The sequence below is a fragment of the Vicia villosa genome, linkage group LG2 (genome assembly GCF_029867415.1).
Source record: "Vicia villosa cultivar HV-30 ecotype Madison, WI linkage group LG2, Vvil1.0, whole genome shotgun sequence".
NCBI lineage: Eukaryota > Viridiplantae > Streptophyta > Magnoliopsida > Fabales > Fabaceae > Vicia > Vicia villosa.
Genome location: NC_081181.1, coordinates 99147245 through 99219333, shown reverse-complemented (window position 1 = coordinate 99219333; position 72089 = coordinate 99147245). Strand labels below are relative to the sequence as shown.

Below are 72089 nucleotides of genomic sequence, written 5' to 3'. Positions count from 1 at the left end.
CACCGGAGAATGATAGCTTTGTAAGAAAAGCTTTCCTATCGACATTATCGACTATCAGCACGGGGATAGACTTATTAATAATGCGAAGGTGAAAGGTATGAAACTGTATTACCGACTATCAGCATGGCGATAGACTTGACATGGTAAAAAGAATTTCAAAGGTTCGGTTAATATTACCGACTATCAGCATGGTGATAGACATGTTTAATAATATAACCAGAACAAAAGGTTACCGACTACCAGCCTCGGGATAGTGGTTTTGAAGACATGATCAATTATCAGCCGAGTGATAAAATGATCCTGGAGACTTTGCTAGGGGAATTACTGGTTATTCAGCCTTGTGAACAGTAATAAGGCCCTGATTTGTCAAATGGTCTTCATGATTGATTTCCTTGAGAGGAAATTTTTGAAAGAAACATAAACTGCTCAGATGATGAGGCTATTGTTTATGGTTTTATTTTTCACGACTCTGTTTGAGGAATCGGAATTTGAATCTTTGGTAAAGACAGGGTTCTAACCAAGAATGAATTGGAAAGAGACAGTCAAACAAGACTTTGTACCCATGAGGAATGAACTCAACTGGGGATTTTCTCCTTTGTTTTGAGAGGAGAAACTAAAACAACCTTCTTCCACGAGGAATGATCTCAGTGGGGAACTGGAGAAAGAAAGGATGTTATTTCTGCTTATGGGTGACAACCTACTGGAGAGATGACACGCCCATACTTGTTTCTTTTTCTTTTTCTTTTTTCTTCTTTTTTCTTTCTTTTCTTTTTTGAGGATAGATATATCCTAAACAAGTCATTTCAAAACAAACATTTGAAAAATGCAAGAATGCATAAATGATGCAAATATGTATGAATGATGAATGTCATGAATGTAGCATGCATGCTGACGATACTGACAGACAGAGGAGTATATACTGGAGAAGGACCGACGTCGCAATACAACCAGATACTTGGCAAATGTTTTTCAACACGTTGTAGATAGCACGGGTGATGAATGGTGCTGCATGTTTTAAACTTCTCTGGGGAAGATGAGCAATTTTTCTCACTGAGATGGAAGAATCTTCTTTACTGGAGATGGAAGATCTTCGAAACTGGGGATAGAAGACCTTCTTCACTGGGGATAGAAGAGCTTTTCCTATCATAATCCTTGATTCGTCCTATGGAGATAGCTGTTGATGTTCCTTCTGTTGTTCACAACTCAAAGGAAAATTTCGCTTTTAATTTGAAAAAGGAAAGTAAATTCATTTAAAACTTTTTTTTTCTTTTTCTTTCAAAAGTGAATAACACAATTAAAGCGTCATTTTGCAAGCTAAAAGAAATTAGAGATTGCAAACAAGTGGGCACAAGGCTCAAATTTATTTAATAGGATGGTAATCAGCTAAAGGCGTGATTCCATAGAGTATTTACAAAAGTTGGAAATGGTAATTATGCGGAAAAGACTACATTGAAAGCAATAACCACTATTCCCCCTAACAACTTTGAGTTCCAACTGTGCTTGTCGCTTCAGATTGACAATGATTTGTTTGAAGATCCTTTGATGAAAAAGACTCCTCAGATGACGAAGTACGGACTGATGCAGTTACTTTGTCATAATTCCTTAATTTTTGCCTAGATTGCCCTTTCAGGTTTTCAATCTACCAGGATGAATTTTTTTGTTTATTGTCTCTAATTTTTGCCTGGACTGCCCTTTCGGGTTTTCAGTCCACCGAGACGCTCATTTTTGCCTAAGTCGCCCTTTGCGAGTTTTCAACTTACCGAGCTGTTCTTTTGTTCTTTTTTTTAGACAAAGTATTTCTTGACTGCATCAGCATTCACAGGATGTGGGAGTTCATCACCATCCATGGTTGCAAGAATCATGGCGCCGCCAGAAAATGTTCTTTTGACAACATACGGGCCTTCGTAATTAGGAGACCATTTGCCCCTAGAATCTGGTTGAAAAGACAAGATCTTTTTAAGCACGAGGTCGCCTTCTTGAAATTCACGAGGTCGAACCTTTTTGTTGAAGGCTTGTTTCATCCTTGCTTGGTATAACTGTCCATGGCAAAGAGCAGTCATACGTTTTTCTTCGATTAAGTTCAACTGATCGTATCTGTTTTGACACCATTCAGCCTCTGATAACTTAGTCTCCATGAGGACTCTCATTGATGGGATTTCAACTTCTACGGGGAGCACAGCTTCCATGCCGTATACTAGAGAAAAGGGAGTTGCCCCTGTTGAAGTACGCACTGAAGTACGGTACCCATGTAAAGCAAATGGCAGCATTTCATGCCAGTCTTTGTAAGTGACGACCATTTTCTGGACGATCTTCTTAATATTCTTGCTGGCAGCTTCGACGGCGCCGTTCATTTTTGGTCTATAAGGAGAAGAGTTATGATGCTCAATCTTGAATTCCTCACACAATTCTTTCATCATTTTGTTGTTCAAGTTTGAACCATTGTCAGTAATGATCTTGCTGGGAACACCATATCGGCAAATGATGTTATTCTTGATAAACCTCACAACCACTTGTCTTGTAACATTGGCGTAAGATGCTGCTTCGACCCATTTGGTGAAGTAATCAATTGCTACCAAGATGAAACGATGACCCTTTGAAGCTTTCGGCTCGATCATTCCAATCATGTCAATACCCCACATGGAAAAAGGCCATGGAGATGAGAGAACGTTGAGTAGAGTCGGTGGCACATGGATCTTATCTGCGTAGATCTGGCACTTGTGACATCTCTTCACGTGTTTGTAACAGTCTGATTCCATTGTCAACCAATAGTATCTGGCTCTTAAGATCTTCTTGGACATTGCATGCCCGTTTGAATGAGTTCCAAAGGACCCTTCATGCACTTCATGCATTAACATGTCTGCTTCGCGTCTATCCACGCATCTGAGCAAAACCATGTCGAAATTTCTTTTGTATAGCACATCTCCATTCAGGAAGAAACTGCCAGAAAGCCTCCTTAGAGTTTTCTTATTTTTGTTTGATGCCCCAAGTGGGTACTCTTGAGTTTGAAGGAAGCGCTTGATGTCGTGGAACCACGGTTTATCATCGATGACTGCTTCAGTTGCAAACACATAAGCGGGCCTTTCAAGGCGCGTGATTCTGACTGTAGGCATATCATTCCAATGATTGACTTTGAACATGGAAGATAGAGTAGCCAGGGCGTCTGCCATTCGATTCTGATCTCGAGGTATATGATGCAATTCAACCTTGTTGAAGAAAGTCAACAGACGTCTTGCATAATCTCTGTAAGGAATCAAGCCAGGGTGGTAAGTTTCCCATCTGTCTTTGATTTGGTTGATCACGAGGGCTGAATCTCCATATATGTCGAGGATCTTGATCCTTAAGTCAATGGCTTCTTCGAGACCCATGATACAAGCTTCGTATTCTGCGATGTTGTTGGTACAATCAAATAGCAATCTGGCAGAGAACGGGATATGAGTACCCTTGGGAATGATGATGATTGCCCCAATTCCATTGCCAAAAGCGTTTACTGCTCCATCGAAAATTAGGCCCCATCTTGATCCAGGATCAGGACCTTCTTCAGGTAACGGTTCGTCACAATCTTTCATCTTCAAGTACAAGACATCTTCATCAGGAAAGTCAAACTTGAGAGATTGATATTCATTAATTGGTTGATGCGCCAAGTGATCGGCGAGAATGCTTCCTTTGACCGCTTTTTGAGCACGGTACTCAATGTCATATTCAGATAACAGCATTTGCCATCGGGCAATCTTTCCTGTTAAGGCGGGCTTTTCAAAGACATACTTGATCGGATCCATTTTGGAGATTAACCAAGTAGTATTGTTGATCATGTATTGGCGGAGACGTTTTGAAGCCCAGGCCAAAGCACAACATGTTTTTTCGAGCATGGAGTAACGAGACTCACAGTCTGTGAATTTCTTACTCAAGTAATAGATGGCATGCTCCTTCTTACCGGTTTCATCTTGTTGTCCAAGCATACAACCCATGGATTCTTCTAACACAGTAAGGTACATGATTAATGGTCTTCCTTCAACTGGAGGAATCAATATTGGTGGTTCTAACAGGTATTCCTTGATACTGTCAAACGCTTTCTGGCAATCTTCAGTCCATACAACCCCTTGATCTTTGCGGAGAAGCTTGAAAATTGGCCCACAAGTAGCAGTCATTTGAGAGATAAATCTGGAGATATAATTCAATCGTCCGAGAAATCCTCTTACTTGTTTTTCAGTCTTTGGTGCAGGCATTTCTTGAATAGCTCTGACTTTGTCGGGATCTACTTCAATACCTCTTTGGCTGACAATGAAACCCAAGAGTTTTCCAGATCTAACCCCAAAAGTACATTTGTTAGGATTCAAGCGAAGCTGATATTTCCTTAGTCGTTGAAACAACTTCAAAAGGTATTCAATATGTTCTTCTTCTGTGCTGGACTTGGCTATCATGTCGTCCACATAAACTTCAATTTCTTTATGCATCATGTCATGAAAGAGAGTAGTCATTGCCCTTTGGTAAGTTGCGCCTGCATTCTTTAATCCAAATGGCATCACTTTGTAGCAAAAGGTACCCCATGGGGTGATGAAATACGTCTTCTCCATGTCTTCAGGAGCCATCTTGATCTGATTATAACCGGAGAACCCGTCCATGAAGGAAAAGACGTTGAACTTAGCGGTGTTATCGACCAGCATGTCGATATGTGGTAACGGAAAGTCATCTTTTGGACTGGCCTTGTTCAAGTCACGGTAGTCAACACACATTCTGACCTTTCCATCTTTCTTCGGAACTGGCACTATGTTGGCCAACCATTGAGGATACTCAGAGGTGACAAGAAAACCTGCGTCGAGCTGTTTTTGAATTTCCACTTTGATCTTGTTAGCCATATCAGGGTGAGTCCTTCGTAATTTCTGCTTAACTGGCGGACATTCTGGCTTCAATTGCAAGTAATGCTGAACAATATTGGTATCCAACCCAGGCATGTCTTGGTAGGACCAGGCAAACACGTCAATATATTCTTTGAGAAGGTCTGTCAACTTACTCTTGATATCAGTATCAAGCAGCGATCCAATGGTCACTTCTTTTTTGTCTTCTTCAGAACCCAAGTTGATCTTTTCTAAAGGCTCTTTGTGAGGCAGAATGGCTCTTTCCTCGTGCTTAAGTAATCGGGAGATCTCGTCCGGAATCTCTTCTTCTTCCTCTTCTTCGGCTTCGAACACAGGAAACTCAAAGTTGGGAGAGGGCATAGGGTTATTGCATTCAATGGGTTTATCAATAGTAAATCTGCACATGTGATTTATATCTATTTCAAAAAATTTATGAATGCAGGAGTGTATGCAGATTTTTTGGAAAAGTTTTTTTTTTTATTTTGGTTTTTTAGGATTACCATTTCCAGAAAAAAGCAAAAAATAAAACACATAGTGTAGGGAATTCAAAATGACACTTTATTTATGATTCATTTTTGAAACAAAGCCCTAAACACAAACTCATTTGTCTTGGGCAGGACAAAGAGGGAAACTTTTAAAACAAAGCCCTATACACAAAGTTATTTGGGCAGAACATTTAAAAGCAAAGCCCTATAAAACATCTCTCTGCTTTGGGCAAGGCAGGAGGTCAAAATAACAGCGAGGTGATTACTTTGAGCGGCGAACAACATTCGGAACGTCGACAGCCTTCCAGTAGCAACGAACTCCTCTGTGTATTATGTATTCAGGAAAATTCTCCCCAGAATTATCTTCAGTATTGACATTGACCGCAGGTCGAGCAGGATTTGAAGGTCCTGGTTTGTCACCCTTGTTCTTTGTGGAGTTGAAACGGTCTTCTTCTACTTCTTGAAGAGCATAAGACGAGTCACAATCTTCAGAATTTTCAGGATGTATTTCCCAGTCTCCAGGATGAAGAGACTCATTGTCAGCGACACTTTCCGAGTCAGTTGCGGGACCATCTTCCCCTTCATCTTCAAAAATGGCATTTATGTGATAATAACCATCTTCAGGATTGTAAACCTTGGCAGATGCATTGAATCCGAAATCTTCAGTAATTTCAGGCTGCTGAGAAAATTGACAGGGCTGATAAGCCTCTTCTGGTTGACTATTATATTCAAAGGAATCTCCCCATCCAGTTGGTTGGATATCTTCAATCGCAACCTTTGAACTTTCAGGTGCACTATATTTCACCATATAATCATATTTTCCACTTGGTTGTCCCAAGGTGTCCCAGATCTCTGCAGGAACAGGCTCAGTTTCTTTGCCATTGGATTCTTCTGAAGGAGGATATGGTTCTTCCTGAGATATATATCCCGAGTCATTGAGATAACATTTCCATTCTTCTTCAGTATCAGAGAGACCTTATTCGATACATTCTTTGATAAGGACATTAACCTCTTGAGGAATTGGATTAAGGAATCCTCCACTAATGAATGTATCTTTGATCGGACGAAGGGTTTCATCCTTCTTGGTGCAGTTTGAGAATGTTGGTGAACATCCGAGACCTGCTCTAGTTTCATTCTTGGTAGGGATCACAACTTTCCCCCAGCCAGTGGTAGTTCCATCTTTCACTACTTTTACTGCTTCTTTGTAAGAAGAGATTGATGCTTTCTTCTTGGAAGATTCGTCTTCTAAAGAGAGACCTTGGAACTGAGTTCCTTCCACATCATCGGCACTAATGAAAGAGAAATTGGACAAATGGCTCACCATCAAGGCTTGTTCTCCACTTATTGTTACCAATTTTCCGTTTGTTACAAATTTTAACTTTTGATGGAGCGTAGAAGTTACTGCCCCTGCTTCATGGATCCATGGTCGTCCTAATAGACAGCTATAAGCAGCTTGAATGTCCATGACTTGGAAAGTGATTTGGAATGTATGTGGACCAATTGTCATGGGAAGGTTGACTTCGCCGATAACAGATTTTCGCGATCCATCAAATGCTTTGACTACTACACCACTGAATTTCATAGGCATTCCTTGATAAGACAAGCGAGCAAGAGTCGTCTTTGGCATAACATTCAAGGAAGATCCGGTGTCTACCAGTACATTGGACAAAGAGTCTGACTGACAGTTCATAGAAATGTGCAAAGCAAGATTGTGATTTTTACCCTCCTCGGGGAGTTCTTCATCACAGAAGCTTAAATTGTTGCAAGCTGTTATGTTAGCTATTATCCTATCAAAATGATCAACAGTCACATCATGATCTACAAAAGCTTGATCTAAGACCTTCATCAGGGCTTCCCTGTGTGCTTCAGAGTTTAAAAGCAATGAAAGTATTGAGATTTTTGAAGGAGTCTGCATAAGCTGATCCACAACATGTATTCACTTCTTTTGATGAGCTTCAAAATTTCATCGAAATCTGGATTGACATTGGTTCCATTGGACTGACCAACATCAGTGCTTGTATTACTGACAGGAGTTTCCACAGGATTCCCCACTGGTGTATTAACAGGATTTTGCCTGGTTGCAGGAGCAACAGGCTGCTTTGGAGGTAGTGGAGTATACACACGTCCACTTCTTGTTACTCGACTCACATCAGCGATGTTCACGACAGATGAAAGAGTTGGTAAAGGAACTTCTTGTCCATTCTTTATCATTGTTGCATTGTAGTTGTATGGAACTGCCTTGTCAGAGTCATAAGGAACAGGTCCAGGTAGACAAATGATCAAAGGAGCAATAGGAACCTTTGGCTTGTTGTAAGTAACTTCTATGCGCTCAGGCATGTTGAAATGAGGAACGATGACGTTAACTTTAGGCATTTCCGAGTTGATATCTGAGACTAAAAGCTCATGCGGATAACATCCTATCATGTTAACTTCATTTTCATCCCTATTTCTGTAGATCTGAATAGTACCATTATCCAACAGTACTTGGAGATCTCTTCTCACAATCGAACATCCGTGAGGATCTACACAACATATGCTACAGGAACCGTAGTGATGCTGGCGAAAATTCTGCCCTCGACAGAGAGTAGCGTGCATTTGTACCAAATCGGCTCTTGAGTAATTGATATTATAGACTCGGTATGGACCAGGACATCCATACACCATGTTTACAACATGCCCTCCATGATTGGGCAGCGGATTTGCTTGCACATTAGGATTCAAATTTCTGAAAGAGAGAAGATTAGATCTAACCAACCTCTGAACTTCATATTTCAAAGCTATGCAATGATCAAGATCATGGCCAGGTGCTCCTTGATGATAAGGGCATGAGACCTCTGCTTTGTACCACCATGGGAGTTTCTCAGGTACTGGTGGTGGTGCTTTAGTTTGAACAAGACCTCTTTCAATCAAAGCAGGGTACAATTCTGTGTAGGTCATTGGAATCGGATCAAACTGTGGAGCTATTTGTACACGATTCTGATTATTGTTAAACTGTTGAGCCTGTTGTCGAGGCTGTTGTTGTTGAAACTGCGGGGTAAATCCCGGATTTGGTGCTGTATTAACGACTGGCGCAATAGCAGCAATCTGTTGTCGACGATTGACGTTTCCTCTTGGCTTCCCTTGGGACACCATGTCAACACTTTGTTCTTTCTTCTTTGGGAAACCACTTCCGAACTTTTTGGTTCCACTCGAAGATCCACCTTCTTTAGTCAGACGTCCGGTTCGGACTCCTTCTTCTAGACGCATCCCCATGTTTACCATTTCGGTGAAATCACTTGGAGCACTAGCAATCATGCGTTCATAATAAAACGAACTGAGAGTATTCAAGAAGATCTTTGTCATCTCTTTCTCTTTTAACGGTGGATTAATCTGGGCAGCAGTTTCTCTCCATCGTTGGGCATACTCTTTGAAAGCTTCATGGTCTTTCTGAGCCATGGATCGAAGCTGATCTCTGTCCGGAGCCATATCCGACTTATACTTGTATTGTCGGACAAAGGCCTCACCTAGGTCATTGAATGTTCGAATATTAGTGCTATCCAAGCCTGTGTACCACTTCAGTGCGGCACCAGTCAAACTGTCTTGAAAGTAATGGATGAGCAACTGATGATTATCTGCATAAGTAGACATTTTTCTGGCATACATCACAAGATGACTTTGTGGACAAGAACTACCTTTGTACTTCTCAAAGTCAGGGACCTTGAACTTAGCCGGTATTTGTACACTGGGAACCAAACATAGCTCCTGGGCATTCTTTCCAAACAAATCTTTCCCACGAATAGCCTTGACTTCCAGTTGAATCTTGTTGAATTGTTCTTGGAGATCTTCCACAAGATTACGCGGATTTGTGCTATCACCTTGATCATGATAAATCTCATTGCCATCATAAGGAACAGTGTGAACCGTAGGGGTCGGAACTGTCATAGTGGGTTGAGAAAGTGCCATAGTGATTTGGGAAAAAGTTACCCCTGAATGTGGAATAAACGCCGAACCTTGTGCAGCAGGCGCTTCAGTTGTAGCTGTTTGAACCCCAGAGAAATTATGGCGGAAACCTGTACCAAAGCTGAAAGGCGGGCCCCAACCTTCTGGCATGGAGAAAGATGGAATACTGAATGCAACTGTAGAAACTGGAGTAGTGACTTCAGATGTTACCGTTGCTTGACTGTTAGGTGGCGACTGCTGATTCTGTGCGGCCATTAAGGAGTCAACCAGAGTAGTGAGACTTTCCAACTTTTCTTGAAGAGTGGTCACTGTACCACGGAGCTCAATATTCTCTTGTTCAGAGTGTTCCATTACTCTTCTTCTGCTTGAACGAGTATTGTATCTGTGATCTGATTGCGAGCGCGGTCGAGAAACTTTGAGACGCGACAGCTTGACGATCTATTGGAGAAAGATCCAAAAGATGAGACTCTATACAACAGACTCGATATGCAGAATGATGTATGCAAAAAGAAATTTATGATTTTTTCCAAACATTTTAAAGATTATTTCCTTGCAAACATTTGAACACAAACAACTCTTTTATTGAAATAATGGGAAATGTTACAACATTGGAGCGTAGCTCCTTACAGAATTAAATGATACATGAAAATCTAAACAAATCCTAAACATCTTCATCAGACGAAGAACCAAATGCATTGTGCAGCTTGAGCTTCATGATTTCTTTCCCATAGTAAGCTTTCAATTCGGCCTTTTCAGCTCTCAGCTTGTCAACCACATTCTTCCAATTGTCAGGTATCGGAGCGTTGCTTGTTGAGCCTTCAAGCTTTTTCTTGCTTTCTTTGATGTATCTCCTGATTGCGGCATCTTTCCGACGGATCTTCTCATCTTTGTTCATGAGCCATCCATCCTGATAATAGAGAGTTTCTTCATGTTCTTTCACTTGTTTCTTCAACTTTCTATTTTCCACATCAGTTCTTCGAAACTTTTCTTCCCAAGCGTCTTTTTCTATCCTCATCTTGGTCAAAGTGTCTTGGTATTCCTCCATAGCGGGAATGTTGGGTCGTTGAGGTACCACAGGGAACATGGGTTTTTCATAATCATAAGGCATTTGAAACTCCTTTGCCCTTTTCTTTACCCAACAGATGTAGGCGTTCGTAGCGATACAGTTCCTTATCTCACCTTTTTCTTTCCATCGGATGTCGTACCAGGCTTTCACCATTTTTGCTTTCAACCCTTGAGGATCATTTCCTTCCTGATAAAAGTAGCTTTCCACTGTAGGGCCAATGGGTTTAGTTGAATTTGCATACCCGAGTTGTCGTCGGGCTAGGACCGGATTGTAGTTAATTCCTCCTTGTGTACCAATGAGGGGTACGTTGGCGAATTCTCCACAACTTTCAATGGTTTCTGTACCGCAGCGAGCCAAGGTATACCACTGAATATCATTATTAGTAAGAGACATAAGTCTTTGAGACCAACGTAAACCTTCCCGGTTTTCCGTGAAAATGGGAGACTTAGGTAAGTGTGAAACAATCCATTTAAACAACAGAGGTGCACAACATACAATAATTCCACCACCTTGGTGATTCCTATGATGGACAGAGAAATACATGTCACCAAGCAGAGTCGGAACGGGATTTCCATTCAAAAAGACCTTTATGGCATTGATATCAACAAAGTCGTCGATATTGGGAAACAGAACCAACCCATAGATGAGCAAGGCTAGTACAGCTTCAAAAGCTATCATACTACCAGTCTCGATGAAATCAAAGGCTCTCTTTATTAGAAACTGTGAAGGCAAACCTGGAAGGTTTCCTTTGGTAGTCCAATTACTCTCTATTTCAGATTTCTTCAAGTGGGTACCTGTTGCAATGACTGGTGACTTAGGAATGGCTTCCAAACCATTGAAAGGTATTTTGTCAGACACAGGAATACCCAAAAGATTGGCATATTCTTCCAAGGTTGGTACCAACTGATAGTCTGGAAAGGTAAAACACCGGTAGACGGGATCATAAAACTGAACCAGAGTTTTGAGAAGTCCTTCATCAACATGAGTGTTCAAGATAGGCAAAAGCTTTCCATGGCTTTTCCTAAAATCAGAAGGATCTTGTACAAAAGACGCTAACTCTTTCAGTCTTTCCACATTAGGCTCTTTGAAACCGTACCTCTTGGTATGCCTTTTTACCCACTCCATAACCTAATCCTATAATGTTTGCAAAGAAAATTCTCTAATTGTTTGGAAAAAATCATGTTTTTATGGAAAAAGATTTTTTTTATTTTTTATGGATGTATGAATGCATGGATGCATGGATGCCACATATTCAAACATGGTAAAGCGAACATGGTAACGCAAACATGGTACTGTAAACATGGCAACACAAACATGGTAACAAAAACATGGTAACACAAACATGGTACACACAGGTTCAAAGGTCCAGCGTCACGAGCATGAGGTCAGGGAACCAAACATGGGATAGTTCTAGTTAATCACCTGCAAAACATGTTCTACTGATACGTCAGAGTCTACATCTTTCTTTCGGATATTACCGGCTTTCCACAATTAAACTCATGAGCCAGCAATATTCTCAAGAAAAACTCGTCTGAGTGTGGTTCTCCGCATGACAACTAATCCAAGTCTTCACCTGAATAGTTTCTGCACCACAACCTAATAAGGCCAGGATGGGTTGGGGTTCTACAGCCAACTCAGCTTCTACAGTTCAATGAAAGCAATAATGTATTCGCAATTAACTCGCTAAACATATATTACAAACAAGGAACCTCCACTGAGCGGAAGGATTCTCACGTGCGCCTGCACATGACTATACCCTCCACCTAATTCTTATGTGTACTTAATCCGGGTTAGGATTTGTCCATAATGTATCACTTGTAACAGAACCACACAAGTAACAGAACCAAAGAACCAAACAAGAACAAAATAAAAACAAAACAAATAGAAATAACCCTTTCTTTGGAAACAATAAAAAGATGGTTCCCCAGTGAAGTCGCCATTTTTCTGTCGCGGGGAAAAATCGTTGTCTTTTTTGTGGATGAGACACCTGATGCCTTCTTTGGGCTCGAGTGCTCAAAAAATGATTTTTCTTTTGTGCCGACCAAACTTTTTATTATTTCCAAAGGAGGAAAAGGAAAAAAGCTGCAATAACCTAAAAGTGGGGGGAGAGATCTTGGGTAAGAGGGTTGGTTATACGAAGGGAAGGTATTAGCACCCAACGTATCTATAGTACTCTATAGGTTTCTTTGCTTTGTTTTTCATTCCATGTTATTGAGAGGTTCTTGTGAAATAGGTGGGACCTAAGGTGTTTGTTTGATTATGCTCGCAAAGATCATCGCGATCCTCTGCATACATATCCCTTAGAGGGAATCAGAGCATCTGTAGCTCGGGGTCTACGGGTGCTAAGGTTTGAGTGGTTTGAGAGAGAAGTTTTGCTCGCCAAGGATACGACCTTGTGCCTACGTATTCTCAAAGGGATGTTGAGAAAGTCAGAGCAATCGTAGTTCCCACTTATGCTAGTGGAAGCAAAGGAAAATAGACAAATGTTGTCTAAATGCTAGATGTATCTAATCTATATCATCACATACATCTGTTTGATTTTTGTTTGAAAATCTTTTCATTATAAGCCCTGGGCTGTGCCACTTATGGCGCTTAGAATGATAAAGATGTTTTTGTTTGTTTAACCAGCCTTGTGGCAAAAACTTTCAATGAAGTCAGCCTTGTGACAAAAAGTTTTGATTAATCAGCCAGCCTCGTGGCAAAAGTTTCAATGAAGTCAGCCTTGTGACAAAAACTTTGATTAATCAGCCAGTACGGTGGCAAAACGGTTTGATTGATTAGCCAGCCTTGTGGCAAAAAGAAGTTTGATTGATTGATTGTTTGTGATGATATAGAAGAGATACTCCTATCATAGAGATGAAAAATGTCTAATCTCCTAGGGTATTTGATTTGGATATTTGGGATGCTTATAAGAAGCCCGTGGGTCCTTGTACGAAGCCCAAGAGGAGGCTATCCGAGGGTCCTTGCATTGTAAGCCCAAGAGGAGGCTATGGGAGGGACAATCCAGGGTCCTTGCATTGTAAGCCCAAGAGGAGGCTATGGGAGGGTCACTCGTTTGTACAAAGCCCAAGGGGAGGCATGGTATAGTTGGTTTGAGCTCTTAGAGCGATTTCACCGGGAAACCATACTCTATGTCCTAACCTAAACTAGGAAGATTCTTTGCACGAAGCCCAATAGGAGGCTATGGGGAACCTAGTGTTGTACTAAGTTGAACAAGCATATATAACACAATCACAAGTATGAACAAGTACGAACAAACATGAACAAGTACATGAACAAATATGAACAGTTATACATATATGACAAAGTGTGTGTATATAATGGAGTTTATGAAGGAAATATACCTGTAAGCATGATCCATTTGTATACACAGGGCTCGGGACTCATACTCGGGGAGAGGTCCACTTGAATTTATTCAAAGCTATGTAAACAGGTATTTACAAAGGGCTTGGGACTTATACCTACATGGAGGCCCATGATATTTTTGGGAAGATTTAAAGAAACCTTCATTTTTGGTTTGTTATTCAAAGTTTAAAAAACACATTGATTGAGATATGTACAAAAATGTGTGTGTACAATGAAATACCTAATTTCATGTACAGGAATGGGTATGTACAAAAAGGGCTTGGGACTTATACCTACATGGAGGCCCATGGTATTTTTGAAAAGTTTTGTTTTCTTTGAAGTTTTGTTGTTTTGAAAATGATTTGAAAATTGTTTTGAAAAGATTTTGTTTTGAAGAAGTTTTATTGTTTTGAAAACTGTACAAAAAGAAAAGAAATGGGACTTACACTCTCTAATATTCGAGAGGCCCCACATCATTTTGAAAATCAATTGATCAATTAAAAAGATTTAATCAATAGTTTCAAAAAGAAATGGTTTATCGTTTTTGAAAAGAATCGCGATCGCTTGTTTTAAAATGGTTTGAATTTTGAAAGGAGTCAAACTAATCAAGATAAACAAAAAGATTATCTTCAATTAACACTTAGATGATCAGGGTTTGCTCAAAAAATATTTACAAGTGATTAAGTTTGAAAATCAAATGAAAAATAATATTTAAAAGTATTAAAAATACTTAAAAACAAGTCATTTTAAACTTATTTAAAAATGTATCAAATAAATATTTTTTGATGATCTTTTTTGATATTCTTAAAATATATGTGTTAAACAAGAAGTGTGTAAAAAATGAATGAAAAATGAATTAATTTGATGTGTTAAATAATTAATTAAAGTTGTGTGAAAAAAAGAAAGAAAAATAGTGTTAAAAAAAATGGTTTGTCTTCACAAGGGTTTGAACCCATGCCCTTATACTTACCAGCCAAAACAGCAACCAACTGAGCTGCGCGTGCAGCTTGTTATTCACACGCGTCCATTCAATTATATTTTAAAACAAATATTTGAAAACTTTGAACAAAATCTGGCGCCAAGAACACACCCTAACTGGATTTTGAAATTCTTTGAAACTGAACCAAATTGATCAAGTGAAGGGTCTATCTTGCTCGGTTTTGGACGAGGAACATGATGGTAGCGTTTAATTTCATTTATTTTAACTCTAAGGCTATCAATTTTCTGATGAACACGAAGAACCCTAATATGACACATCATTGTGAAATCGTGTATGATCATGATATGATGCAATTGATTGAGGGTTAATGATCCTCATAGGTGCAGAAACAAGATGGTATATCAATATTTCATTTATGATGCGTGCATGATAGAGTTTGAAGTTCATGAGCACTTACCTCAAAAACGGCCAAACTGAGAATTGAATTCTCCAAATGAGGAGTTCCAGTTGTTGTTTCTTGATCTGGACAGCATCAGTGGACCTTATGGAAGGTGTTTGAATGCCTGGAATGAATTGAAAACCCCTGGACCAGTTGGTGATGCTCGATCTGCAGTAGGACTCAAGTGAGGATCAAGCTTGATGATTTTGGTGTTTCAGATCATGGATGATGGTTGGAATAGTTCATATATGGTATATGGAATGTGTTTGGATGATTAGCTTGGACAGAATTGGCCTGGAATTGATTTTGGCATGATAAGGTTCAATATATGCAAATATGGAAGTGAGGTAGTGATTTTGTGATTTGAGGTGTTTTGGGGTGTATGAATGGATCAAACACATCCCATATGATGTTTATGAGTTGTGGGAAGCATCATTTTGCTCAGAACTTGCAAAGGATGGAACTTGCACTTTCTCCTCTTTGAAACTCATGAAACTTGCAATTCAAGAAAGAAGAGAGAAAACCTATAATTGTGAGGTTTTGGTGTGAATTGAAGAGTGGAAATGACCTCTATTTATAGGCCATGAGTTCTGAATGCAGAGCCTTGCAACTTGCTTCTTCTTTGGTGATTTGGCATTTGGAGATAAAGTGGAATCTTTACATTTAATGCAAATGGTTAAAGTAACTAAACCATGGTTATTTTGGCCAAGCTTCTTATCTCTTTCCCATCCGTCTCAAATCAGAAAATATCTTCCAATTATTGCCTCTATGTATCATTACTTGGTCCATTTGGCAATTTGGTTCATAACTTAGTGAAAATGGCATGAGATTTCAAGTGAAAAGTTCACTAATGTCAAAATTCAAAACCATGGCTACACTCCATATTTTTCCATGCTCTTGGACATTTTGTAAAGCTCATATTACACACTTCAAAACCCTAGTTGAAAGTTTCTTCAAGATCTTTAAGGAAGTGGGTGAAAAAGATCCATGAACTTTGAGAAAAATGAAGTTTCAAGTGAAATTTTCCAAAGATGCCAACTTTGAAGCTCCATATCTCTTAAATGGTTGATCTTATGGAAAAAATTTATATGTGTCAAAGTTGTTTATTGGATCAAAATCTACAACTTTGATGTTGGAAGTTTTTTTCAGTTTGTAGGTGAAATTTTGAGAAATTCCCTTCCAAAGTTTGGAAAAAACCATGAAAAACAGAAAAATTTTCTAAGTATGAAAGTCAAACTTTTGACTTTTTGATTCTTGATTGATTTTCTTGATTTTTCTTGATCAAATGACTTCATATATCATATATTGATGATTCAAAACTTCAAAAGTCATGGTTGACCAAAATTCCCCAAAAGTCAATGGTGATCTTGTACAGTTGACTTTTTCAGACGAATCGCGTTTCTGGAGATTTCAAATGAAACAGGCTATCCTCATCAAATGAATGGTATGAATGGATCATATTGAGGTATTGGAGGATATTGAATCATAGTTTGAGTTGTGACACCATGTCCTGATTAAAAAGGCAGTTGTTCAGTGAATTAGGTCAAAAACCCTAATTGTCGACCAGATGAAATTGATGACTGTAGATCTTGAATTGAGACATAATTTCCATTGTATATTGTCATAGGAATTATTTGAAGATGATTGAAACCTTTGATTGACTTCCTGGGGATTTTTAGGGTTTCCCAAATGTGATCCCTGATTTTAGTCCCTGATAGTTCAAAACCCTAATTCTGATGATTTGAAATTTCACTGTTGATCAATCTTTGTGTAGGAGATGTTCTGAGCCAATGGATTAGGTCAAAATGATGCACTTGGGGTCTTGATATCATGTCCCAAGTCATTAGGTCAAATCCTGAGCAAAAGTCAGGAGTATACTATCTTCAGTCAAAACCCTAATCTGGTTGATTCAAAGCCTTTGAGCTTGTTGAAATGAATCTCTGAGGACCAAATGTTGATTGTTGATGAAGATGATTCATTTGAGATGAAGGGAGAACAAAACCCTAATTGATTGTTACTTGTACTGATGAGTGATTTCCTGATCAAATCCTGCTGAGTCACAAGTAACAAACACATGCTATGCAATTTGTTAGAGATGCAAATGATGCATATGCAATGATATGAGGTGGTATCTTAGGTCAAAAATTGGGGTATGACACATATGTGTACATAATATACATTCATACATATAACTATTGGACAACAATACACTTATATAACGATTATAAAATCAAAATAGTGTAATAAAAGGTGGTCTTACTTGGAACAAATGTCTTTGTAAATGTAACTGTTGACATTTCAATACACTTCTTTGAATTACTGCTAAGTTTATACACATTTGTACAAAAATTAATACTAATGTAAATACAATATTTAAAAAGCTGAAAGATACACTTATGGATAAATTACAAGACAATGTGTTTTCTCATATTAGAGATAGAAAACAGGCCAAATCATTTTGGTTTAGGCCTGCCAAAAGCGCATGAATTAATCATGCCAATTTAAATCGGACAATTTAGGCAAGTTAGAGCTCACCCCCACGAGTTACTGAACGAGAAATTCATTACCACAATAAAAAGTAAAAAAATAATAGAATAAAAGAGAAAAGTAATACTCACTATGTAAAGATAAAGAAAAAATAAAGTTATTTAAAATGACTTGAGGAGCAAACTCGCGTCATCTCATAATCAAAGCATTTTTAATGGGATAAATATAATAATCTAACCTAAGTTGTATGTACAAAATTTCAATTCACCCTGCCTTAAAATAATGAATTAAATAAGATCAACCCGTTTCACAATTATTTATATAACTTATTATACCTTGGTGTTGGCACTTGCCTAGAACTGTCATTTGGTGGGACTTCATTTTTATTCTGTGCAAATGAAGCATAAAAAATATAAGATTTTTTAAAAGTAATATCGATTCATTATAACAAGAAGAAAATAAAATTCTACAACATTAAATTAGTGAACTTATAGTATTCAAATGCATTCAAAGATATTATAATTGTGATCGTTTAAGTATAACCTGTATTTTTCTACAAATGGTTGAAGTAATCTTATTGACAACTCCATGTAGAGGAGAACTACCTTCATCTATAAATAAAATCAACTTTAGAAATTAATAAAATGATATTTATATATATTATAAATATATTTGTATATTACTTTCATATAGATCTTAAATTAAGTTAAACAATGTATAACTTAAAGGATGGTTGTGAGTACCAAGTTATGGGTACTACATCGCTGAAAATCAAAGAAAAGTTCACTTACTTGAACTATTTTGATTCCTTTTCTTAATAACTCTTCTCTGGCTTATTATTGAATTGAATGTCTCTTTAGGCGTAGTAGCCTCTGTCATTTTCTTTTCAATAATTTTCTCTGAACTCTTGCTACAATCATACATATTTATCACAAATTAATACATAGTATGTCTGGTGTCTGATACATGTTATTGTCATACACAGACACAACATTCATACATGTAATTACGTTTATTGTTTTTTAAATGAAATTAGTATATATATATGTGAACACGTCTATGTAGAGTCATTGTGTAAGTGCTTTAATAGAAAATAATCATTGATATGATAAGAGTTTTTTGCTTATATATTTTATTGTCATACCTTTCTGGTGGTACGTGTTGTACCTTTGGTTGTGGTGCTTTTTGAACCACATGTTTCTCTTCCTTTTTTACTATATGTGTCAAAATTTCATCTATTTTCAAATACTCCATTCTTCTAGTCTCTCTATACATAACCTAAATATCCAAATGATTAAGGTTAATGAGAAAGTTGATTAACAATAAAATTATATCAAAATAATTTTTTTTATAAAGTAACCTAACATTTACAATGCATGTATCACAATTCATACTTGAAATATTTTTGCATAGGTCATGTAGGAAATAATAATCCCACGAGTTTTAGTTCCATCAAGTAGCTCCTTCATGATTTCGGCACCAATTAATGTCTCAAGATCTAGCTCAACATTCTTATCTTCAACATTGTTATTTGGTGAGACTATGTTTGTATCCTATGTAAAGAAATTATTAAAAACTGAAAAATTTGTTACAAGTAATCTTATTTCATTTTAACAAAGATGAAGCAAGTGTATAACACTCAATTCAATTATTGAACAAATTTATTTATAACTTTTTATCAAAAGTATGTAAGTATATAATAACTGTAGATATCTTTAAGCTTAACCTCAGTTTTGTCACTCGTTCTCCTTGAAGGAAGGTTATTGACAACTCCCTTTGAAAATGAACCACCTTCAACAAAAAATGATTATCAAGTTTAAAAACTAGTAGAATGATAAGTAAAAATTTGAAAAATAAAATTTTTTCGACACAACTTAATGCACTACAGGAGCTACATTTTATTCTTTTTATTCACATGACAACGATATGTCGAGGGGGAAGAACTAGTCTACCAAAAAAAATGAAGATCTCATAAAATTTATTAATTTTGATGTTTTAATTTAATTTCTCTACTTTGGTTAAATCAAATGATAACAATGAATTTATATTCTTACACACATTTTCATAGTTTTATTGAACATGAGAATCATATCAACAAATGAAAATGGTAAAATTAAAAATAAATAATGTAATCCATAAATTAGATCTTAATTGATTAAATTGTATGATTCAAACATAAATATTACATGTGTCAGGAAATAGCAAATTATTTACCTCCACTATCGAAGCTTTGATATTTATCGATCGTGCCCATTTTAAAATGAAGCTCTTCAAAACCCTAATCAAATTTCAATCAAAAATCACAAAAATAAAACCCGTTTGATACGATAGTTAGAAGATTAATAAGAAAACAAAGTAGGAATTCTATAAAAATGAATAGAGAGAAACATGTTATTAAAAATAAATCAAGAGCCACCTATTCACATCCTCAAATATTAAGAAAGACAATTCATCGTCTCAGAGTGAATCTCCGAGAAGAAAAATGTAACCCAATTAATAGCATTTTATATGAGTTTTGTTGACTTTGGTTACATATGTTATGTCACGAGAATGTTCGCCAAATAAAATTTGAAAATTCATGCATATGTTACCCTAATAATTCATTGCCGTATCTACCATTATTTTATTTGATTTAAATATAAATTTAATAAATTCGTATATTTTCCAAATATTTTTCTTTATGAGACTTTTATATACGTGACTACTTGAGCCAAATATTTTATTAATTTAATTTTCAAATAACTCATTTAATAATCATAATATAATAGAAAAAAGATAGAGAGACAAAAATATAATAAGTAATTAATAGATTAAGAGAGGTAAACAAAAATATAATAAATATTGATAAGATAAACTCTTTTTTTATATTCTATATTTTATGTGTACAAAATAGAAAACTAAGTAGCATTATAAGATTATGTCATCAATGTAATATCCCTACCTGGAATCTAGATTAGGAAAGCATTTATTGTCCCTTAATGGAATTATGAGACTAAGGATTAAATAGTCATTTTATCACAAAGGGAATTTTGGTCATTTCTTAGTGGTCTCATATGGGATATTAAGGTAATTTATGACTTGATTAAGTTGGACCACTGGTTAAGTCACTAATCCCCTTAACTGAACAAAGGGCATAATGGGAATTTCTTAGTGGAGTAAAGACGACATATTGGTCTTTTGGAAAAGATATGGTATGTGAATATATATTGGGTGCTTTAGAGAAAAATTCACATTTTCTCTCCTGTTGGAGAAGTTCCACATGAGAAAGAAAGGAGGAAGAAGAAGGAGCTCACTCCATTGGTCATCAAGGCAAGTATCTTACTACCCAATCTTCCTTAAAATTATGTTCCAACCCTCCTCTAACATTCATTCTTGTACATGCAAGATAAGGGATCACCTATTAAAGGAATTTCATCACGAGTTCCATTTGTAACGAAAAAGCTTAGCTCAAGGAAAATGAAGATAGAGTTTGGGAATGGAGGTGCATGTGACTTGGAGAAATAGAAGAGCATTCATCATCATCATCATCATCACCATCTCGAAGTTTTGCAAATGTGGGTTTGCCCTCCTCCCTAGGTTATGATTTTAAACTTGTATTAAAAATAACCTTACATGAGGTAGTTTAAAATGTGAGCTTATGAATGCATTTTAGAATTAAGAATTTCTTGAGGGGTTATATTGTACAAATAATGTGATTTCATGTGCTAATTATTGACATGAACATGTAAGATGATATATATGTTAAGATTTTCTATCATTTGACGCTTAGATTAGGGTCGCTTGACAAGAAATGGTAAGAGAAGTTAAGATTTGTTAAAAAAATTAGGTTTTCTATGAAGAAAACTAAAGAATTTGAATTCTATTTTTCACGATTTGAATAATAGGATTTGTGACTTGAGTCATAAAGTAAAATTTTAGTAAGATTTTGTTTTACCCCAATGTTTGACCACTGAGATCCCACCATAGCTTAAACATTAGGATCATCATTGTCATCATAATCATCATGCATTTATCTTTTATTAACCCAAAATATAAAAATTTGTTGTTTACTACTTGTGCCCTAAGACAGGAGACTGTTCAAGGAGAAGTTGAGCAAATCAGGGTTTTTAGGCCCACAAAGAAATTCAACATTGTTCTATGATTCAAAGGTTTCTCCAATCAAAATAAAAGCCCCAAGGATGGGTCAATGCAAGATCAATCACCTTCAAGTTCATCAAAAGCTCAAATTAGGGTTTTTGACCTACTTTCACTAGAGGGTTGACTTTTAATCAGGAGGTAGTTCCAAGACTCAAAATATGATCTGAGGGCATCCAAATCAATATTATAGTCCATCCATATCATTCATTTGAAAAGGAGAGCTTGATTCATTTGGAAATAACAAAACTGCAGTTCATTTGGAAAAAGTCAACTGTGCAAGTCAACCTTTGACTTTTGAAAAAAATAGTCAACCATGAACTTTTAAGGATCCAAATCATCATCATATGGATATTGAAGACATTTGATCAAAGAAAATTCAGAGAATTATTCAAGAATAAAAAAGTCAACAAAAAGTCAAATTAGGGTTTTTAAGTGTATTTTGACCTAATTCACGGATCTCCAAATTTTGCCTACACACTCAAAAATCTCCTAACATGAAAGTTGTAGATCTTGGCAAAACAAATAACTTATCACATTGAAACTTTTTGCAAAAAATGATTATTTTGAGAGATATGAAATTAAGAAGATAATTTTCAAAGACTTGTAAAATTTTTCAAGTGTTTTACTTGGATTTTTTCCTAACTTTATGGCCATGTTTCTCAATGATCCAAAAGGAGTTTGAGGAAACTTTTAACTACTAATTTTAAGTATGTAGCAAGGGCTTTCCAAAGAAATAAGTAGCATGAAAATTCATGGCTCCATTCATGAGATATGATTTTGTCAATATGGCACCATGAACACTTGAAAATGAAGAAGAACATGAAGAAAATGAAGAAGTTATGAACCAAAACCATTTCAAATGCAAAGATTACTTTCTTGAAGACCATATAACTTGTTCAAAGCACCATAATCAGAAGATTACACTTGCTTTTGAGCTATAATCCAAATGTTTAAGACATTATCCAAGTGATCATTCCATTAATGGCATAAAGATCACACTTCCATTTTGATAAAGAGGCTTTATGAACAAAGTCCACTCTCCTTGAGCCACTACAATGTCTCCTCTACATCAAAAGAAATTTGAACACCACAAGCGAGCTCCCCAAACTCAGAATAAAGTCATAGAAGCATGCTTGAGCTTGTACCATACCATTGGAAACACAATTTTCTCTTTTCTTCACAAACAAGCAAGATGGTACACAAGTTACATGTGAACTTAAAACTCTAAACTTCTGCCATCCATAAAACCTAAATTTCCCCTATAAATAGAGGACCTTGCCTCTTGGATCATTTACACTAGAATTCTCCAAGTCCACCTTCACTTGAAATTCTCCATTTCTTGATCTTTTCACTTTTATAGTGAATTCTTGTTCTAAGAGTTCTGGGTGTCAACCAATGGTTTAGATAACTTCTAAGCATCATTTAGAAGGTGTCTATACCTTCCTTAGCCTTTCAAAGCTTCCAAAACCAAAAATCACTTTTCAACCTCCATTAAAGGTCTTTTAAGGTCTCAACTTGCCATTTTTCAAACCAAACACTTCTAAGCCAAATTAACCCCTCAAACAACTTCTAATAATCATATAGAAGTTGTACCATACCTCTAAACACTTTCCAAGAGCCTATAACTAGAAATCATCTTTTAAATTTTCCATTAAAGAACCTTTGAACTCAAACTTGCAAAAATCAATTCCACTCGTGCGTTTTGAGGCTATATGGTTTAGATAGCTTCTAAACATCATATAGAAGCTATCCAAACACCTGTTCTTGATCTGTAACACCACTTTCATAGTGTACTCACCATAACTTTTTCCAGTTCAAGGTAAATCGTGTTCTTAGTTGCAGGCATTTTCAAGAACTTTTGAGCATTGCAAAAGCTTCCTGGAGGATCATAGAAGGTGTCCAAATCCTTGATACACCCCAAGGTCCTCTAAATTGTGCTACACAAATCCATTTTCAGAGGTAAGAAACTGAACTTTGAGCTTACGCGTTTTTGCATCATTTTAATCAGTTCTTGTTACCAATCCACTTAGAAGCAAGTAGGGAACAATAGCCCTAAGGTTTTTGGGCTTGATTAGTTGTTTACAAAATTTAATTTTAAGAATGAATTTTAGGGTTCATGCGAAAAATCCAGAAACTCTCATGTTTGAATATGTTTTAGTTTGTGTTAATTATGTGTTTGTGATCGTGGTTGAATTATGAATATTCCAGTATTTTACATTTCCAAAATTGATGGAGTTTTGAGAAATTCATGTTGATGCCATTGATGTTGTTGTTGATGTGTTCACGCGAGCTGAGTGGAGAAGATGAAGTTCAAACTTCATTTTGGCGTGTAGTAGAGTTGGCAAGATTGTTTGAGTGAAGCGTGTCCATAGGGTCTGGGGTTCGAATCCCACTCGCCCCAGACCTCTTGCATTTTTTTTTTACATTTTTCACTTTTGGTTAAGTGTTATGTTTAATTGAGTGATTCTTGTCTTCAACTCACACACGCTAGCCTGATGGTTGTTGTTTTGTGTGATAAACCTAAGGTCCTGGGTTCAAACCCTTGTGACCACATTCCCTTTAAATTTTATCACTAGTTTTATTAGCTTTTTTTTTATAAAACTTTGAAAAATCATAAAAAATAGTAGATAAGGTCTTTTTAATCCCTTCTTTTTTGTATGATTAATTTATATTGCTTATTTTTATGTTATGTTAAAAAATCACACAAATATTTATTTTTATTGTATTTTAAAATTAATTCAAAATCATGTCTTTTTATGTTAAAAATCAAGTTAAAAAATCATTTTCTTTTAATGTTTTCTTCAAGTAAGTTTCATATAACTTTGTGAATACTTGTTTAGGGTTAGGTTAGAGTGTCTTTCACTTATCTATGTACCCTTAGACCATTTCTCTTAAAGAAATTGGTATTTAACAATTAAAATTAATTAGGTTTAGGTGTATGTTTCAAAACTCTAATTTCTAAAACCCTAATTTGAAAATTCCTTAGGTTTAAAACCCTAACCAAAAAAATTTGTAACATGTTGTAATACGGTGGGAGAACTGACTTTTTTGAAATGTTGCGGTTAACAAGAGTTGCCACCGACTTTTATTTTATCCAATATATAGAAAGGCTAAAAGAACAGAAAAAAACCTTTTAAAAAGATTTTGAGTTCGGGGGGTAGGTTATACAAAGGGAAGGTGTAAGCACCAATTGTATCCATGGTTATCCATGGGCTCTTAATTGCTTAGCTCATTTTGTTTGAATTGTTTGAAAAGTTTGAAGTGTAGTGTGTGAATAGAAAAGATTTGAATAAGGACTTTAGCTTGTAAATAAGCGTAGCCTTTTTGAATTGATTTGAAAAAGAGGTGTGAAAAGTAATTTGAAAGTTTGAATGTGGAGCAAGCATTTAAGAGCACCTACCCTAAGATTGTCTTTTTTGTTCTTTAAGTTTTCGTTTGAAAGGGCTATCCATACCATGAGAAGGGTAGGTAGTCCTTTCATTGGATGTGCGGGTCATCGAGGGTCATTGTTTGCCATAAGTCTATCCATACCATAAGAAGGGCAGGAAGTCTTTAGGAAAGGATGGAATAGTCATTTGTAGGCAACCAGTAAGGATACCATAGCATTCGAAGGGACGATCATCATTTATCGAGGCAACATCGAGGGACGAGATCATTTTTTATCGTAGGAAACTCGAAGGGACTATGATCTTTATATCGAGGGACTATGATGATTTTATCGAAGGCAACATGTGCTAAGGTATCCCTACATCCGAGGGAGTTGACTATTTTATCGAAAGGCAGCAATAAAGGGGGTTACCTCAAAGGTGTGTGGGTGCAACAATCATGTGATTCGGATTCAATTATATTATCTTGTAAATTAGTGATCTAGATTGAGTTAATAGTCTTGCCACTCCCTATTGTTACTAACCACGCAATTAATATCATGCAGAAAAATAAAGTGCGGAAATTAAAAGTTCCTACGCTATTACAAGGCTTCGGGGAGGTGGAATTACAAAACCAAAAAACCGGGGGGAAAAGGCAGAAAATAAACCTACAACTATTACAAGGCTTTGGGGCAGTTACATAATAATTAATAAAATATGCGGAAAATAAAAAGCCTAATTGTAACACTCCATGTTTTTCATAATTTATTTTAAAATTAATTTAATTGAATTATGGGGGAATTATTTGGAATTATTGAGGATTATGAAGAATTAATCAGATGGGGTTGAGTCGTGATTAGTAAAGGAGGGGGTGCATTGGTAGGCCCTATTACTAATTAAAATAATTTTATTTTATTTTCCACAAAATAGAGGAATTGTGGGAAAGAGGAATAGAACCAAGGAGAAGAAAGAGTCTGAACGTGAAAGAGAAGAGGAGCAGAGAAGTGCGACAAGAGGAAGAACGAAGAATCAACCTTCAGGTAAGTGGGGACTCTTCCGTTTATCTTCTATTATGGGATTATAGGTAGTAGGATAGAATTGATCATGTTGTTTAGGTCAATTGAGTTATGCTTAGGTTGTAGAAATGTTAGGTTTTTGGGAGAATTGAATGATGATGTTGTATTAATCATGTATGGTGTTAATTGGATGGTTGAAATGTATTATAAATGTGTTATAATATGTGTTTGTTTTACTGTATGCGAAATCTGGTTGAAATGGAATTGGTTTGATAATGATTCGGTGAAGGGAGGTCAAAATCGCAGGCTGTTTTTCTGCGATTCATAGTTCTGGAAATCGCTAGTTCGCGCCGCGTCCAGGGGTTGGCGCCGCGAACTGCGTGGCAGAAAGCTAGGAAGTTTTGTTGTGTTCAATACGCGCCGTGAGCATATGGATGTGCCGCGAAGGCATACTTCTTTTCTTATTTCGTGCCGCGAACACATGTTTGCGCCGCGAAGTGCTTGGCAGAATGTTGGGGATTTTTTGACTCTCTCAGTTCGCGCCGCGAACTAAGGTTGGCGCCGCATGCTGTTGGTGACAGGCCATTTTGAAAAGTTTAAAGAGGTGTAACTTTTAAATCGTAAACCGGATTTTGGTGCCGTTTCGAGCATGGTGAAGCTAACCAAATAATTTACATAATAAAATGGTGTTTTAAGTTGTGACTCGAGATTATTTTAAAATACTCGATTTTATTTGGTTGTGGTGGTTTATACTTACAGGTACACTAATGAATATTCTACCTGCTATGATGTTGTGGTTGTAACCATTGTTTGTTATACATGTATTGTTGGTATAAAATATGTGTTTTTTTATGGTTGAGAAATAGCATGATTGTGTGTGGCTATTGATTATTGTAGTTGATGATTATGACATTTGGTTGATTTATGTGGGTGATGAGCATGTTATGGTTGATACATGCATTCATAATTATTGTGTGGCTGATCCTTGACGATGGTGGGTCAGTGGTAGCTAATTCCCATTGTGTGGAATTAGTGAGTAGGTGTTGCCGTATCCTTGACGATGGTGGATCGGTGAGTTGGGTTATCCCAAATTTTGGTACCACATGCATGTAGTTGCATTGCATTAGGCTACTTGTGTTATTATAACATGAATGGAAGATTGTCCAATGTTATAATATGTGTTGATTGTTTGATTGTTGTACTGATTGTGTGGTTGCGAATCTGATCGTAACTGTAATTGGGTGAATGGCATGTGATTTGATATTTTATTATCTATACCTTATAACATTAGTTAAATGTGAATGAGACTCACCCTTACTGTTGTTATTTTTCAGATTGAGGAGTAGCTCTTGTACTTGGTGAGGATTAGCTCGTCAAGTAGTTCGTTAGAGTCAGTTGGGTCCGTGTCATGCTCTGGTCGTGTAACACTAGGAACGTTGTTTAGAGTTACTTGTTAAACTCTTTTTATTTAGGTGTTTTATTATTGGTGGTATTTTTAAGTCTATGACTTTGGATGTTGCATTGTTCAGATGTTAAAGATATTTCCGATGTGTTAACATGATGATCTAAATAATATTTGGGTTTAACGTTCTCTTTTATGGCATGACATGAGTATTTGTTTGATTAATGGAAGTTGTAATGCCCTTTTCATGTTTACTCTGATTATTGTTTAATATTTATGCGGGGTATTAGAAGGGTGTTACACTAATTACTATTACAACCCTTAGCAGTTACATAATATGAAAAACTATGAATAAATAAAATACAGAAATAAAAATCCTAATTACTATTACAAACCAGGAGCAGTTACATAAATTATAAACAATTACGCGAGAAAGTAAATAGCGGACAAATTGAGAAATCGATAAAATATTTGAAGAAGAGGAGGAAAAAGATTTGATTTTTAGAAAAATATTTTAAGTTAATGTTAATCTAAATCTAATTTAATAAATGAAAATAAATCTAATTATCTAATTATGTACAAATTAAATCTAATCTAATTAAATCTCTAATTGATTTTAATTATTAAATCTAAAAAATCTAATCAAATCCTAATTACTAAATTAATCAAAATTATGTTAAAAATAAAATAAATTAAACCTAAATCTAATTATTTTAAAAAAATTTTTAACTACTAAATCTAATCTAATTAAATTTTAAATTGAAATTTAGTCTTAGTTAAAAAATCTAATCTAATCCTAATTATAGTCAAAAATAAATGTTAAGACAATTAAATCAAATTAACTATTAAAACTAAATGTTTTTGTGATTTTATGATTTTATAGAAATTAAATTAATTAAACAACCTAATTACTAAAATTAAATTAATTAAACAAAAAGGTGAAAGAAAAAATAATTAATAGTCTAAACCATAATCCTAGTTCTAATTAGTTATGGGTTGATTTTAATTATGTGGTTTTAAGTTAATTGGTTAATTAAAGAAAAGTGTAGAGAAAGAAGAAAGAAGGAAAGATTGACAAAAAGAAAGGGTAAACCTGGTGGTCGAACCCGGGTTGGAAAGGTGATCGGCGCTTGTATGCCACCAGCTGTGCCAACGTGCTTTTGGTGTTAGTGGATGGATCGCCGGCGGTTGAGGCGTGAAGGAGTGGTGCAGATCCGGTATGATTTGGTGGTTTTGACTAAGTTCCACTTCTCTTTTGTTCTCCTCTTCTACGTCTTTGGTAGATTATTTTCCATGTGATTTCATCTTCTTCCCCATATGTATTCTCTCTTCTCCATTCATACAAACAAAATCAAATCAAAAGAAAACAACACTTTCAAAAAAATAATCATGGCTATCAATTGAACCAATAAAAAGCTAACAAAAATAAAAAAATAAACAACACCACCTGAGGGCTTCGATGGCGGTTTGTGGAGGAAAGATGCGCGTTGAACCACTCGGTTCTACGGTGAGAGGATGATATAAGTTCTTGAGTTTCTTTTTGAAAGTTTTCTTGATGTTCTTTAACAAGCTACGAAGTTGTTATGATATTCATGAGAGAAAGTGAAGCTTGATCTTAGAGAGAAGGAGAAGAGAATAATTTTTGTGTTTGTGAGAAGAGAGAGAAAGAGTGAGAATAAGGGTTAGAAAATTGTTGTGTGTGCCTAATGTGTAAAATTTAGTGATATTTATAGTGTAACTTAGGTAAACAAATATGGAACAAAAAAAATCAAATATTAACTATTCATTAAAAGCTTAAGTCAAAAATAATTTGATTGTGATCTTTTAAATGATTAACTAATATTTTCTTAAAAAGATCTTTACTTGTTACCCAAGTTGTGAAAAATGTTAAAAATAGAACAAATAAAATTAAAAACTTTCTTTTTTAGATTTTTTGAATATTTTATGATTTTTGGTGATTTTTTGACTAAAATATGCATAAAAGTGAAAATTGACTATTTTAAAAAATGCTAATTTAATTAGTGCGAAAATTAAATTAAAATAATAAAAAAAATGCAATTTTTATGATTTTTGAATAATGGAAATAAAGTTAGAATTAAAATTAGAAAACAAATAAAAAAGGAGAAGTGTTAGAAGTGAGATTTGAGCCCGGGACCTCGCTCATGTACCTTTTAACCTCAAATCCTTACCAACTGTGCTACGTCACTAATTCGAAATAAAATGACGTTTAAAAATGTACGAGGGCAAATTTTGGGGTATGACACATGTTGATCATTGTTTATCCATGTCTATTTGTATTTGTACATACTTGTTGATTTCTTTTAATCCATGTCATGTACTTAACTGTTATTTTGATCATATCTTGTTAATTCATCATATGTATTGTTTATCTAACCCCATGTTTATGCATCATGCTTATCATTCATCATTCATACATGAATTTGAATCCAAGGGTTTAGATACATCCATCTCTCTTACTTGTTAATTATCATACTCACTTGTTTGTTCTTGTACGTACATGAGGTATTTATTGTTAATTATCCAAGCTTGATGTTTTGTCCAAAAGGATGGGAATGATATTGACTAAATTGTCAAGGTACTTAAATTCTTATCCAATATCTTTTATGTTTGTGTTAAGTATTGGTAAAGATTTTCACTTGTTTATGGTTTAGTATTGTTAAAGCTTAACCAAACCCTTTTGTTTTGAAACCTTGGTTTTAAGAATAGAATTATTCCCGGTGAAACTATTCTTAATCCATTTATCTTGTTAAAACTTGATCCTTTGTTTTTTAAATCTTGGTGTTAAGAGATGAATTATTCCCAGTGAAACTTCTCTTAACCCATTGACTTTGTATTTTAAAGCTTGGTCTTTTCTTTTTAGTTTTAAAATTTGTTAAGGATTTTAAAGCTTAACCTTTTAAAATTTATTAGGTATTTTAAAGCCTAATTGCTTTTTCAAAATTGTTAAGTATTTTAAAGCTTAACCTTTTAAACTTATTAGGTATTTTAAAGCTTAATCTTCTTTTAAACTTGTTAAGTATTTTAAAGCTTAACCCTCTTTTAAAACTTCTGAGTATTTTAAAGCTCACACCCAAAAAGATTTTGGCCACTTTGGCCCCCTTTTTTCCTTTTAAGAGGAACTACAGAAGCTCTGACCTCCCTATTGCACTTAAGGGGTATGTAGGCATAAGATGCGATATCTTATCGAGCTTACTTTTAAAAACTTCTCTTCCCATCCCCACCCTCTATTTCAAACAAGTTTTTTCACATAGGATTTTGATCGGTAAAATAGAAAGTGTACTATTTTGCCTCTTGTAATAATAGGGAAAATTCCCCGAATATCGATCTCAGGGACTGCGTAGGAATAATAAGTTCAATTCAAGGTTCAATTAAACAAAAACTTCAATTGGGTTTTGTATGGTGATTATCACTTAGTGAAAAGTAGAATAAGAAGTAAATGAAATTGACTCTGTAACAAATATGAGTAACATGCTAGGGATAGTGGATGATTGACTCTGTAACAACTCTGGAATTTCTATTGCAACAACTTATTTTCAATAATCAATTATCGATTCTTAAGGTTGTTTGATCCTAAGTCCTTAGTGAAAAAAACCTTTGATCCTTCATCCTAAACCCTAAGTCCTTAGAAGTTTACAATGAAATCAATCAATTAAGTTATCAAGAATATTCGATTGCTATAAGGTATTCCTATTCCTAGGTAATATCTATTATAGCATATTCTCATGAAAGCATTATCAATGGTGGTCTAACCTAAACGATAATCATACATCAATTCCAATTTGTCCGAAAGGAAAAGCATTAGAAACATCAAGAGAATAAATTAACAACGAGAAAACATGATAGTTATTGCAATTACGAACTCAGAGTCATTACAAAGTAAAATCAGAGCCACCCCCTAGCATTGGGGGGTTTAGCTACTCATAGTATTCAAAGAAAACACAATAACGAATAAAGACATTACAAGAAATTGGAGGAGATTGAATCTTCAATTGCTTCCTTTCATGAAGATCTTCTTCTCTCCCAAACCCTTGTTTTCTCCAATCTTCTATTGTATTCCTTTCTCCAATCTGTCAAAAGTCCACTTCTCCTTACATAAAATGCGTTTAAGTTGCTTCAGTATCAGTCTCAGTGTCAGCAAAAAGTCCAAAGTACCCTTAATACAAGACAGAGTAAAATTGATCAAAAAGTGAGGTTTATGTCCGCATCCATTTACACGGGCCGTGTTTATTTACACGGGTGCCCGTGTCGATTTTCTGATTCACGTGGCTTAGAATTCTGCATCAGTCCCAAAAACACGGGCAATGTTTTTTCACACGGATGCCCGTTTTTTTTCACACGGGCAGTGTTAATTCACACGGGTGCCCGTGTTTATCCACTGTCGTTGTGCGTTCCCTTGGCTTTTCCACACGGGAAGTGTTGATTCACACGGGTGCCCGTGTTGACCTCCTGATTCTTCATAAACTTCCATCTCTCCGCCTTCCAGAGTCCCCAAACTGCCTCCATTATTTCCTCTGATCAAACACATCAACCTGAAATACTAACACTACCAAACAAAGGCATAAAGATATTCTTTTGACATAAACTTTAAACAAAATGCTATGCAATACTATAAATTAATAAACATGATAAACTTAACATAAAAGCAATAAAACAACCGAATGTGTTACCGAAATGATGAATTTGTGCCGGATAAACGACGGAAACTTAATAGAAATGGTGACCGATCACAACCCCAAACTTATCTCATTGCTTGTCCTCAAGTAATGTATTGAGACTAAAACATAGGTCACCCACGAATTTCTCTTTTCCAAAACAAAGCCTATGTCTTCTATAAGTTGCCTTCTTCCTTCCCGATCAAGCTTCTGGCTTCCCGAATCGAACTATCTACTACACTTTCACATCAGAGGACTTCTTTACCTGCAAACTTTTTCACACTCTCACCAAATCTCTCGGGGTTAAAGTGTTTGCACTCACAGTACCAAAATATGCAATATCAACTCTTAATTTTGAATGTATTCTATCTTCACTACACACACAGATTCCACACACTTTATGAGGTCTTTTTGGTTGTAACGGGGCTTAGGTACGGTAGGATAGAAATATAAATGGATTACAAAGGGGTTTGGATTTGGCATTCATGATGTTTTTCTCACTTTTGTGCCTAACTCATAGCTTGGGGTTTTATTCAACTTTGACTCTTTTTCACTCAATTTTCAATGAGCATGTTGGAGTCTTTAGTAACGGCAAATGCTTTTCTCTTTTGTTTTTCTTCTGCTATGACATTTGCATGCCTCTCATTTTTTACTTCTTATCTTTTTTTTTATTGCACTTACCCTTTCTCTACATGTTACCACCCCAAACTTATCTTTTCGCACACTTTATAATTTACAACAATCATGCCGAACAGGGTAGAAAGTGTATGGTTACGGGTGAATAGGGGTTTATTTCAAACAAAAAGGCTAAGGCTCAATAGGGGTTCACAAAGGATAGAAAGGCTAAGGGTTAAACAAACAACATGCCTCAGTGTGTGTCCTCATGTTTTGTTGTGTCAAAAGGACATACGCAAAATCAGAGTGATAAGGTCATACCTGACTGAAATCTCATGATGATATTTTAATGTTTGGCCTTTCTACTCTCACCATGTTGGTTATGCTTACAAGATCTGAAGCCTCCTCGTGTCATGTGGTTTCTTTTCCGACTCGGGTATACCATACAACCATTTCGGTCCGGTGTTACCAAATTGCATCCAACCTTTAATTTTATCATTTCATGGCTGTATCAACTTCGGGGGTGCCTCGGGAGATCATGTATGGGGAGTATCTTTCATCCACTAGCTATCAATATCAGATTCATCCAACAACTATATGTCACTCTGTAACACAATGGTACACCAGAAAACGAATAGTAATGCTAAAAACAAAATAAACACTAAAACAAGAGCAATGCAAGAAAATCCCCCACACCTGAACTAAACATTGACCTCAATGTTTTATCCCAACTGCACAAAAGACTCACATAGGGTACATCAACTCTAGCTGTCGCTTTCAAGCTTTCACCATAGAAATCCCCTTTTTATTACCTGAAATAAAACAAAACAAAAGGAGAAATACGTTTGTTAAAAGCGTGGGTTGCCTCCCACGAAGCGCTTCGTTTAATGTCGCTTGGCTCGACGATCCACTACCCTTTATTAAGGAGGGTGCTTCCTTTTCCGCACCTTTTCTCCTTTCCTTTTAGCAACCAAGAATTCATGAAGCTTAAAATTTCGGGAAACTTTGTGATTTATGTCACTTCCAACCTTGCCACCCTTTCTAGCCTTCACCTTGGGTGTGGACTTAGGAATAAAAGCTTCATAGGATACCTTATTGGAGACTGTAGCTGAAACTTTTTATGGACTTGGTGTTGAATTTCTCATTCCTTCCCCAAGCTTGATCATGCTAACTGTAGGTTGATGTCCCTTTCCTTCAATTTGTTTCTTGATGTCAGACACTTGTAGAGTTACTTTCTCATCAAAATATTTCAGGGTCAGAGCACCTGTTTCAATGTTAATGTTGCTTCCACTAGTAAGCATGAATGGTCGACCCAAAATGATAGGCGTCTTGTCATACCCCAATTTTTGACCTAAGATACCACCTCATATTATATCATATGCATCACTAACAAATTGCATAGCTTGTGTTTGCTACTTGTGACTCAGCAGGGTTTAATCATGAAATCACTCATCAGTACAAGTAACAATCAATTAGGGTTTTATTCTCCCTTTCATCTCAAATGAAACATCTTCTTCAACAATCAACATTTGGTCCTCAAAGATTCATTTCAACAAGCTCAAAGGCTTTGAATCAACCAGATTAGAGTTTTGACTGAAGACAACATACTCCTGAATTTTGCTCATAATTTGACCTAATGGATTGGGACATGACCTCAAGAACCCAATTAAATCATCTTGACCTAATCTATTGGCTCAAGACATCTCCCACACAAGGATTGATCAACAGTGAAATTTCAAGTCATCAGACTAGGGTTTTAAATTATCAGGGACTGGAATCAGGGATCACATTTGGGAAACCCTAAAAAGCTCTAGGACATCAATCAAAGGGTTCAATTATCTTCAAATAATCCCTATAACAATATCCAATGGAAATTGTATCTCAATTCAAGATCCACAGTCATCAATTTCATCAGGTCCACAATTAGGGTTTTTGACCTAATTCATCTGAACAACTGACTTTTTAATCAGGACATGGTGCCAATACTCAAATCATGGCTCAAGATCCTCCAATACCTCAACATGATCCATTCATACCATTTATTTGGTGAGGATAGCTTGGTTCATTTGAAATATCCAGAAACGCGATTCGTTTGAAAAAGTCAACTGTACAAGATCACCATTGACTTTTTGAAAATTTTGGTCATCCATGACTTTTGAAGTTTTAAATCATCAATATATGATATTTGAAGTCATTTGATCAAGGAAAATCAAGAAAATCAATCAAGAATCAAAAAGTCAAAAGTTTGACTTTTCATACTTAGAAAAATTTCTGTGTTTTCAATGGTTTTTTTCAAACTTTGGAAGGGAATATCTCAAAATTTCACCTACAAACTGAAAAAAACTTCCAAAATGAAAGTTGTAGATTTTGATCCAATGAACAACTTTGTCACATATAATTTTTTTTCCAAAAGATCAACCATTTAAGAGATATGGAGCTTCAAAGTTGGTATCTTTTGAAAAATTCACTAAAAACTTCATTTTTTCCAAAGTTCATGGATCTTTCTCACCCATTTCCTTAAGGAACTTGAAGAAGCTTTTAACTAGGGTTTTGAAGTACATAAAAAGAGATTTCCAAAATGTCCAAGAGCATGAAAAAATATGGAGTATAGCTATGGTTTTGAATTTTGCCATTAGTGATCATTTCACTTGAAATTACAAGCCATTTTTACCAAAGTTATGAACTATTTTACCTTATGATGCAAGCAATGACATAAACAAGAAATAATTGGAAGATATTTGTGGTTTGTGATCAGAATGGAAAGAGATAAGAAGCTTGGGGAATTTTAACCATGGTTAAAGGATTTAACCTTTTGCATTTAATGCAAAGATGCCATTCTATCTCTTAATGCCAAATCACCATTCTAATCTCAACTTGCAAAGGCTTGGTATTCAGAAAGCTTGGCCTATAAATAGAGGTCATTTCCTCATTCAAAAACACACCAAAACCTCTAAAAGATAGGTTTTCTCTTTCTTTCTTGAATTGCAAGTTTCATAGTTTTCAAAGAGGTAGAAAACTCAACCTCCAAACCCTTGAAGTTATGGCCAAAGTGATGGTTCTAACATCTCATATACATCATATGGGACGTGTTTGATCCACTCACACACCCCAAAACACCCTAAAACTCATAATCACTATCCATCCTCCATATGAACATAAAGTGAACCTTATCATGCCAAAATCCACACCAGACCAATTCTGTCCAAACTAACCTTCCAAACACCATCCATATACTTCATATGAATGATCCAAACACTCATCATCAACCTGAAACACCTCCATCATCAAATTCGATCCTCACTCCAAGCAACTGCAGATCGGGTACCATGGCCACACTCAGGTGAATTCAGTTTATTCCAGGCATTCAAACACCTTCCATAAGGTCCATTGAAGCTATCCAGATCATCAAACAACACCTGGAACCCCTCTTTTGCAAAATTCGATTTCCAGTTTTGCAAGTTTCTTAGGTAAGTGTTTTGAACTTCAAACTCCATCATACATGCATCATAAATGAAAAATTGATTTGCCATCTTGTTTCGGCACCATCACTGAATAATAACCCTCAATCAATTGCATCATATCATGATCATACACGATTTCAGATTAAATAATAGAATTAGGGTTCTTCGTGTTCATCAGAAAATTGATAGCCTTAGAGTGAAAATAAATGAATTGTGAGAGTACCATCGTGTTCCTTGTGAAAAACGAGTGAGATAGACTATCTACTCGATCAAAACAATTCAGTTTCAAAGATTTTCAAATTCAAATGGGGTTTGTGTTCTTGGCGCGTTTTTTCGTTTAGAAAATTCAAATGTTGGTTTTTCAATATAATTAAACGAGCGCGTATCAATTACAAGTTGCACGCGCAGCTCAGTTGGTTGTTGTTTTGAGTGGTGAACCTAAGGGCGTGGGTTCAAGCCCTTGTGAGACCAAAGCTAATTTTTTACCACTTATTTTCTTCATTTTTCTTTACAACTTCAATCAATTAATTAACCAATCAAATCAATTCATTTTCACTTCATTTTTTTTACACTTCTCATTTAACATACATATTTTATGAATATCCAAAAAAATCACAAAATAATATTTATTTGATATATTTTTATTAGGTTTAAAATGACTTGTTTTTAAGTGTTTTTTAATACTTTAAAAATAGTTTTTTTATTTGATTTTCAAAACCTAATCACTTGCAAATATTTTGTGATCAAACCCTAATCACTTAGGTCTTAATTAAGTATAATCTTTGTCTTTATCTTAATTAAGTTGACTTTTGTCAAAAATTCAAACCATTTTAAAATAAACGATCAAAGTTCTTCAAAACGACGAAACCTTGCGTCTCTTTACAAAACAATCAACCATGTTTTATAAAATAAAACATGGGCCTCTCTTATGAGTTGTAAGTCCCATTCCTTTTTTTTTTGCTTTTGTACATATCTTCTTAAATGTTTTTGTACATAACTTATGAAAAACTTTTGTTTTAAATCAAACCTTTTCAAAGAAAACACTTGGGCATCCCTTAAGGTGTAAGCCCCACTCCTTTGTATAAAATTAGGTTTTTCTTTATATATATGCCTATTTTTTTTTTATACCTCGATAAATTTGATTTAAACCCTCGAATAACAAATAAAAAAATTAGGGTTTTCTTCAAAAATCTTCATGGGCCTCCCTCAAGGTATAAGTCCCAACCCCCTTTGTAAATATTTGTTTACATAGCTTTGAATAAACTCATTGGGCTTCTCCCCGAGTATAAGTCCCAACACCCGTACACATAACCTTGTTTGACAAGCCGTTCATCCTTAAAGGTATATTTCCTTCATAAACTCCCATGTACACTCACACTTGGTCATATATATACTTGTTCATATATTTGTTCATGTTTGTTCATATACTTGTTCATGTGTTTGTTCATATTATATATGCTTGTTATCTCATACAAAATTCATATGCTTGTTATCATCAAAACTAAGAATATTGATCAGAACAAATCTTGTTCTAACAGTTTTTGCCAAAAGGCTGGCTAATCAAACTTGTTTTTGCCACAAGGCTGGCTAAACAAAAATCATCTTTATCATTCTAAGCACCATAAGTGGCACAACCTAGGTCTTATAATGAAAAGATTCAAACAAAATCAACATATGTATGTGATGATATAGATTAGATACATCGAGCATTTAGATGACATTTGTCTCTTATCCTTTGCTTCCACTAGCATAAGTGGGAACTACGATTGCTCTGAGTTTCTCAACATCCCTTTGAGAATACGTAGGCACAAGGTCGTATCCTTGGCGAGCAAAACTTCTATCTCCCTCAAACCACTCAAACCTTAGCACCCCGTAGACCTCGAGCTACAGATGCTCTAATTCCCTCTAAGGGATATGTATGCAGAATATTGCGATGATCTTTGCGAGCATAATCAAACAAACACCTTAGGTCCCACCTATTTCACAACAGAAACCTCCCCAATAGCATAGAAAGAAATAAACAGACAAAGAAACCTATAGAGTACTATAGATACGTAGGGTGCTAATACCTTCCTTTCGTATAACCAACCCTCTTACCTGGAATCTCTCCCCCACTTTTGCATTGCTTTTAATTTTGTGTTATTTGCTTTGCATATCTTTTAAGGTTATTGCAACTTTTTCCCTTTTCCTGTTTTGGAAACAATAAAAAGTTTGGTCGTCACTCGAAAACAAAAATCATTTTCTTGAGCATCGAGCCCAGAGAAGGCATCCGGTGTCTCATCCCGATTTTTCCCGCGACACGTCTCTTCATCTTCCGGAATATCCATGATCTCAAAATCCACTAGAAAAATGAATCTGTCAATTTCCACCAACACGTCTTCAGCTACCACGTATGCTTGCTTGATGGTGTGATCTGCAAATTTCAGCTTTTTTCCTTTTTCCCTTACTATTCCAATACCCAGCTTTTTGAAAATGGATAAAGGCATCAAACTCACACTAGCACCTGAATCGATCAAAACCTTGGGAAAATTTATGTTGTTGATGGTGCATGGTATTGCAACCGCTCCAGGATCTTTCTTCTTAATTGGGATTCTCCTTTCCGGTGAGATTCTCCCGCACTTTTCAATTACTCCCTTTTGTTCATCTCCCGTTGGCTTCTTCTTTGCAATTACATCTTTCATAAATTTTCTGTACAACAGCATTTGCTCAAGTGCTTCAAAGAAAGGAAAATTTATCTCTAACTTCTTGAACAATGTAGTGAACTTCTCAAACTCGTTCTCTTTTGAATCCTTCTTTTCCCCTCTAGTAGGGAATGGCAACTTGATCATCGGTTTAGCCTCTTTTTTATTTTTTTCTTCATTTGGCTCTACCGGTGTCACGACTTCTTTGGTTGTTTTCTCAGTTTCCCTCACTTCCAAGTCCACCTCTACGACCATATTGTCATCTGTTTCATCATGTTTTTCAGATTCCGGTATTTTCTTGCTTCGTGTTGTGACAGCATTCACATTCTCTTGATTTTTCGGGTTTATCACAGTTGAGCTTGGAAGAGTACTTTGTGCATGTAGAGATAGATGTTGTGCTATCTGACCCACTTGAACCTCCAAATTTCTGATTGACGCATTTGTGTTCTTGTGGTTGTTCCTTGTCTCTTCTTGAAATTGAGAGTTATAAGTAGCCATTTTTTCTATAGCCACTTCCCTTTCTGATTTCTACGGAGCTTGTTGTTGTTGATCTTTCCACGAGAAGTTTGGATGATTCTTCCACCCCGGATTGTAGGTGTTAGAATATTGATTGTTCTGCTTCAAGAACTAAATCTCCTCAATCTGTTGTGGAGGTGCAAGACAATGGACGGTTTTGTGTGGTCCATTACAAATCTCACAATTAGCGCTTGGTGTTTGTTGGACTTGAGCCACTATCTCAGTACCAATGTTCAGTGCCTTTAACCTCTTTTCCACTTCTGCAACAACTGTCTCTTCAATTTTCACCTGCTTTTTAGCTTCCAGCTTTAGGTCAATCACTCCTTTAGGCTTGCTTGTTACCCTGTCATATAGCTCCAAAAGCTCATTTTCAGCGATTGCTTCAATGATATTCTTCATACCAGTGGCTGTTGCAAAGTTGGATGAGCCACCGGCAGCTGAATATAGAATTTGCCTTGTCTTGAGTCCGAGACTATTAACGAACATCTGCATCTGCTCAGTATCATCCATATTGTGAGTAGGACAAGCCATTAGGAGTCTTTTGAATATTTTATAAGTATCCCCTAGCGACTGACCTTCTTTCTGCTTAAAATTAAGAATTTCATATATTTTTCTCAATGACACTGATGCAGGAAAGTACTCATTCAGAAAAGCCTTTGGCATCTCTTCCCAAGTAGTAATACTCCCTGCAGGTAGGGAATAGAACCATTCTGCCTCATCAGTTAAGGTGAAAGGGAACATACGTAACCTCTTTGATTCCTTACTATGCCCATCTATCTTCAGAGTGGTACTCATAGTCAGAAACCTTTGAAGATGTTTATTTGCATCTTCGTTCACCCTTCCAGAAAAAAATCGTCTTTCTAGTTGATTGATAGTGCTGGGATGCAGCTGAAAGTGTGCCGCATTCACCGGTTGGTTCACAATTGTCATTCTACCAGCCGTTGCATTATTTCCACTGTAGTCACCAAGAAGTCTCTCGACTGGTGGGGTTGGATCAACTGCCATTGTCTTAGGAATTGTCTCGGCGTCTGAACCGGAATGCTCTGAATGAACCGAAACTTCTTCCTCTTTTTCTAGTATTGTTGGATTTCCTTCGGATGATGCCAGTCTTTCTTGCTTTGCTCTTCTGAGTCTTACTCGTAAAGTCCTTTCTGGTTCTGCGTCAAAAGGTAATTCAGCTGAGGGCTTTCCTCGCATACAAGGATTAGAAACGGATTAGCGAAAACAAAAATTTAACAATACAGAAAAATAAATAGTTGCAGAGCAACAAAATTCTAACTGAAGTCAACTTAAACTCAATATTATGGCAGTCCCCGGCAACGGCGCCAAAAACTTGATCGGTAAAATAGCAAGTGTACTATTTCGCCTCTTGTAATAATAGGGAAAATTCCCCGAATATCGATCTCAGGGACTGCGTAGGAAAAGTGAGTTCAATTCAAGGTTCAATTAAACAAAAACTTCAATTGGATTTTGTTTGGTGATTATCACTTAGCGAAAAGTAGAATAAGAAGTAAATGAAATTGACTCTGTAACAAATATGAGTAAGATGCTAGGGATAATGGATGATTGACTCTGTAACAACTCTGGAATTTCTATTGCAACAACTTATTTTCAATAATCAATTATCGGTTTTTAAGGTTGTTTGATCCTAAGTCCTTAGTGAAAAAACCTTTGATCCTTCGTCCTAAACCCTAAGTCCTTAGAAATTTACAATGAAATCAAGCAATTAAGTTATCAAGAATATCCGATTGCTATAAGGTATCCCTAGTCCTAGGTAATATCTATTATAGCATATTCTCATGAAAGCATTATCAATGGTGGTATAACCTAAACGATAATCATATATCAATTCCAATTTGTCCGAAAGGAAAAGCATTAGAAACATCAAGAGAATAAATTAACAACGAGAAAACATGATAGTTATTGCAATTACGAACTCAGAGTCATTACAAAGTAAAATCAGAGCCACCCCCTAGCATTGGGGGGTTTAGCTACTCATAGTATTCAAAGAAAACACAATAACGAATAAAGACATTACAAGAAATTGGAGGAGATTGAATCTTCAATTGCTTCCGTTCATGAAGATCTTCTTCTCTCCCAAACCCTTGCTTTCTCCAATCTTCTATTGTATTCCTTTCTGCAATCTGTCAAAAGTCCCCTTCTCCTTACATAAAATGCGTTTAAGTAGCTTCAGTATCAGTCTCAGTGTCAGCAAAAAGTCCAAAGTACCCTTAATACAAGACAGAGTAAAATAGATCAAAAAGTGAAGTTTATGTTCGCATCCATTTACATGGGCCGTGTTTATTTACACGGGTGCCCGTGTCAATTTTCTGATTCACGTGGCTTAGAATTCTGCATCAGGCCCAAAAACACGCGCAGTGTTTTTTAACACGGGTGCCCGTGTTTTTTCACACGGGCAGTGTTAATTCACACGGGTTCCCGTGTTTATGCACTGTCTTGATGTATTTTTGTGCGTTCCTTTGGCTTTTCCACACGGGAAGTGTTGATTCACACGGGTGCCCGTGTTGACCTCCTGATTCTTCATAAACTTCCATCTCTCCGCCTTCCAGAGTCCCCAAACTACGTCCATTGTTTCCTCTGATCAAACACATCAACCTGAAACACTAACACTACCAAACAAAGGCATAAAGATATTCTTTTGACATAAACTTTAAACAAAATGCTATGTAATACTATAAATTAATAAACATGATAAACTTAACATAAAAGCAATAAAACAACCGAATGTGTTATTGAAATGATGAATTTGTGCCGGATAAACGACGAAAACTTAATAGAAATGGTGACCGATCAGTTTTTCACAAAAAAAGTATTTATAAACAAAAGATAATAACACAAAACAAAGAGGTTCCCATGGAGTACCATGGATATGAGGGGTGCTTAAAACCTTCCCCTTGTATAACAAACCCTCCGTAGCCAGAACTCTGATAAGTTTATTAGTTTTGATTTTAAAAAATTTTGTGGATTTTATTCGCTCTTTCACCCATTCCTTTTTGGAAACAATAAAGCGCGGTGGCGACTCTGTTTAAAATGAGCCAAGTCTTCCCATGACTCTAGTCTCACCAATTTCACCGCTACAGATTTTAATTTTGTCTATCATGATTTGAGTCATAATAAGTGAAGGTGATATTAATTATATATCACAACAGTAAAGAGTAAAAGGGACTTTTATTCATGAGTCTGCACTGTAGTCGAATAATTGGGATGCCAATTTACTCTCGGCTACAATGGGTTAGACTCTCGTTGGATTCACCCACGTCTACGAGATGGACTATACAAGAGGCTGCAATATAAATTAATTAAACTAAACATATATTATCTGCAATATAAGATATTAATTAAATCAAGAAATTAATTGTTTCATGTCTTAATTTTATAAATTTGATAAAATTAAAAAATAATTATTTCATTTCTAATGACATAAAATTGGAAAAACTAGGGTTAAACAAGAAATTAGATGAGCCAGAAATTAGATAAAATATAAATTGGATTAATCTAAAAATTGGATGGATATTAAATTTAAATAACCAAAACATATTCTTTATACTAACACTGAAAAAGAAAATTATGAACTATTCTGTGTACAATTCATTTTCTTCTCCTTCAATACCACCCCCAAAATTCCAACTTCTACGCTATCACCATCGCAGTTGTAACACCCTAAAATTTAGATTAGATTATTTAATTGATTATTTATGAATTTTTGGTGAATTTGGGCGACGTATGATGATATGTGTAGGGTATATTGTATGGGTAGTAGTGGATTAAGGTGATGCTTAGAATTACTTAGAATTAAATAATTAAGTTTATAGTATTTATATTAAATTATAATAATAATCATAAAATAAATAGTTAAAGAGAGTTGAGTGATGGCATAATGGGAATAGTATAATAGGAGTCTAAGGGGTAACCAAGTAAAGGAGATAAATAAGAGAGGAAGCGATCATTCTGTGTGATCGTAGAATTGGGAGAACACGAAGAAGAGGCTAGGGCTTAGAGGGGAATTTTGTAGAACACGAAGGAAGAGACAACCTTGCTAGGAATTTGAGGTAAGAGGGTGTAATCGAGTTTATTATGATTGATATCGGGTTAAGGTAGTGGTAAATTTCTGTTTTGCATAATGAATTGTGGGTTGGGATTGATTACTTGTTAGGTATTATCCCTCTCATGTGTTCTAAACTTTACCATGGTGAAATTCTATTGTGTTGATGAAAATGATATGTGAAATAACCGGTTACTTGATTTTGAGTAACCCGTTACCCAGTGTAAAAATTGGCTTTTGGACACCAAGTAACCGATTACTTGATTTTGAATAACCCGTTACCACTGTGCTGACAGGATTTTTTTTAATCTTTGAAAATTCGTAACTTGAGTTTCGGGTGTCTGTTTGACGCGCCGTTTGAACATAGGGAAAGCTAATACAATATACTTTCTTGTAAATGGTTACATGTTCATGGAAATAAATATAGTTGGTGGTTTATGAGGTTTTGTGGTGTCAGTGTATGTTGTCAGTGTTTGCCTTTTTTTGAAAAATTTAAAAATTTAAATCTTGAGTTGTGAGTGTCCGATTGATTTGTCATTCGAATACTTGGAAATCCGGTTTAATGTATTTTAACTTAAAAATATTTTGCATACCAGATTTCTAACTATTTGACGCATGGACAGGTGTTTTGTATGTGTTGAGTTATGTCGTTTTGTGAAATGTATGCAAATGCCTTATATGATTGATAATTATGTATGTTCTACTTCTAATGATGAATATAATGTTGTTATGGAGTTATTATGGTGATTATGATGTTGACATGATGTGATAGATGTTGTTTGTGATGAGGATTAATGACGTGTGTGTTAATATGTACATGCTACGTGAAGATTAGTTTATGTAGATTATATGAATGATGATGCAATCTGACTAGCCGGGGTCGCAATTATATTATGAAGTTGTCTTGCATGATGCATTCATAGCATATTTGGACGGTGGTCCTTTATTTTGGAAGGTGTTCCTCTTAGGATGAGCCTCAATCCCATTGTGTGGATTGTATGTGTTTATGACGCGCTCTAGTTCCAAGAGGGAATCGATCTTATGGTGGGGATCTTTAGAGGGTGATGACCAAGTGTTCATAAAAGAATTTGGTACCACATGCATTGAGTCAGTTTTGCATTAACATTTTATGTGAGATTGCATAATTTGGTTGATGAAATTGTGAATTAATGTGGTGTTTGATGTTTGATTGACAAAATTAGTATGTGGTTTATATCGATGCGATGTGATGTGATGATATTTGAGGACCGTGGGAATTATATAAATTGGTTTTATGATGAAAGATGTATATGTGCTATGAATGACGTGTAGGCGTGAGTATGAATTGTGTAGAAATGATATAGGTGATATGATGATGTTGCTACTAAACTTTTCCTTATATCTTTTGTAATGAATTGTGATCACTCAACCTTTCTGTTTGAATGCTTCCTCCACGTGGGTAACGCGCAGGTGACCAGGAGTAATTCATAGAAGTTTCAAGGATAGCTTCAAAGTGTGTTATTTTATTCTGTAAATTAGAGATTTCTTGCTTTGATATGTAACATCGGGTTAGAAACACTACGTTTTGCGAATGACTATGTTTTTATGATGTTGTCATACTTTATGACGACCTTAAACTGTTAAATTAATTTTAATACTTGATGACAATATAACATTAGTTTTTAGAAGTTAATCAAGATAACTTGAAGTTGATTCCGCTGCGATAATTTTGGTTGAAATTTTATTAGATATATTGTTTTAATTGATGTAACGTGTGCTACGGAGCAGGATTGTTGTCATGAAGCTGGGGAAATTACTTCAACACTTCATCAGAAACTGAAGTTTATAAGAAATGAAAAATTGGTAACCGTATGTGGAGAACGAGCTTTGATCGTCAGTAACATGTCATCATTCTCCGACATAGAACCAAAAGAAGTTGCTGGAACTAAAGTCCAAGCACTTTCCTTGCACAAGGAAAAAGGAAAGGAGAAAGCAGCGTCTATTTCTTCCTACAAAGATACAATCCAAGTTGTAAAGGATGGCACTACCAATGGTTGGGGGCACATTGATATTCCTACCAACAACAAGAACAGAACAGGAGTTGGTTTCTTTCCAACGTCATCAAAAGCTATCCTAGGAATTGAGGTAGTTCTCCCAATTCAAGAAACTTTCCGCAATGGAGGTTTTCTTCAACTTGTTCAACTAATAGTTGTCATACCCTAATTTTGACCCCCCATGAGATGTCATATTTTCAGGCTTCTCATTAGATCAAAACAGATACTCAGAGCAGCCACTTATTCATCTGGAGCTCAATCAAGGGTGTTCAAAAACAAAAGAACTCAGGCAAAGGTTCAATCAATAGAAGAATTAGTCTCTAATACAATCATGGTACCCAAAAGTTTCATTTTTATTCACCTATGATTGATTAGACACCCAGTCATCTGAACTCAGGTTTTCTCAGGTCACCAGACTAGGGTTTTGAGCCTATCAAGGACTATAATCAGGGATCACATTTGGTAAAACCTAAAAAGCCCCAAAGTGCCTATAAAAGGCTTCAATCATCTTAAAATGATCCATATAACAACATCCATTGGGCATTACACCTCAATTCAAGATCCACAGTCATCAATTTCATCTGGTCGACAATTAGGGTTTTTGACCTAATTCACCTGGACAGTTGACTTTTAATCAGGACATGAACCCAAAACTCAAAACATGGTTCAAGAACTTCTATTACCTCAACATAGTCCATTCATGTCATTCATTTGAGGAGGAGAACTTGGTTCATCACAAAAGTCCAAAATCCCACTTCATCCGAAAAAGTCAACTGTACAGAACCACCTTTGACTTTCAGGGTTTTTGGTCAAACCATGACTTTTAAGGATCAATATCATCAATATATGATTATTAAAGTCATTTGACCAAAGAAATTCAAGAAAATTCACCAAGGATAAAAAAGTCGGGAATTAGGGTTTTTAAGGGCATTGTGGGAACTCAAAATTTCACCTACACAACTCAAAAAACTTCCAACATGAAAGTTGTAGATCTTACAAAATAAAACAACATCTTACATAACAACTTTTTTCAAAAGATCAACCATTTGAGAGATTTGGAATTTTGAAGCTTTAGGTCATAAAAACTTAGAAATTTTTCTAAGTGTTTTTAACCTAGTTTTCTTCCAACTTTGGGCTCATTTTTCACAATTTTCCCAAATGATTCTGAAGAAACCCCAAACTAATAATTTGAAGTAGATGTTTAGGGATTTCCAAATTGTTCTCAACCTTCTCCAAATTCATTTTGAGCTAGGAGTTATGCTTGTTCAAAGTTGACCTCATGAAGTGAAATTATAGGTCATGCATCATTTTGGAACTTTGCAATTTTGTGCATATAGCCTCACATATGGATGCTACACGACCCATAACACATCTGCAAACATGCCATGCATTCATTCTCACCATGGCATAAGAATTGAAGAAGATTCCCAAAACAAGAACATGCGATTATGTATTGATTACATTTTGAGAATTTATGGCAAATTGATGAATCATCCAAGGAATCTTCCCACCAACCAATTAGAGCTCATTCTGCATCAGAAATGTTCCCTAAGGTCAGATGGAATCAATGGATAGGGAGCTAGCTCGAAAATGCAATGATCACATTTTGGATATTCCTTGAATTTCTTCATGGCCAAGAAACCAAACTCACTTCACTAAGCAAGCTCACTATGTGCAATTTCTCTGAAACATTTGCCTATAAATACAAGTGCATTCCTCAGTATTAGATACACCAAAGCAAATCTATTCCTTGCTTTCTCTTTCTCTCTCTCATGCTTATGGTTTTTCAAAGTCCTTTGGCAAGAAGAATCGTTTTCTTCAAACCAGAGCTCTTCTTTGGAAAGTAAGCATTCTAACATCTCAAGGGGGTCCATTTGAGGTGATCCAAGCACCTGGATCACTTCTGTAAGTGGAGGAACACCATTGTTGCTTTCATTTTGGAGCTCGTGCAGTTGGAGGTCCATAGAGTAATTCAGAAGGTGTCAAGCAAAGCCAAGCATCCAAACACGTTCCTTAGGGTGTGGTGGAGCTATTCAGATGGTCGCAGCCCATCTGTAACTGCAGATTCATCAACCTCCATGTTCACTTGAAGCTCAAATCGAAGGGGTCGGGTGGAACAATTCTGAGGTATTCAAGTCATAATAGGTATTCAGTTAGCATCACTGAGTCCCAGGGAAGCTTTTAGGGTCATTCATACAAGCCCAGGTGTTCTCTATCATCCTCACGACCTCCATTTTTAGAGGTAAGTTTCTCAACTCCACCTCTTTAATTTGTGTACCTTTTTGGTTAAAGCTTAATACCATTTTATTCAGCATCATCAGAGGATTAAAAACCCTCTATCATCAGTCATTTATACTTCAGTATGGCCATTTAATTTAAATTTCAAATTTTAGGGTTCTTCACGTATTTTAGATAATTCAGTAGATGTAGTTAATATAAATTCATGCTAGTTACATATTTTAAATCGTGAGAGAATTTAGAGCAAGTTTGGTCTTTACATCTTTGCAAATGGTTGAGAATTGAGAGAGTTTAGAATTTCAAAAATATAAGAGCTTGAGGTTGAAGATGACAATGGTGGTGGCGCGCAAAATTCAAATTCAGGGCTGAAGTTTATTTTATTTTGAATGATGGTCGTTTCATAAACGACTAAATCGTTATAGCCCAGTGGTAAAGAGTGTTTGTGTGTTGCGCGTGACCAAGGTCTGGGGTTCTAATCCCCCTCGCCCCAGACCTTTTGATTTTATTTCTTTTTTTGCTTCTATGCACTTGAATAACATATGTATTGCAATGGAACCGTTACCTTGTCACCAAGCGCGCGTTGGCTCAGTGGTGTTGTTTTGGGCTGGTAACATAAAGGGCGTGGGTTCAAACCTTGGTGGAGACAAAACCTATTTTTTTTACCACTTTTCCCATTTAATTTATTCACAACTTCACACCATTAATTCACCAATCAAATTAAATCATTTCCACTTGATTTTTCACACACTTGTCATTTAATATACCTATTTTATAGATAACCCAAAAAATCACAAAAATATTATTTATTTGATATATATTTTCTAGGTTTAAAATAACATATTTTTAAGTATTCTAAAAAATACTTTAAATATAGTTCTCTCTTGATTTCCAAAACCTAATCCCATGTAAATATTTTTTGTGATAAAACCCTCATCATGTAGGTCTTAATTAGGTATAGATTTTGTTTAAACCTTTATTAAGTTGACTTTTATCAATATTCAAAACTGTTTTCAACAAACGATCCAGTTTTTTTTAGACAACAAAACCTTGTATCATTTCAAATCATTTTCAACTGTTTTTATAACCAGTACTATAAAGTACTGGGCCTCTATTAGAGTGTAAGTCCCAACACCTTTTTCTTTCCTTAGTTTGTTTTCAAAAACTGTATTTTCAAAATCTCCTTTCTGTTTTCAAAACATTCTTCTGGTATTTGAAGGGCATTATTCCCAGTGAAACTCTTCAGATACCTATGTGACCTTTGTCCATCTTCACTTCTTCTGTTTTCAAAAACCCTTAACTATTTATAATAAGTATTCAACTGTTATCAATAAAACAACAAAAATTGTTGTTGAGGCTTTGTACATACTTCTTCAAAGGCCTCTACTCCATCCAAGTTAGGCTTTACAAGCTTTCAATTTACAGTCTTTATTTAAATTACTGTCAAATATAGAACTGTTTATATATATTAGAACTACGTTTGAGTGTAAACCCTAGGACTGTTAAACTATATATATATATTATAGGAATATGGCCTAGGATTGAGAATGTCTTCCCGGTGAAGGCTCTTTCCTAATTAGAGATCTGTAGTTCAAACCCTCAAGATGAATTATTCTCGGTGAAACATCTTGAAAAAGCCTTAGAACCCAAAATAGGATACATCCACCCAAAGAGGAATTATTCCCGGTGAAACCTCTTACCCATTTGCTTAGAGCCAAAATAAGTTCAAAACCACATAGCTTTCTCTTGTGCTATAACAAGGACCCTCGATGACCCTCGATTAGCCTCCTCTTGGGCTTTATACAAGGACCCACAGGCTTCTTAAAAGCATTTCCAGCTTCCTCTTGAGCTTGTATACAAGGACCCATCAGGTTTCTTATAAACATAGGAACAAGTCTTTAGTTACCTTTTAGCCTATCCTGGTGAGTTTCTTTCACTTTAAACCAGACTTTAAAACAAGCCAAGTTTGTCTCAATCTCATGTTGAGTACACCTTTTGGAATGAGAGACATGGACAGTCTCTTTCACCCTTATCATCATTAATCTCCTTAGCAGAGTCTAGGATCCATATTTGTTTATCCTCAGTCAGTGTCAGCCTTAATCTTGGGCTTTAAAACAAGAAGTCTCAATTAGATAATCTTTCTGCCTTTAGAGCCAATTCCCCTGGAAAGGGTCAGCCTCCAACCTCAGTTAATAAAAAAGAAACAAAAAAACCCCTGGAAAGGGTTAGCCTCCAAAAATCAGTCTTTTAATAGATAAATCCTCCAGTAAAGTAAAACTCCCCCAGTGAGTCCTTCACTATTAAGTAGCCACAACCTTGGGCTTCATACAAGGCAGAAAATCATGTTTTCCTTAGCCAAAGTAGCCACATCCTTGGGCTTCATACAAAGCACAAATTAATGACTTCCACAGTTAAGAGTCAGCCACAACCTTGGGCTTTGTACAAGGCATAAAATAGAGTCATCCATAGTCTTCAAAATTCAGTATCCTCAGCAGTTAGCCACAACCTTGGGCTTCATACAAGGCACAAAATAGAGTCTCCCTAAGTAGAGTCAGCCATAATTCTGGGCTTTGTACAAAACACCAAATAAAAATCCATCAAATAAATGCTCTCCAGCTAGAGTCAGCCTCAATTCTGGGCTTTGTACAGAACACAAAACTTCTTAGTTTAAGTCATCTCCCAGAGTCAATATAAAAAAAATAAATCAATCAAAAGCCTCAAGCTTGGGCCTCATACAAGCCAGCTAAAATCAAATCCTTTATATAGTAGATAGATATAGCTTATCTCTATAGAGAGATCTTTTTCCTATCTCACCACATTCAAACAAACAAACATTACATTCCATTTTAATTAAGTCTCCCATTTAGGACTTTGAAAGGCATGAGCTGGCAGTAGAACCCAGACATGTGGTAACTTTTCCTAATTTGGATGAGCATTTGTCTTTCATTCAAGATGCAGTTGACTGGTATACTTGCACATAAACAAGTAAGGTCCCCCTCTTGAATGAAATGAATTCAGTTATTCTGTCACTTTAAAATGTTTGTGGTGGAATAGTAGAAATACATCTCTATAAAGATGACTTCATGTCTCTTTACTGTAAACAGAGATTTAATTCAAGCTTCAACCTTGAGCTTCAAGCAAGGCACCCAAAAACAATTTAAAATCCCTAATTAGTTCCCCGAACTACATTAAGCTCTGACTTCCATTAGGGATATGTAGGCATGAGGTTCACAAGGAATCTCAACGAGCTAATAAAATACCAAAAATAGTCAATCAGTCTGTCTGTCTTTTCAAATCAATTTTAATTCTTTCTCCTAACACAAAGGAGAAACTTTCCGAATCATTAGCAGTAAACACAATCACAATGACACAGAGAAGGTTCCCGTAGAGTACTACGGATATGTAGGGTGCTTAAACTCTTCCCTATATATAACCGACCCCCCGAACTCCAGAATTTCTAGTCTAGGTGAATCCCCACACTTAGCAAACTCCTAGGGTTTATTTGAGATCTTTTTCCCCTCTCCTACTCGTTAGGATAATTAAAAAGTTCGTGTGATATCGTAGGAAGAACTGAAACAAAATTCATCCCGCCCCGGGCGCATTCTCCTTCCAAATTTCGCGTGAAGGGTCTAGCATGCCGTCCTCCCAAGTGAAACAGGGAGGTAAAAAAAACGACACCACAGATAAAATGGCGACTCTGATGGGGATATAAGTGTTAAAAACCTTGGTTTTTCATCCAAACCAATGGTTGACCTGTTGCTGGTCCAGCCCCAATGAGGAATTAGGGATGCCAAATCCCCCCTCAAACAAGAGAGGTCCTGCCTAACCTCTGTGTCATTTCATGTGATTGCTGCATTTATATTTGTTTATTTTGTTTTTTCTGTATCGGGAAAGGGCTTGATTCCCCCTTGTGGTGAGAAATCCTATACCCGGATTTGAGTGCAACATAAGATAGGATGGAGGATGTCTTCTCGGTGAAGGCCCTCTAATCTTGGTTTCCAAATCTACTATTGGGATTTTGCCTGGCTGGTTGTGATTAACTGCGCCAATGCATTCCGAGACTGATTTGTACCAGGAGGACCTAGAAACAAATTAACCCCACTTAAAGCCTTTTTTAGGACGTAGAGCGGTGATTACGAAAGTAATTGTCACGCAGATACTACACTTAGAGAAAACTCTCTTATAGATACCAGTCAACGTATCTTTAAGGTTGAGCAAAAACTCTGAGATCCCTAGAACCGGTTCTACAGGTACAAAATCCTTATCCTTAGTTTACCTTGGGGCGAGGTTTGCGTTGTGACTCCATGACCACTATACCCTTCTACGCCATGTTTGTTTAAAAAGTCTTGTGTGTGCATTCATGCATTCATGCATCATTCATCATAATAATTAAAACCAAAAAGAGTCTTTTTCGAGTCGTTTTACAAGGAAACTAAATAACGAACATTTTGAACTTCATAGAAAGAGAGAAACGGAGAAAGGACTTAAGGATCTATACCATGGATTACGGAAGAAAGAGATCTAGGAAATACACCTTCAAGATTCCTAAGGTAGAGGAATTGGAAAAGCTCGGAAAACTGGTGGTCAACCCCTAGGCTTTCAAGGAGAAGTATGGAAAACTTTTGCCTCTCCTCAGCACTAGCATTGTGGATGGGATCCTTCCCACTTTGGTACAGTTTTACGATCCAACGTATCACTGTTTCACCTTTCCAGATTATCAACTCATGCCTACGTTAGAGGAGTACTCTCGTCTGATTGGAATACCCGTGTACGCGCAAGATCCGTACTCCAGTTTGGAAAATAATCCTGACGACATTATCATTGCTGCAACTACTCCTTTGAACGTAGTTGACATCAGAAATCATATGGCGAGTAGAGGAGGAATTCAAGGATTACCCTCCAAATTCTTGTTGGATCAAGCTCGGTACTTCGTCAGCATCCAAGATATGAGCACATTTGAGGAAATCTTGGCTTTGCTTATCTACGGATTGTTTTTGTTTCCTAACATTAACGATTTCGTCGACATCAACGCAATTAAGATCTTTTTGATTGGAAATCCAGTTCGAACCTTGCTTGCGGATGCTTATCACTATGTGCATTCAAGAAACCTGCAGCGAGGAGGATTAATCACATGCTGCGTACCGTTGCCATACGAATGGTTCATCTCACACATGCCAAAGTGTAGCACTTTATGGAACATGAGGGATGGCCTTTACTGGTCACAGAAAATCATGTCTCTCACTCATACAGACATTGATTGGTGTAGTCCTGACAACGACGAAACCAAGATCATCTTCAATTGCGGAAGTTATCCCAACGCACCCCTTATTGGAACTAAGGGAGGAATCAGTTATAATCCAGCTTTAGCCCGTCGTCAATACGGCTATCCCATGAAAAATATTCCATGTAACATTCAATTGGAGGGTCTGTTCTTCAAGAACATAGACGATCATGGTAACATGCTGAAGAAGGAAATTGTCCAAGCCTGGCGTCTTGTTCACACAAAAGGGAGAAGATTGTTAGGAAAACATCTTTGCATCTCCCTGGATCCTTACCTTCAATGGGTACGAGTCAGAGCATTTAAGCTCAGGATGCCATATCAACATCAAGAACCTATTCCCCTAAGGGAACCAATTTACCTTTTCTCCACCGATGTTGAAAAATTGCAAGTAGCATTAAACAAGGTATGTGAAGAAAGGAATGCTTGGAGAAACAAGTATCGAATCGTCAACACAGAAAACGTTGAGATTCAAAACATCCTAAGAAGGAAAGATGAGTTACTTGAAGTACTCGATCGACAGGTGACACAATCGTCACTTTCTGATCATATCCCTCCCGCTTCCTGGATCTTCGATCAGCTCACGTTAGAGAACGCTCAGCTCAAGAAACAGAAGAAAATGTTGGAACGTGAAGTCGGCTCTTCGTCAAAGTTTTAGAGTCCTTTCTCTCAGTTTCTCTGCATTTCCCTTTTCAAAGTGTGTAAAAAATGGCGTTTTCGCTTAATTAATAAAAGTTTGATGTTTCATAATGTAATTATGGTGTTTCCTTGAAAAATATTAACTTAATTACACATCATGCATCGCTTTAGTCGTACGCACTGACACAAGAATTGTCACGGATCTAATAGTCACTTTCCTTTCTCCAGAAAGAAAGGAGGAGAAGGAGGTGAACAAAGACATTCATGCTGTCTCATCCATACAACACTCGTTCAAGTCGCAAGAAAAGAATGGAAGACTTTGAGCAAGAGAATGGAGAACTCAGAGAAGAGATTACTACTCTCAAAGATACTGTTGAAAGGCTCAATAGTATGGTAGAAGCCCTGGTAGTTGCACAGAATCAACCAACGCCAGAAGAACCACAAAGGACTGTGGTTTCCGAGATTATTTCCACTCCTATTCCTCAGTATACCATGCCGCCCAACCGACCTTGGGGCATGCCATATAACTTTATTCCAGACGGGTACATACACCCAACTTCTGAAGTTCCAAGAGTCACAATGGATATGCGTCCACCAGAGGGTTACAAACCTCTGGAAATTGAAGTTCCAAGAGCAACGGCAATGGGTTTCACACAACAGAATGTTGAGATTCCAAGATCTGCTGTAATGGCTTCTCCACGACCATTTGTGCATACTTTTCCTCCACCGGGCGGACAAGTATATCATCACGCTCCTAGTGAGGATGCTGGCGTGTATGAAAGATTGGACGAGTTCCAGGAATAGTTTCTGCAAATGCAGAAAGAACTCAAGACTCTCCGAGGACAAGATCTATTTGGGAAGAATGCTGTAGACCTCTGTCTGGTTCCAAGTATTAAAATTCCTCACAAATTCAAAGTACCAGAGTTCGAGAAGTACAAAGGTAATTCATGCCCACAAAGTCACTTCGTGATGTACGCTCGAAGAATGTCAACTCAGACTGATAATCAACAATTGCTCATTCATTATTTTCAAGACAGCCTAACTGGTGCTGCACTCAAATGGTACATGAACTTGGACAATTCAGAGATTCGAACTTTTCGAGACCTCGGAGAGGCCTTCGTCAAACAGTATAAGTAGAATCTGGATATGGCTCCCGACAGAGATCAATTCCGGGCCATGACTCAAAAGGATAGAGAAATCTTCAAGGAATACGCTCAGAGATGGCGTGAAGTTGCTGCTCAAATTTGTCCTCCACTTGAAGAGAAAGAAATGACAAAAATCTATCTCAAGACTTTGAGTCCATTTTACTACGAACGAATGGTTGCAAGTGCACCAAGTGATTTTACAGAGATGGTAAATATGGGTGTACGTTTAGAAGAAGCAGTTCGAGAGGGACGCTTGAACAAAGAACCAGAATCTTCTATTGGTCCAAGGAAATATGGAAGTTCTTTCTAGAAGAAAAAGGATCAAGATGTCAGCAATGTCTTGCACAAAACCAGAAAGAGGTTCCAACCTCAAATTGCAGCAATAACTCCGGTTGTTAACTCAGCGCCAGCTTATCAACCTCAGGTTTCGCAACAACCATTTCAACAAAGGTCACAACAACCTCAACAGCAGGTTCGACCTCCAAATTACAACAATCGGGTTTCAAGGTATCCTCCTTTTGACCCCGTGCCAATGTCGTATGCGGATTTATTTCCAACATTGCTGGCGAAAGGACTCATTCAAACAAGGAGTCCTCCAAATCCGGCAAACAGTTCTTCACCATGGTTCAAAGCTGACCAATCTTGTCCCTATCATCAGGGGGCACCAGGTCACAACATTGAGAACTGTCTCCCTTTTAAGATCGATGTTCAAAAATTAGTAAAGAGTGGAATGCTATCCTTCAAAGATACTAATCCTAACGTCCAGGCAAATCCTTTGCCGCAACATAAAGAAGATTCAGTGAATCTGATAGATCAACACGCCAATGTCATTCAAGTCTACGACATTCGTCAAATAGGGGAAAATATCGTCAAAATGCACGCTAGACAAGCAGGATATGGTCATATACCACCTCACAACTACTTCACATGTGAAATTTGTCCAAAGAATAATCAAGGATGTGCTGTAGTTCAAGCTGCATTACAAGAGCAAATGGACTTAGGATGTATTCAACATATCCGAGTCAAAACTGAGCACGACATCAACATGGTTCAAGGATGTCCAGGAGAGTACAAAATCTACAAAGTTGAAGATCTCGAAGGATCGGTAGTCAGGTTCCATAAGACTTTAAATGGACTTGCCTACTTCGGAACAGATTTCCATCCTTATAGTAGATGCAGAATCTGTCGAAGAAACTCACGAGGATGTTTGCGCGTTCGCAACGACATTCAGAAACTGATGGATGAAAATACCATTACAGTTCTTGCCAACAGAGAAGATGACGAAGTCTTTATCGTATCTCCTCAAATTAATTAAGATGAACCAGTGCAAGTCAAGTATGACAGCAGGAAGACAGTAATTGCTTCGCTAGTCATCTACTTACCCGGTCCTGTACCGTATAAGTCTGACAAGGCTATACCATACAAGTACAATGCTACATTCATTGAAAATGGTAAGGAAATACCATTACCATCTGTTGTCAACATTGCTGATGTTAGTCGAGTCACCAGAAGTGGACGAGTCTTCAACAGAGCAACAGAAAATATGGAAAAGCCTTCGGAAGAAGTACCACATAGGCAAGACAATCATTTGACCAATGCTATTCAAGCGAAAGAAAATGATGAGATCTTGAAATTAATCCAGAGGAGTGAATACAACATTGTAGACCAGCTCCTACATACTCCGTCTAGGATATCTGTTCTTTCCCTACTATTGAGTTCTGAAGCTCATAGAACCGAGTGTTACTGTAGGACAATTCAACAGTATCATTGCCAACATTTCCGCAGGAACTGAGTTTCTGTGACGAAGATCTTCCTGAAGAAGGAGTGGACCATAATCTTCCACTTCACATCTCAATTGGCTGCATGAATGATACACTCACAGGAGTCCTAATAGACAACGGATCCTCTCTCAACGTCATGCCCAAATCAACATTGTCAAGATTATCTTTCAAAGATTACCCGCTAAGGGACAGTCACGTCATCGTCAAAGCATTTGATGGATCAAGAAAGTCAGTTTTTGGAGAAGTGGATCTTCCCATAACTATCGGACCTCAGACGTTCAAAATCACTTTCCAAGTTATGGATATCCCGGCACAGTACAGTTGTTTGCTAGGTCGCCCATGGATTCATGAAGCTGGGGCAATTACTTCAACACTTCATCAGAAACTGAAATTCATTAGAAATGACAAATTGGTAACCGTATGTGGAGAACGAGCTCAGATTGTCAGCAACCTGTCATCATTCTCCGACATAGAACCAAAAGAAGTCGCTGGAACTAAATTCCAAGCACTTTCCTTGGACAAGGAAAAAGGAAAGGAGAAAGCAGCGTCTATTTCTTCCTACAAAGATGCAATCCAAGTTGTAAAGGATGGAACTACCAGTGGTTGGGGGCACCTTAATATCCATACCAACAGCAAGAACAGAACGGGAGTTGGATTCTTTCCAACATCATCAAAAGCTATTCCAGGGATTGAGGTAGTTCTCCCAATTCAAGAAACTTTCCGCAGTGGAGGTTTTCTTCAGCCTGTTCAACAAACAGTCAATACCATCGGCACGGAAGACACCGATGAGAATTTTGAAGTGGAGTGTATGTCATACCTTCTCGAGGCAGGATGCATATCCCTATCAGAGTGTGATTCACCTTGCTGTTATCCAACTAAAGGATCTGAATGTAAGACTCAACCAAGCAGTGAAGAAGTTACAAACAACTTCACCACCAGAAGTCATGGTTCATCAGAAGAAGTTCTTCCTATCCCCGAAGAAACTTGGGACACATTAGGAGAACAAAGCGGAAAATTCGATTACATGGTGAAATACTCCGCTCCTGAAAGTTCAAAAATCTCTCTTGAAGACATTGTTCCAACTGGATGGAACATTGATTATGAGTACCTTATGTAGCAACCTGCCCTAAAAATTAATATTTAGAGTCACCACCTATTCTGAAGGGCGAATAGGAAACCCTACACAGTTAAGAGATCGGGGTAAGATTATTATAATCAGGTCGAGGGAAGGTGTTAGGCACCCTCAACCCTTTCCTAAGGTTTTATGTTCACAGTAAAGGTTAATGGCTAAATATTGAGGTTTATAGCTAAGGAAGTGAACAGGGGAAAAATGAGATTTTAGGGAAGGGGACTCGCCTTGGTTATCCAAGTGCCTACGTATCTCCTTAGGGAGAATCAGAGTCAACGTAGTTCGGGCAGAGGGTTGTACGCCTTAGAATTCGATATGAATGTGTTAACGGTATTTTGAATTACCGTTTCGCAGTTTTGAAAAGGTATTTTAAATTACCTTCGTAGTTTCGCAGTACTCAAGAGATGAAAATATGTGGTTTGTGGTTTGATGTGTTTTAAGTGTGGGCGTACAACCCTGGTTTGATATGTCATCGTTAGATGCAATAATCAATAGATTTGATCAGTATAACTAACGGATTAATGGGGCATTGCTGGTTACTCAGATTGATAGATTCGATCGCCGCGGTCAGCAAATTAAATGTATTTTAAATTATATATTTTTATCTCTCGTCTAATGCGACTAATAGATTTAGTCGGGTCGAGGACAGAATTAATTAAAAGTTAATGTTCTTTGCCAAATGGCAGTGGGATGGGGCAAACCCTAATATCTATAACCATTATAGGGTTCTTTTTGATTTTTAATTAAAACTGATTAAAATAATTAAATCGAGGAATCGAAATAATCGGAGTAATCGGAAAATATTGTAATCCTAAACCTAATCCTAGTTTTACTAATTGATTAAACTAAACATAATTTATTAATATTTAATCTAAACAAAATAATAGAATTATAAACAAAATAATAAAAATTATATAGAAAAACCTGGGAAAGCAATCCTGTGTTATCGTCCTTTGAAGCTCCATGATGGACATTCAGATTTGTATACGATAGTCTTGACCTTGATGTGATTCTAGAGCCACATGACGAGGGTACACCGTAGGCTCCTTCTGGCAACGCACATGGGATCTGCAAGTGAGTTAATTCAATAAAAATACATGCCTGGGCGAAGGGTCGAACCCATGCACCTAGCTTCATATGCCAGCATCATTACCAATCCCACCACGCCTTTCAACTGTCAACAATGCGCAAACGTATTATGATATTGAAACATGGTAAATAAATGGAAAAAGGCGCGTGGATTTAAATGACCGAATAGCAGCATGGCACGTTATCTTCTTCTTCTTCGTTTAAGTCTGAAAAATGCACAGACTTCTACCTACAGTTCCACAACGTCACTACAACCCTGCGCCATTGAATCTTGGTACACGAATCATATAAATCTTAAATTGCAACATGAATTGACTATAAATTGGCCACCGAATCTAATGGTGGTCTCCTTTGGTCCTGATTTTGCCTCTAATAGGAACCCCCAAATCGAGACCTCAAACCCTAGTCATGGCAGATGCCCAATTATGCAACAAAAACCAAATTAAAGTAAACCGAAAGCATCACAACATCATTCTAACCATTAATATATGCTCAAATCGGATTAGAAACGCACGTAGGTATGAATTCGACCTCCAAGTTTTTTAAAGCAAACTGTGAGCGATACGCGATAACTCCGAGCCCGTTCTGATTGATGGTATGAGTGTGGTTGCTTCAGAGATCACCGAAAAATCTCCCTGGATATCCAAAACGGCCTAAATCGGTGTAGTCTCAAGTTTTCTTGTTCTTGGAGTAATCCGGATTTTTGAGTTTGGTCCTTATTATTTGTCTGCCGAATTCCTCCCCTCATGCCTTGGATACATTCTGTTTTTATAATACTACCTATTAGGTTTAACAAAATTGAGATGAATCTTTGCATTTATCATGGAGGGATTTGATTTGCAAATCATGTCAAAACTCCCTAATTTGGTCAAGATAAAGCTTCACGTTCTTGCAGCATATTTGGGACCAACATGATTTTTTTATTTTATTTTTAATTATTACTTAATTCTAAATAAATGAGGCATTATAATATCATCTAAAATCTACCTAATAATAAATATAAACATATTTCCAATAAACCTAAAAATAATAATAATAATAACTACTAATAATATTCTAACCTAAATAATAATATTAGTGCTAATAATATATAATCAATAAAACCTAATTAATACTAGTAAACTCAATTAAATAAAACCTAATATTAATCCTAATACTACCTAATAATAATTTTAATATTAATATTAATAATGAAATTTAGAAATGCTAAAAAAATAATGACAATAATCGAAAAAAATGTCAATAAACCCATAATACCCCCAAACAGTGATAAAACCCTTGTAACAGTCGGGCCCAATGTTCGAGTCCCAAACATCTGTTAATTACGCCCTTATGTCAACTCAACTTGATTTATAAGAGAGCGGGTTTGACAATCGAAATGTCAAACCCCATGACTCTTAATTTTGAACCTTGATGGATTAACAGACGTAGATTTGATCGGGCAAATTTTGGGGTATGACAGCTGCCCCTGTTCAATCTTCTTAAACCTGAAGAATTAGATAGGCATGCTGCCTATCGTAATCTAAAGGTAGAAGATGATTGAACACTGAAATGCCCTGAAATTTGCGTGTGTCAGGAAAAAGTTCCGTGGGAGATGGGCTTAAAGATGCCACCCAGGGTAGATACCCCTTTTTTGACTGTGAAGCAGATGCTTTTGAAAGGAACCAGGTGCTTTGATTGTGTCATAACCTAAAAAGGCAATCTTGATTTTATGCAATGTTATGATGCATGTAATGTATGATGCAGTGAGCTTCTCAAAATAAATGAGAGCGATGTATGTATATGCATTATGTATGAATGAGGAATGTTAGTTGGATGATGCATGATTGTCAGTTGGAGTAACTTTGATGATATTTTGGAGAAGATCACTGTCGAGGGACTAACGTGATAAACCCAATTGAGAAACCTTTTGAAAATCTTGTTGTAAAACCCTTTGTGAAACCCCTTTGCTCGAGTGTGAGAGAAAAGAATCGTCCTGCTAAAGCCTGAGTCTTACATAGCGAGGACTTGTAAGAGGGATCACTTGTTATGATTCTAACAAGCTCACCTGCACCAAAATGGGAATCATTTGCTATAATTCTAGCAACATTACCCGCACCAAGATAGGAATCGTTTGCTATGGGTATAGCAAGCTCACCTGCACCATTAGGATTATTTGCTAGGGTTATAGCAAATTCACCCGCACCATTAGGATCATTGCTAGGGTTATAGCAAGCTCACCTACACCATTAGGATTATTTGCTAGGGTTATAGCAAATTCACCCACACCATTAGGATCATTGCTAGGGTTATAGCAAACTTACCTGCACCAATAGGATCCTTTGCTAGGGTTATAGCAAACTCACCTGCACCAATAGGATCATTTGCGAAGGTTATCGCAAACTCACCTGCACCAATAGGATCATTTGCGAGGGTTATCGCAAACTCACCTGCACCAATAGGATCATTTGCAAGGGTTATCGCAAACTCACCTGGACCAATAGGATCATTTGCGAGGGTTATCGCAAACTCACCTGCACCAATAGGATCATTTGGGAGGGTTATCGCAAACTCACCTGCACCAATAGGATCATTTGCAAGGGTTATCGCAAACTCACCTGCACCAATAGGATCATTTGCGAGGGTTATCGCAAACTCACCTGCACCAATAGGATCATTTGCTATGCTTATAGCAAACTATCTTGTATAAATTTCTTGACGTCCGCAGACTGTTAGAAATATGAGAACCCAATAACCTGGTGTTGCGTATTGTACGCACAAAGTTAAATTGTATGATTGTATATGAATGTGTATGACCCATGTATATGCGTATGCATAATCCCTTCGTATGTGTAAATGAATACTGTTTTGGTAGCATGACGCTTGCATGCGTATGCATACTTATTGCAGATGTATGACGCCTGTATGTCGAGTGTGAATGTTGTATGTATGTATGCTGATGCTGACGACGATCTCAAGATTTTACCTCCTTATTGAATCTGTTTAATCCATGCTTGCACCTATGCCATGACTATGCTTATGCTCATATAACGAATGGAACAAAGTAATGTCTTCTTCTATAAGACTACCTGAAAAGGTTTCCGGAATGGATACGAACATTTGTCTTAAAGAAGGCTACCTGGAAAGGCTGGAGGATGTCTGAAGAAGACTACCTAAAAAGGGTCTTAGCAAGGATAGAAATTTGTCTTAAAGAAGACCACTTGGAGAGGCTGAAAGATGTCTTAGAAAAGACTACCTACAAAGGCTAAAAGATGTCTTAAAAAAGGCTACCTAAAAAGGTTCTTGGAAAGAGATTGTCTTAAAGAAGACTGCCTAAAAAGGTCTTTGGAAATGGCGATGATTGTCTTAGAGAATATTACCTAGAGAGGTTCTTAGAAAAGGAATGTCTTATGAGACTACCTAGAAAGGTTCTTAGAATGTCTTAACGAAGACTACCTGAAGAGGTTCCTGAAAAGGATCGTAAGGTTTGTCTTAAAGAAGACTGTTTGAAAAGGTTCCCAGAAGGGATCATAAGGCTTGTCTTAAAGAAGACTACCTGAAAAGGTTCCTAGAAAGGACCGTGAGATTTGTCTTAAAGAAGACTACCTAAAAAGGTATAGTGTGATGTATCAACCAATGTGTGACTTATGTATATTTGCATGATGCTCCAATGATAGGTTGTTGACAACCAAAGCGTATATAGCTCGCTGGAGTTGCAGGTTTGTTTGAGAGGGTGTGATGCTAGCGCGATTCCCCAATACCTGTTTTTGAAGATCGTAGTCAGGAGAAAGATTTTCTCGATGTTGTAAAGTGTGAGGATGCCTTTTCCTTTTGCTCTGCGCCTTGCTCTGATTTGACCCTTTGAATTACTCCACGCCTTTTGATTATTTTCGAAGTTCTCCACGTCTTTAACTTTTTGAGGTTCTCCACACCTTTAACCTTTGGAGATTCTCCACACCTTTAACCTCTCGAGGTTTTCCACACCTTTAACCTTTCGGGGTTCTCCACACCTTTAACCTTTGAATTATTCACCTTATGTAATTCTCCACACCTTTACCTTTCTTTGGAATTCTCCACACCTTTCGAGATTCTTCACGCCTTTAATCTTTTGAGGTTCTCCGTGCCTTTAACCTTTTGCGGTTCTCCACACCTTTAACTCTTGGAGATTCTCTACACCTTAATCTTTTGAATTGTTCACCTTATGGATTTGATATCCAATGCCTCAGTGTTTAATGGGGAAGAGGTGCCTATGATCTCCAAGCCATGAAGGAAGTGCCCCGAGAAATAACCTTGTCATATGCTTCGACGTTTAGATTGAAAGGTGGCCCCCTGGTTTCCAGGATATGGAGGGCTATCCATAGTGTTCTATCCTTTGAATTCGAATTCTTCCCGTGTTTGACATGCCCCTGCTTGCTATTGCTTCGAGATGTGCCCCAAGTCTATTGAACCTTAGGAAGAATGCCCCCAGTTAATAGGATTTTTGCTTGTATGCCCCTGTAACCCTTGAAATTTTGCCCCTGTTTAGGAGAACCCCCTAGATATGGTTCCCCCATTCCAGAGTCTTTATTAGAAGTGATCGCCTTTGATTAACCAATTTCGAGATCTCCTCGATGCTAAGTGTATATTTGTAGATGACGTTGTACCCTTGAGAAGTAACTCCAATGCGATGCATGTGCAAGTTTTGAAATCGAAGTCCGTTATGAGTTAGGACTGGATGATTAGAAATGAACGCTTGAAGAAGCGTAGTGGTTAGAAATAGTTTTAACAAACTTTAGGAGTCAGTATAACAAAATCCTGCTTTAATATGCTTTCGTAGTCAACCTTGCCTCAATTAGGACTTTTAAATGTTGTAACTTGGTCTGGTTCACGGTTTTAAGAAACAATGGATATAAGGCTCAAAATTTATTTGACCCACCCCTTTCTCCTTGATGTTCTTCAAATCCTAAAAATTCGCCTAATCCCATGGATGTGCTTTGTTTGCAAGAGAATTGTTGCAGTTCTGATGTTGTGCGGAAGCATTAGTGAAGATCCAAGCACCGGTGAATTTTTTTTGTAGAGATCCAAGTATTGATGGGAAGCTTCGATGATTTGGCAGTCACAAGATTATCCTTTTTATTTCGCCTTTGTTTTTTTTTTCTATCTCTTATTTTTGCATGAACCAGTTTTTTTTTACTTTGATCCATCGGGATGCCCTGACTTTTGCCTAAGTCATTTTTGCTTTCTTTCCTGAAATTTTCCATTTTAACTTAGCGGGCGTTTTTCTTTGAAGGCTCCTTTTGAGATTTGATCCTTGGATATTGAATGTTGTGACTGTCATATCGACTTTGATTTGTAAGCTTCGACTTTGATACGTCCTCGATCTTGAATGATGTATTGAGGAAGAAGTTATGAATGTTATCTCCATTGCTTCCTCAATCTTGGATGAATGCGAGGAAGAAGTTATGCTTGAACCTTATGCTTGGACCTTTGCTTGAATCCTTGCATGGATTGATTGATTCTCTTGACAACCAAAATACACCATTGAATTAATTTAAATCTACCCTGCCCCTGGTTAAAATTAAGGTTTATTTGAAAGGTAGAAACAAGCTCCAAATTATGGCTCGAGGGGCTGACGAGGGATTAACATCCTTATATCTCCACTGTTTGGGAATCAAAACAATGCCTGTACATCCTCGGTTCGGTCTTACCTCGAAAGCATATGTTTAGCTGGACTTAGTTATTTGTATTCGTCATTCTCCCTTAAGTTTGATAATAACCATAAATTTGAAATTGAAAGTGGAAGTGTGCCAGTGGAAAGTGAGCGAATGAATCGACTACAAAACCTGCATGGCCATCCCATTAGAATTGCTAATCCAAAGGTACAACTTTTATCATGAGTAACACTTAGCGATCGTAGGGTTGAAATTCTGAGCATGGTAAACACCTATTGGTCCTAGGGGTAATCTCCTTTGTAAATCCGTTGACCTTGTTTTACTCCTTAGTTCATGGACTTGTAGAAGTAAGGGTAATCTCGAATTTTCCTTGGGCATGTCAAACCTGTCGGGAATGAATTGTTAGCGGTGGGTTTTCGTCATATCGTAACTTCACGAGTTTCCTTTGACTGAACCTCTTTTGCTTTTCTAGAGGATAGTATCACACCATTTGCAATCTCCAGGATTTGTAGATTGATAAAGAAAATCTGTGACCCTTTTGCCCCTTGGTGTGGAGCTGACATATGTCGCCTTCCCTCCATCGTAGTTATGAGTCTTTGCTTAAGATATTGCCCAGTTGGACCGATCCTTTTCCACCAGGTTATCATGGAGCGTCCTTGTAAATTTGATATGTTCTAAGATGAACCCCTTTTATGACTAGATACCCCTTGAGTGTATCTATGAGGGAACTTCTTTGTTGAACTAGTCCTTGCTCGACGATGACCTTTGTTGCGTTTATAATCCTATTACGAAAAGGCATGGACATGTGGCTGGCATGGTGAAAGACATCCTCTTTTTTCCTTGTGAGACCAAGTTCGTTCTCGATAATTTATCCTCCATAGTCTACGATCCTTTTGATTTTTTTGTGAGTCTCGGGAAATCGGCTAGCGCGGTAAGTGTGGATGCGGGCGAAGATGCGAATGTAAATGTATGATTGCATGAAAATGCAAATGCATGCGTATGAGAAAGACTCCTTGTATTATAACTCCGTGTATGCAATGCGGACGTACGACGTATAATCCTAGGGCTAGCCTTGGAGGCGACATTAGACCCTCGTGGAATCTTTGCAGGATAAATGTTATGACACGCTATGGGAAATCCCTTGGATTCGAGAGTATGCAGAAGGTAGCGGCTGGTGACCGTTCAAGGCAGTCACCAAGTCTCATGGCCATCGAGAGGCCAATCAACGTGTACCAATGAAGTTGTCCCTCGTGGGAAGGTTCTCTATGCGGAAGACAACCTATATAAGGGCGATATCGGATGAAATGAAATCCCTACAAGCCAGGGACGAAAGATGTATAAATGGAGTTCCAAACCCTACAAGTTAGAGGGTGCGCAGAAACAAGCATGGAGTGACCGTTCAGGACAATCACTAGATCTCATAGCCATCGAGAGCCCAATCAAAAGCATGGTAATGAAGTTGTCCTTCGGGGAAAGACGCGTCGTTGTGAAAACACATGGGTGTAAAAGAAAATCCCTATAGGCTAGGGAGTACGTAGGAGCAAGCACGGGGCGACCGTTCAAGACAGTCACTGAATCGCATGGCCATCGAGAGGCCAATTGACGTATGCTAACAAAGATGTCTTTCGTACTAAGGATGCAATTTTAGAAATATGATCCCTAAAGGCTAGGGAACGTGTAGATGTAAGCACAGGGTGACCGTTCAAGACAGTCACTAGATCGCATGGCCATCGAGAGGTCAATTGACGTGCGTAAACGAAGATGTCCTTCGTACGAAGTATGCGATTTTAGAAATATGATCCCTACAGGCTAGGGAACGCGTAGATGTAGGCACGAGGTGACCGTTCAAGACAGTCACCAGATCGCATGGCCATCGAGAGGCCAGTTGACGTGCATAAACGAAGATGTCCTTCGTGGGAAGGACACATAGTTGTAAGAGTACAAAGATATAAAAGGAAACTCCCTACAGGCTAGGGAGTGCGTATATGTAGGCGCGGAGTGACCGTTCATGACAGTCACTAGGTCTCATGGCCATCGAGAGGCCAATCAACGTGCATAAATGTAGATGCCCTTCGTGGGAAGGACATGGTCTTGGAAATAGAGTCCCTGCAGGCCAGGGAACGCGTGGATATACCTGCAAAAATTAAAATGCACGGCATTCGCAGTATATAAATTGCACATATATAATAAGCACGTAAGCACATAAGCCCTAGGTTCATAGGTTCGACGTAACGGCTTAGGGTGCCTACCCTTCCCATTGGTATGTTCTAGAAGGTCTCATGGGCTCGTTCGTAGCCGTCGAGACTTTTTGTCTCTTTGGATTTTAGAACAACTCATTTTATCCATGAGGTTCGAGTTTTAGGGGTAGGTTCCCAGAGAGATCAGCTAAATACCAAGTCCTGCCCTCAACAAAGTCAAGCTTTGTATCAGACATTTCTGGATATTCAACCCACTCTGAGTGGAATTATAATAAGATTCGTAGGCGATGTAATTCCCCTCTGGTCTTAAATATAATCCCCGCGCTTAGTTTTAACAGCAATTTATATATCCCAAAATTTACAGTAAAACAAGCAAGCATTTAAATAAACATTTATTTAAATTACTATGAAAGTTACTGTAAATAAAAACCATAAATAAATTAAATTAAATTTAAATATTTATAAGAACTTGATCTCCAAATCCTGCCATTTGTAGCTCCAAAAAAATGCAGTACAACAATAAATATTAAAGTAAACAAATATACATTTAAATTATTGTAAGTAGTTGTTGTAAATGAAAATTGTAAGTAAAACCGTAAAATAAATAAATAAATAAATAAATAAATTAAATATTTAAATAAAAGAAAAAAACCTAAACCCTAATCCACAACCCTAATTTTGGCAAATTAGTCAAACCCTAAAACATGACAAAATCCTAAATAATTCGCCAAAGCTAAACCTTGCCAAAACCTAGGAGCATAATAATTCACCATTTCTAGTTGTCCCCAGCAGAGTCGCCAACTGTAGCAACCTGCCCTAAAAATTAATATTTAGAGTCGCCACCTAATCTGAAGGGCGAATAGGAAACCCTACGCAGTTAAGAGATCGGGGTAAGATTATTATAATCAGGTCGAGGGAAGGTGTTAGGCACACTCAACCCTTTCCTAAGGTTTTATGTTCACAGTAAAGGTTAATGGCTAAATATTGAGGTTTATAGCTAAGGAAGTGAATAGGGGAAAAAATGAGATTTTAGGGAAGGGGACTCGCCTTGGTTATCCAAGTGACTACGCATCTCCTTAGGGAGAATCAGAGTTAACGTAGTTCGGGCACAGGGTTGTACACCTTAGAATTCGATATGAATGTGTTGACGGTATTTTGAATTACCGTTTCACAGTTTTGAAAAGGTATTTTGAATTACCTTTGTAGTTTCGCAGTACTGAAGAGATGAAAATCTGTGGTTTGTGGTTTGATGTGTTTTAAGTGTGGGCGTACAACCCTGGTTTGATATGTCACCGTTAGATGCGATGATCAATAGATTTGATCAGTATAGCTAACGGATTAATGGGGCATTGCTGGCTACTCAGATCGATAGATTCGATAGCCGCGGTCAGCAAATTAAATGTATTTTAAATTATATATTTTTATCTCTCGTCTAATGCGACTAATAGATTTAGTCGGGTCGAGGAGAGAATTAATTAAAAGTTAATGTTCTTTGCCAAATGGCAGTGGGATGGGGAAAACCCTAATATCTATAACCTTTATAGGGTTCTTTTTTGATTTTTAATTAAAACTGATTAAAAAAATTAAATCGAGGAATCGAAATAATCGGAAAATATTGTAATCCTAAACCTAATCCTAGGTTTACTAATTGATTAAACTAAACATAATTTATTAATATTTAATTTAAACAAAATAATAGAATTATAAACAAAATAATAAAAATTATATAGAAAAACCTGGGAAAGCAATCCAGTGTTATCGTCCTTTGAAGCTCCATGATGGACATTCAGATTTTTATACGTTAGTCTTGACCTTGATGTGATTCTAGAGCCACATGACGAGGGTACACCGTAGGCTCCTTCTGGCAACGCACATGGGATCTGCAAGTGAGTTAATTCAATAAAAATACATGCCTGGGCGAAGGGTCGAACCCATGCATCTAGCTTCATATGCCATCATCATTACCAATCCCACCACGCCTTTCAACTGTCAATAATGCGCAAACGTATTATGATATTGAAACATGGTAAATATATGGAAAAAGGCGTGTGGATTTAAATGACCGAATAGCAGCATGGCACATTATCTTCTTCTTCTTCTTCTTCGTTTAAGTCTGAAAAATGCACAGACTTCTACCTACAGTTCCACAACGTCACTACAACCCTGCGCCATTGAATCTTGGTACACGAATCAAATAAATCTTAAATTGCAACATGAATTGACTATAAATTGGCCGCCGAATCTAATGGTGGTCTCCTTTGGTCCTGATTTTGCCTCTAATAGGAACCCCCAAATCGAGACCTCAAACCCTAGCCATGGCAGATTTCCAATTATGCAACAAAAACCAAATTAAAGTAAACCGAAAGCATCATAACATCATTCTAACCATTAATATATGCTCAAATCGGATTAGAAACACACGTAGGTATGAATTCGACCTCCAAGTTTTTTAAAGCAAATCGTGAGCGATACGCGATAACTCCGAGCCCGTTCTCCCTGGATATCCAAAATGGCCTAAATCGGTGTAGTCTCAAGTTTTCTTGTTCTTGGAGTAATCCGGTTTTTTGAGTTTGGTCCTTATTATTTGTCTGCCGAATTCCTCCTCTCATGCCTTGGATACATTCTGTTTTTATAATACTACCTATTAGGTTTTACAAAATTGAGATGAATCTTTGCATTTATCTTGGAGGGATTTGATTTGCAAATCATGTCAAAACTCCCTAATTTGGTCAAGATAAAGCTTCACGTTCTTGCAGCATATTTGGGACCAACATGATTTTTTTATTTTATTTTTAATTATTACTTAATTCTAAATAAATGAGGCATTACAATAGCATCTAAAATCTACCTAATAATAAATATAAACATATTTCCAATAAACCTAAAAATAATTATAATAATAACTACTAATAATATTCTAACCTAAATAATAATATTAATGCTAATAATATATAATCAATAAAACCTAATTAATACTAGTAAACTCAATTAAATAAAACATAATATTAATCCTAATACTACCGATTAATAATTCTAATATTAATATTAATAATGAAATTTATAAATGCTAAAAAAATAATGACAATAATCGAAACAAATGTCAATAAACCCATAATACCCCCAAACAGTGATAAAACCCTTGTAACAGTCGGGCCCAACTTTTGAGTCCCAAACATCTGTTAATTACGCCCTTGTGTCAACTCAACTTGATTTATAAGAGAGCGGGTTTGACAATCGAAATGTCAAACCCCATGACTCTTAATTTTGAACCTTGATGGATTAACAGACGTAGATTTGATCGGGCAAATTTATGGGTATGACACCTTACTCAGCCAAAAGAGATATATAACCTTTGCTATTCATCATCAACTAGTGAAGTCATCATTGAGGATTATATCCCCAAGTCACCTTTTGAGGCTACAGATTTAGAGTTCACATACCTAGTCAATGCCATCTTGGGAGAAGAGCAAGACCAAAATACAGAAGAGGATGATCTCGAAAGTGTCTCCGACAACAAGTCTCTCAATTCAGAAGATTGGAAGTTTCCTCAAAAGAAAGTCCGACATACTCCACTTGGAAATGGGTATGCTCACACCGCTCAGTCTGCTGAAGTAAAAGAAGATCGTCTGAGTGTTGCAAAGACAATGGTTGGTAAATCAAGACCTACCACAGGCCAGCTTAAGCCTAAGGTGCCAGATTACTTAGTGCACAATGGGGTTCGCCACTATTGGACAGCTGTTGAAGTTTCAACTGTTGTTCGCACTCCTAAGTAGGAACTTTCACCGTTATTTTGTCCTCTCACCATAGCCCAGGGTGAAGAGATGTTTCATAGGGCTTTGCATTTTATTATTTCTTAGGAAAATGTCCCACCTTGCTTCGCCCAAAGCTATAGAGTTTTGTTTTATAGGGTCTTTGTTTCAAAAAGTGACTGTTGATAAATAAAAATGTCATTTTGTTCCTTCGTTAGTTTTTCCCTTTTCTTTTATCGGAAATTGGTAATCCTAAAAAACACCCTTAAAAAACATTAAAAAAACCATTAACTGCATACACCGAGTCTTCCCTCATTGTCTAAATAAAACTTATCACACAAATGCAGATCAATCATAAAATACCCCGTTGAAACGTACGACTGTATGACTTCTCCAAGCTTTAAGTTTCCTGTATTCGAGGCAGAGGAAGAAGAAGACGAAGAAATATCAAAGGAAATTTCACGGTTACTTCAACAAACGGAAGAGGCTATTCAGCCATACAATGAGCCTTAAGAGATCATTAACCTTGGTTCCGATGGAAACAGAAAAGAGGTTAAGATAGAGCTTCGCTCAATTCAGAGATCAGAGAGAGTTTGATACAACTACTCCAAGAATTCTCAGATGTCTTCGCTTGGTCTAATCAGGATATGCCAGGGTTGGATACCAGTTTAGTGGAGCATCACTTACCATTAAAAGCAGAGTGCCCTCCGGTCAAGTAAAAATTGAGAAGAACTCATCAGGAGATGGCTATGAAAATCAAATAGGAAGTTCAAAAGCAAATCAACGCTGGTTTCCTCGTCACTTCAGAATACCCTCAGTGGTTAGCTAACATTGTTCCCGTTCCTAAGAAAGACGGAAAAGTCCGCATGTGCGTTGACTATAGAGATTTGAACAAAGCTAGCCCTAAGGATGATTTTCCTTTACCACATACTGACATGTTGGTTGACAGTACAGCAAAATCCAAAGTTTTCTCATTCATGGATGGATTTTCGGGATAGAACCAAATCAAGATGGCACCTGAAGACATGGAGAAAACAGCTTTCATCACCCCCTGGGGAACGTTCTGCTACCACGTTATGCCTTTTGGACTAAATAACGCAGGGGCAACATATCAGAGAGCCATGACTACACTTTTCCACGACATGATGCATAAGGAAGTGGAATTCTTTGTAGATGACATGATTTCCAAATCAGAGAATGAGGAAGATCACATACAGAATCTGACAAAGTTATTTCAACGCTTACGGAAGTTTCAGCTTCGCCTGAACCCCAACAAGTGTACCTTTGGTGTCTATTCAGGAAAACTCCTTGGTTTCATCGTCAGCAAACGAGGAATTGAAGTAGATCCAGACAAAGTCAAGGCAATTCAAGAAATTCCTTCACCCAGAACCGAGAAACAAGTTAGAGGATTTCTTGGACGTCTAAATTATATCTCGAGATTCATATATCTCATGACATCAACTTGTGCTCCAATTTTTAAACTTCTACGGAAAAATCAGAGTTGCGTCTGGATAGACGATTGTCATAAGGCGTCGACAGCCTTAAGGAATACATGCTCGAACCACCCATTTTGTCTCCTCTAGTGGAAGGAAGACCTTTGATAATGTACTTGACCGTCTTAGAAGATTCCATGGGTTGTGTCCTTGGACAACAAGACGAGACAAAAAGAAAAGAGCATGCCATCTACTACCTTAGAAAGA

At 36.9% G+C, this 72089-nt stretch overlaps 1 protein-coding gene across 1 annotated transcript; it reads right to left on the bottom strand.

Annotated features, from left to right (window-relative positions):
* Positions 1–17520: 17520 nt before the first annotated feature.
* On the bottom strand, positions 17521–39402 carry LOC131649651 (uncharacterized). Its single transcript, XM_058919403.1, has 9 exons — positions 38966–39402; positions 38523–38911; positions 19281–19345; positions 18949–19107; positions 18699–18832; positions 18346–18464; positions 18098–18165; positions 17890–17942; positions 17521–17536 (listed from the first exon to the last, which is right to left on the bottom strand). The coding sequence occupies exons 1-9, from the start codon at positions 39400–39402 to the stop codon at positions 17521–17523; spliced, it is 1440 nt and encodes a 479-aa protein (XP_058775386.1).
* Between the last annotated feature and the right edge of the window lie 32687 nt (positions 39403–72089).

Bases quoted from the DNA above. Each gene is read 5' to 3' on its own strand.
- LOC131649651 (XM_058919403.1), bottom strand. From the start codon at position 39,402: ATGGCTACTTATAACTCTCAATTTCAAGAAGAGACAAGGAACAACCAC. The intron at 38,912-38,965 runs GTTAGAGATAAA...GCTGTTGTACAG, and splicing joins TTCACTACATTGTTCAAGAA to AAAATTTATGAAAGATGTAA. The intron at 18,166-18,345 runs GTAAGTGAACTT...TTTTATTTATAG, and splicing joins AAGGAATCAAAATAGTTCAA to ATGAAGGTAGTTCTCCTCTA.